At 39.1% G+C, this 72,089-nt stretch overlaps 1 protein-coding gene across 1 annotated transcript; it reads left to right on the plus strand.

Moving 5' to 3' along the window:
• The first annotated feature begins 9,399 nt into the window (after nt 1–9,399).
• Nucleotides 9,400–17,614, plus strand: LOC122313531 (beta-amyrin synthase-like). The gene is made up of 18 exons (XM_043128623.1): nt 9,400–9,673; nt 9,818–10,110; nt 12,194–12,379; nt 12,634–12,723; nt 12,865–13,062; nt 13,269–13,353; nt 13,726–13,892; nt 14,459–14,650; nt 14,746–14,859; nt 15,034–15,153; nt 15,248–15,370; nt 15,559–15,657; nt 15,793–15,849; nt 15,961–16,151; nt 16,252–16,429; nt 16,528–16,608; nt 16,706–16,789; nt 17,298–17,614. Exons 2-18 carry the CDS (start codon nt 9,910–9,912, stop codon nt 17,418–17,420), a joined length of 2,289 nt encoding a protein of 762 aa, XP_042984557.1. The 5' UTR covers nt 9,400–9,673; nt 9,818–9,909; the 3' UTR covers nt 17,421–17,614.
• The last annotated feature ends 54,475 nt before the right edge of the window (nt 17,615–72,089 follow it).

The raw sequence follows: 72,089 nt of genomic DNA on the forward strand, positions 1-72,089 counted from the left end.
CCTCAGACCACGCCGACCCTAAATATCAAAGACAAGCCTTAGTAGCTTGTGGTGCCATGAAAAAAGGGCGCGTAGGTCCTCGGACCATGTTGACCTTAAATACCAAAGACAAGCCTTAATAGCTTGCGGTGCCATGAAAAAAGGGTGAGAAAGGTTAGGGACCGCTCGACCCTAAACACCAAAGACAAGCCTTAGCAGCTTGTGGTGCCATGAAAAAAGGGCGCATAGGTTCTCAGACTATATCAACCCTAAACACCAAAGACAAGTCTTAGCAGCTTGTGGTGCCATGAAAAAATGGCGCATAGGTCCTCAAACCACGCCGATCTTAAACACCAAAGACAAGTCTTAACAGCTTGTTGTGCCATGAAAAAAAAAAGGGCGCATAGGTCCTCAGACTACGTCGACCTTAAACACCAAAGGCAAGCCTCAGCAGCTTATGATACCATTAAAAGGACGAGAAGCAAAGAAACACAAAAGCCAAAAATGCTCAACAGAACAAACCAAAGTCCAATATTACAAGTGCATAACATATATCGAGAAACAATGTTGTTCTTCACAGTCAAATACAAAAAATGAGTTTAACAAAAAAGGGAAGGGACATTCAAGGGGCATCTTCAGGCGCGAAGGCTCGAGGCAAGTTAACAAAAACATCGGGCACTCTTTCCGCCCAAACTCGTCAACCACTCAGAGGGAAGCTTCCTCAAGATAGAACAAATTCTGGTCAAGAATCCTAAGGTTGGTGGCAAGATCAGCCAGAAGACGATCCCTTAACCTCCTGATGCCGCAGCCATACCCAAAAGCGAAGGCATCATCCCTCGTAGCAAGGACATGGGCCAACTGGTCGCAAATCCGTGCGACCTCCTCCAGAGCAGCAGTTAGCTCTCCCTCCTTCTCAAACAGACTCCGCTGGCTGCTCCAAGGGCACAAAATATATAATACCTCATAAAGCCAATTTTTCAGGCGATTTGCCATCTGGGCAGTGGCCTCTGCCTGAGAGTGGGCTGATGTTGAAAAACCACCACCACTAGTATCACCCCTCACAATCTCGCCAGGAACTGAAAGATTTTCTCCCTTAGGCCTCACAGACGGAGCCATCGTCCTCCCCGATGGGTCAACCAAGCGTAAAGGGGGCAGGGGAGGTGGTGATTGAGCCAAGTCAGCATCACGAAGGCAGGCTTCTTCCTCCAAGAAATTCGCCCACTCCTCCTCAAAGAAGGAGTCAGTATCCCCGCTAACAGAGGAGGCATGGGTAGGAGGAAGAGAAAGTCCAGGCCCACTACCAATGGGCGAGGGGGTTTTTCCCCCAGAGATGGTATCCAGTAAGCTCTTTGGGGAAGTTGGGCGTGAACCAACCTCGCCGCCTGTTTCATCTGGGCATGGAGGGTCGTCCCTTGTGGCGCCTTCCACCTCATCCACAGGTGAGGTGCCTGGCATTTCCCCGTGGCCACCGGTGGGCAAAACAGTGGCCGCCTCTGTAGGGGCAGCAGTAATAGAAGGGGGCAAGCAAGCTCCCACTGAAGTGATTGAGTTGAGATTAAGGGGCCGCAACCACTCTAGCGCTTAACTCGAACTAACTCACCCGCCCCGCCAGCACAGGAAACTCAAAAGCAGGGGCAGATGTTGGGGTGGGCTGTTGTGTCCCAGAAACGGCCTGAGGGAAGGAAGCTAGGCCAAAAAAGGCCAGGTTGGCTAAGCTCTCCACGTCCCTCAGACTGCAAGAGCGTGGCGGCGACAGGGACGGCAGTGGCAGGGAGGGCTTAGTGGTGATAGGCGGGGTAGAACCCTGGCTGTGGCCCTCCTCTGAAGATACTGCAAGGACCTCCGGTTGGGGCGACAGGGACTCAGCGGTAGCCAGTTGCAGAGACCCAAGAGAAGGAGTGCCCTCCTGCGACACCAAGTCCTGGGTGCCCCTTGAGGGCGCTAGAGTCTCCTGTAGAGCAAAAGAAGGCAGAGAGGGACTTTCAGAGCGAGCTTTCTTTTGGAGACCGCCCGTTTCATTCTTCTTCTTGGTCCTCTTCTCTCTCTTCTCGGTGGCCACCTCATTTCCTCCATCATTCTTCTTTTTGCTCCTTTTTTCCCTCTTGTCGGCAGCCTCTTCCGCTTAGAGGGTTCAGACCTCGCATTTTTCTCAGTGGACTTCGGCAGGGAAGAAGGAATGGTGTCTGTAATCATGAAGTCGCACCCTTGAACAAAAGACCGGTTGGGAGACTTCAAAAACCGATCAATGTGGGCAGTGGTAAGCAAGTTGTTAGTCCAAAACACCTCTGGATTAGCTTTGGCCCAAGAATCAACTGTCACAATTCAAGCCAGTTCACGATGCGACAAGGTCGGCATCTTACGCCATAGATCCTTCTCATCGGGAAGAGGGCGCCAAATCGTTCTAATCGAGAAGTCACAGAAAACTTCTTCTGTACCGGGGTATTCCCAATTTTGGCCAGAGACAGAAAAGAACCTAGTGGTCCACGCCTTGGCGTTGGAGTAGTGAGTCTCGTATCGGGCCAATGTTTGCCCGTCATCTTTTCTACGGAAGCCGAGGACATTGCCCTTGGAAGCTTCCCTCAGGTTATAGAAGTACAAAAACTCCCGGGTCGTCAGATTAGGATAAGGGTCCCCGAGAGGCTCCAAAGCCATGCGAAACACAATACAAGCGTAGAGGTACGTCATCAATGCGAAAGGATGCATTTGAGAGGGAGCAAGGTTGAGGAGATCCAAAAGGTTGCGGAGAGGGCGGTAGAAAGGGAGCCTCAACCTGTGCTGCAAATGAGAAACAGGGATAGCCACTCTAGGGGCAAAGCCCTCGCTATCACAAACTCCATACTCATGAAGGCTTAAGACAACAATCTCAGGAATACGATAGTCCTCCCAAATCGTGAGAAGATTTTTCTCTCTGAAACATGAACACCACCGGTACCCAATGAAGACTGTGCCCTCAGGGATCACAAAGGGGCTTTCAAAAACCTCGCCTTCAACGTAAGAAGCCATTAAAATCAATTGGAAAAAGATAGCAAGATGAGCAAAGAACGTAATAGGGAAAGGAATGAAGAGGCAAAGAACGTAACAGGGGAAGGAATGAGAGACAAAGAAAAGAATGAAGTTTTGAAGGGTAGTGAAATGCGAAAGGCCAAACGAAAAGAAAAAGTAACTTTGCAAGAAGACTAACCGGCACAAGTAAACTGTCTACTTTCTCTGCCACAATAGCGGGAAATGATATCAAATCTACGATTCTTCGTAACCAAATCTTTATGGGGGGAAGGAAAGGACATAAAACGGGTAGAGGGTGTAACAGGCCAGAAAACACAAAAAGGTTGTGGGTTGTTTGGGCCCATGACCATGTTTACATAATTTCCAAGTACCCAAGCCCATGCAGTCACACCCAGCACTTTCACAGCGACAAGATTGGTCGAAAATAAATTTCATTCGCCAGAAAGCGAATAGAATTGACAGAGTAGCTGGAGGAACCATTCCAATCGGAGGGCTCTGGAGCATATAAAAAGGGCCCATAATATATTAAACACCAAGAAACCCTAGAGTTTAGGCCTAGCATGAGCCCAAAAGTCACGAAAGGATGGTTAAAAGGAATTAAAAAAGAGACATACATGGCGCCACCTTTAATGGAAGGATAAAAACAGCAAGAAGTGATAGGATTATTCAAAATCCTAAGCCTTGATCTGTTCCAATAAATCCTGGATGAGATATGTACGGCAAACGAGCCTATATATATACAGGTCATCTTTAAGGTTTAAAAGAATAATCTTTCTGAACTGACTTTAGCATCAGAGTGTTTGCAGGAGGAGCCCTCCTCAAGTTTCATAAAAGAAGAATGGCTAACCTGTGAGAGATTAGAAGTGAGACATGTCCCGAACAATTACCATCCATGTCTTGCTAGTGATGGCACTGCATTATCAAGACAAGATATTTTCACTTCAAACAAATTCAAAGCTGTTCCTGATTTTATCTAAAAAAAAAAAAATCAAATACGTTTGTATCTTCATATACATGAAGAGTTTTTCTTATCCATATAGACAACGCTAACATTGAAAACACAATGAGCTTTTTAACTTGAAGAAGAAGAAATGTGGTACCAAATGCATAGACATCGATGTTCTTCAACCCAAAGATGCTCTTTTTCCTCAACCCAATTCTGAGGAGCCGCCGAGAGTCTCTGAGGATCGAAGGGAATGAGATTCCATTCTTGGACTCGGTCACGACCGAGGAACATTTTTCAGCCAAAGAGAGTGAGCCCCAAAGCCGGGCAGATGAGCTGTTGGAGAAGAGGAGAGAATTCAGCGCATTTTGGAGAAACGGGTGTTTGGGGTCTTTGGATGCCGCTACTATGGCAGCGGTGGATGCAGCAGTAGACACAGCAACTACTGCAGTAGTGGTGGAGGAGGAGAAGCTTCGGGAGGAGGTGGTGCTGCTAATGCAGTGGGGAGCTTTGGGGGCTGAGAAAACAAGAACGGGAAGCGCAAAGAGACCATGGTGGTATTTTGGGGAATTTTTGAAAATCAGAGATTGAATTGTAAAACACATACATACACTTGAGGAATGTGGCATGTGGTGCGCACGTGAACTGTGGTACTCTCTAGGCCGAAGATGGTTCTGGGCTTTGTGTTGTTTCTACGAAATTGGGTTACTAGTGTGAAATAATGGGTATGTTCTCGGCTTGAATGGGTTTTGGTAGATTGGGTTACTTTTGGGTCGTCTGGCCTTTTCTGTTTTTTTTCTTTATTTTAAAAAAGCCTTTTATGATTTGGGCCACTTTGAGCGTTATACACAATATTGTTAATAATGTATGGTATTGTTAATGAGTAAATGTTACCAACTTAATATTTATTTATTTTTAATTCTATTTTTTTTTTTTTTTATGATAACTACATGTCTCATGTTACATCGTTGGCGGTAGATAAATTTATTAGACTAATCGAGATGGTATTACAAGCAGCGTCACTCGAAGTTAATTTGTTTAAAGTAATTAAAAGAAGCTTAAACTTAAAGATATTTTCTATTTTTTTTTTCTTATGTGGGTAGTTTATTATATATATTAGAAAAAGAGTTATTATATTATCAAACTGGTAAAATTTATCTTCTAAATTAAATTATAACACGTAAACAGCATACGATATAGATGCATGCGACCCGTTTCGCCCTTTTATGTGCATAAGAGTTGGCACTAAAGAGGTTTTTCCTGAGAGTTCTACAAGATTGGTGCCTAGCTACTAGCTTTAAATAATTAATATATATATATAGAAAATTTAAAAGACATATCAACATGCATGACGTTTTCCTGACTTCAAATTCCATGTATATTTGTCGGCAGTTCCCATTCCATGCATTTAGCTTATAAGAAATAATGTTTAATTCATACACGTAAGGATCACGTACGTTAACCTATTTTTTGGGGAAAGCTTGGATTAATTAGATAGGTAGGAAGTGGACAAAACCTTCCTACTCTCAAAAAAAATATATATATATATTATTGACGTGGGAAGCTGCCTATCACATTGTTTAGCTTAAAAAATTATCGGTGTTTTGATTTCTTTCTAATAATTAAAAGAGTAGTGTTAATGTTAATGTATTTACATCATGACGCGCGGACTTTTAATGGTATGTTTCTAAAAAATATATATGCATGTGTTGGTATATATATAGATTATATATTCAATATTTTAGGGTTGTCAATCCGTTTACTCAAGTCTAGTGCACAGTACTACCAATGATACCTGATGTTGGTATTTTTTAATAGATTGTATTTGATTAAAATATTTTATAGTTGACATTGAATTATTCAAATCTGTTGAGGAGGATTACCGAAATCATTTTCTTCCGTTAAGATTTATTCAGTTTTTTCGACATCCATTATTATTTTCAAGTGAACAACCGATTAACAAAATTAAATCTTCTAAGATTCGCTTTTAGTGGCTATGAGAAAACAAGGCTATGGGAGAAGCCGTCGTTCTCTTCTCTCTATAATTCTCTTTCTTAATTCCTTTTCGGTTTTCTAAATTAATCTAGAAGTAGACTTTCTCAACAAATAGAAAATCCTCTAGCTGTTGGTTGCTGGGTTGTTTTCTATAATCTAGGAGGCACATTTGAGATCCGGTTTTAGAGGACCAAGTCACCAACGTTCAGATTTTAGCTTTTAAAATTCTTTAAATAGTGGCTGAGTTCTACGACGGAAGAGGTAGAAAAAAAATTCATTTTTTCATCTTTATACGTCTAGTACTGAAAATAAGTTAGTTTCTTGAGATATTGAGAATTTCCAGAAAAAAAATAGAAAAGAAAAAAATATGTGTTATTTTTAGAGGATATTTGAGTTCAATAACTTGTGCAAGGTTTATTCAAGCTATACGATGATCAGTTGGACTATTATATCCTGAGGAGACAAGTCAAGAGGAGGTCTGTTGTACTGGGATCTATTGAAACTTTACACACCATAAAAGACTTGAATCTCATTAAAGAAAGCGAGATTTCCGTCCCTCAATTCAAGATGGTTTCGTTTGAATTTTGCATTTCATTTTAATTTTTTTTATTACAGTATATATATTTCACTAACAACAGTACAATGATGCATCATGTCATTACCAATAACTTAAGTAATTCTTTAGTTTTCTCTCCAAATTAAAAGAGACGTATGAGTACTTCGAAAGAACATTAATGACATGACTATCATGCTTACCCACCCGCCTATGACAACAAGTTCGGAGAGATCAATGATATTGCCAAAGTATTGAGAATTTAAAAATGCATGAATATTGGCATCTCATTACACACACATAAATTTAATTAATAATTTCTATATGCTTGCATGCATGCACTTAAAATTCATCAATACCTGGGAAAGGTCGAACTAGGGGACATTGCAGAATGGTTGCCTTTTGGTTCATTTTCTACGAAAGTCATGTGCTGAAACCTTAAAATTAACTGTTTGTACCGATCATGATCACATTAATATTTTACTGCATGCCTCACGTAGCAGACTAGTTTTGACACGAAAAAATTAGTACTTCATCAGTTTAATTTAATTCTTTTGCTTCGAATCAAATAAATTGACATGTGATTTTGAAGTACTCGAAAATTGTTTTTTTTTTTCCTTTTTTAATTATTTCCTTCTCTTCATTTTCTGGCTCAAACTGATCTGTGCATGTTGGGAGGACTGTAGATCTAAGATGTTAGTAATGGCAGACCTTCCGTATATCTGCCATTGAAGACTTCTAAATTAATGTTCTAGGATGATGAAGGAACAATAATTTTGACATAAACAAGGGAATATATCTCGAAAAATATCAAATAACAGACAAATAAATAATTAAATATATATATATTATATCAAATGATATCAAAGCTATGTAACAAAATGAAAATGGTTCCCAACATGATATTATATATACCAAAGTCGCTTTAAAAGGTTTTGGATGATTATATCCCCCAAGAAGAACAAGGCACAAATTATACTTATTTTTACAGCTTATCAATTGGTTTCAAATCGAGTTTGAGATTGTGAGATTCTGGATACTTTTTTTGTTTATTTTTTTTCGCAGATGCTGCATACATGGATATATAGTGCTTTGAACAGGATGGAGGAAACGAAGAGTGTAAATTACTAAGGAGATGAATGACATACACTTGGTCTCACATATGCGTCATGATCTTCTAGCTGGAGTGAGTTTTGGACCTTGGTTTAGTTGTATGATGTGAAGGATCAGAGCTGAAGAAAAAATCCCATTTCTCAGTCATTATCGTTAGGTAGTTTTAGATTGTCCTGGGGGAGTTAGCTGCAGTTAGCATCTAGCTAAGATAGAGATTGTTTTACTCATTTCATTTGTTTATAACAAGCTCTTGGGGATCGAGCTGCTCTATTTTTGAGGACGTACAGCAAAAACCAAAAGAAGATCATAAGAAATACCTTTATAAGCTAGTAAAACGATTTTACAATTAATAATGCATGAACCAGTAGATGAGGCAGATAAGTTTCTCCGAGGCCTTCATGAAAATGATGCAATCTGGTGTTAAATGATCATAATACTCATGTACTGACGTTGTCGTGGAGCAGTTTTTAAAATTTTTCTTATAAATCAAATCCTGCATGCATGTCGATCTGCCAGCTTATAAATGTAATTGTTTTTGGGCATTGCACCCGTTTATGAAAGCATCAAGATGGTTCGGAAGTCTTTAGATTCCTTGCGGGAAACAAACATTTAAATAAGAAATTGTTGCTTTACATTATTGGACTCAACAACTAATACTTTTGTTGGTTTACTAAGTGTCCTTTTAGCAGAGCTTAAGCTTCCATTAATAGTACAAGTCTGCCATAAGCATATGCTGTTGGTTGCTGTTGAATGATCGTAAGTAGCCTTTCAATTTCTCAAGGTTTACTGTTGCTGATATATTGTGAATTATAAAGCATCGATTCCCATACTTGTAAGAACCCTACCACCTTTGACGCAATGAAGTTGACCCTAATTGGCACATTATGTTTGGGGCATGTATACATCTCTAGATATAGCTGATGAGCAAACCCAAATTTGAGTAATATATTTAACGTTCGAATGTGTTGTTTCTCGTTTGAATGCCAAAATTAATTTTTGGCTAATTTGAGTTCAAAAAGCCGTTTGAACACGATCTTCCATGAAATCCAAGGCTGAGTCAACTCATAACTGAACGTGCAAACTAAGGATTCATCAAGAAATCTTGGTTTTAATCAGTCCAAATTAACATGAAGTGAAGCCTAGACTTCATTCACTTCATCATTTCTGCGGCCAAATGCAGCGTGTGGTAGCCAAAAAACACTAAAAAGGGGTCGGATTGGATTCGAAATCCTACCCCCTTTTCAACCAACTATTATCCAAATAAAATGCACTATACTACTCAGTGAGATGGACCATACCTCTTAGACAGTAGAAAACGGTCGATATACGGTGAAGTTGGTGGCGAGTGGTAGTATACTTTGGAGATTGGGCTTCGAAAGACAGTTTGTGTGAATGGAAACCATTCTACATTCGAACTGAGTATTTTTTATCTGGATAGAGTTGGAAATGATGATAGTCTTGTCCTTGTAGTTCTAAGAATTTACATAATCATTTTACTTCGATAGGTGAACTTGATTTGCGCTGGACCGGCCCCCCCGTTCAGGTTGACTTTGTAGCATGCTACAAACAATATATATATAGTTTCATGACTTTGTAGCATGGGAAATAATGATCATAATGACTACAATAAAATAAAGAGATGCGATGGGGAAATTGTACACGACTTGAGTAAATAATTTGCTTTAAATATAGAAGTATATCGTTATTTGACAAAACCACCCTCTAAGTGTATATACGTTTAGAACGAAGTATCTTACAATGCATTGTCTTCTCACCCTATAATTGTGAAAGAATTGTACATGTATCTTTACCTGAAGAGTTTACATGGAGAGTTTGGTAAGAGCTTCATCTATATAAAGGAAAAGAGAGCCTCTTGACTTCTCACCCTATAATTCACATCACAAAACTAGTACTCGGCCTTCTTCTGCAACTTCAAGGCCTTTGCATTCTCTTGCCTGTTTTCTTCAATTCCTTTTGCCTGATCTCTCAGACCAGCTCTTCGTCCTCTCCAGCCTTGTTAATTTCTCTTCTTAATTTCCTTCCTCATCCTTGTATCAGCTTGTTAAGTTCTGGCAACTTGTTCACAGGTAACCCCATCTCTCTCTCTCTCTCTCTCTCTCTCTCTCTCTCTCTCTCTCTCTCTCTCTCTCTCTCTCTCTCTATATATATATATAAATATATATGTAATATCTAGATATTGTTGCTCTAATGGTGTTTAAAACTAACTACAGACACACCCTAGCCATTCTTTCAAAATACGTACAATTTAGAGCTGCGTGCGGGAAGTTTGATCTAAGGAAAGAGATAATTATCAAGAGGAAGAATGTGGAGGCTGAAGATAGCAGAAGGTGAGAATGACCCTTACCTCTACAGTACAAACAACTTTGTGGGAAGGCAGATATGGGAGTTTGATCTAGAGGCTGGTACCCAGGAAGAGCGAGATGAGGTCGAAGAGGCTCGCCAAAATTTCTACAAGAATCGATATCAGGTCAAGCCTAGCGGCGATCTTCTCTGGCGAATGCAGGTACGTACACTAATATTCTTCATAATTGTTTTGCTTCTTTTTACATTTCGAGTGTGTTGATTAATGGTGCGCGCTCGGGTTTTGTGACGCAAAGATTAATATATATTAATGGTCGGTACGAATGAATTATAATCCTACCTGCATATTATATCTTAATTTCTTCATCCCCTTCTTATATATTCTTCTACCTTTTTTTTTCCTCGATCTATTCTATTGACTCCGTTAAAACTGGAACAATCATTTCTATATATAGTCCGAAAGCACAATGAACGCACATGCATGGGGCCGGGCCGTCAACTCTTATTAATTTGTTCGCACGAGTTGGTAAGTGAGTATATCTTATGTTGATCTTTTTTCAATGTGAGATTCCCCACATAAAAAATATTGTATTATGCATGTGATCTTATGTCAATTGCAAAATAAAAAATTAAAATGTCCGAACAGATCAGTTTAAAATTATTGTTTCCGCCAGCAACGACCTTATATATTGCTAATTAAGAAAGCTCTCTCTGTTGTATAAAATATTTTCAAGTATATTTTTACAATAACACAGGATCTCAATATATATTAGACATTACAGACAAGAAGAATATTCCTGTGTAACAGGAATACAGCTAGCAGTGCAGGGCGGCTCAATAGGAATGGGAGCCTAAGGCTAAAATTTTTATTGGGATCTTTTTTATTTTAAAAAATTAAATTAAATAAAATTATTTTAATTTTTACATAATACTTTTATTTACAAATAATTTCAATAGTTGTCAAGTAAAGTTACTGTTTAAGATTTTATATTACCGTTTCCACTAATAACCGACTTAATTTTTATTAGAAAATTTTCGATTTTGGGAGGATTTTATCAAATCTAGTTTAACAAGATGTGTTTTAGACTCTTATGGGCCGTTTGGGAACACAACTAATTTTAGGTATTCTTAGATCATATTTTCAAATTCAAATTTTTCTATCTCATTTCTCAAAACCAAACAAAATATCTTAATTCAAACTATTTCACTACTATTCACATATATTCTTAGTATATAAACAAACCTTAAAAGTAATTATAATTATAATTGTCAATAAAGTTCTATAAATAACCTATACATTTGGAAAAAAGTAGGCCCTTGCCTTTTCGAAGATCATACTAAATTTTTTATCAACATTCAAAAATTAAATTTTGCTATTTATAATTTTTACATTATATATTATACTAATAATGACAAAAGAGAAGTATATTATTAGAAGAATAATACTTGAAATAATTATTATGCGGGATTCTTTTAAAACTAATAATGACATAACATTTATTTAATACTTTTGATGTTATCTTATTAAATTAATTAATTTTTTAATCAAATATTTTTTCTTTTAAACAATTATACTTTAGACTTTTTTGAAAGGGGGCCTCTTCTTCCCCTGGGGCCTTAGGCAATTGCCTAATTCACCTTAGGGAAGAGCCGGCCCTGTAGCAATGTGTGGGTGCATTCTTGGTCCTGCTATAACAGATGATTACTTGAGGAGAGTTTGGGTGCAGACACTGCTGGTAAGGTTCTTGAGTGGGTCTGCATGAGGTGGTCCTGCGTAGCGTGGTCCTACATGTAATGGTTTGTTGTGTGTTTTTCACATGCATTGTGCGTAAGTGAGTTTGCTGTGTAGGACGTTGCATGGTTTGCATGGTCGGCATGTAGGTTTGGGTGGTGAGAAGAATTGTGAATAGTAGTAAAAAAAGTAATGAAAAAGTAATAATAAAATATTGAATAGTAGTGAAAAGTAACGAATAGTAATAAAAAGTTGGTAAAAAATAATAATAAAATAATAAATAGTAATTAAATATTATTAGAATACTTCATGTACTCTCAATAACCAAACGTAAGTATGTGAGATTTAAGTAACTCAATCCTATGGCACCCTGTATTAACTATATCTAGGTTGGAATATAGAAAGCCTCTAGCGAGTGGGATCTGGATCAAGGAGACCACTTGGGGGTGGTTAAAAAACTCAAAAAAAACAAAAAGTAGAAACATTATTGATCTATATTATTATTATTTTCTTATAATAATATAGTCCTTTTTCTTTGTAAAAATGACTACAGTTTCTCAGAGAGAAAAACTTCCAACAAACAATCTCCCAAGAAAAGGTAGAGGATGGAGAGGAAATCACATATGAAAAGGCCACAACTGCATTGAGGAGGGCTGTCCATTTCTACTCGGCCTTGCAGGCTAGTGATGGCCATTGGCCTGCTGAAAATGCCGGCCCATTATTTTTTCTACCCCCCTTGGTGAGACACTCATCTCTATTGTCCTTTTTTTTTTCACTCTGATCACCACTTTACAAAGCTGGACCTACCATTTTAAAATATCAGTATGTATCTAGCATTATATTACTTAATCACTATAAAAGATTATGACATAGGCTTGTATCTAACATTGAAAAATATTTTACTGAGTCTAATTTGTCAAATACGTACCACTAGACAATGGTATTAGGCATTTCTGCTAATGTTTGTGTTGTTTTCATTCCAAAAAACTGCAGGTAATGTGTATGTACATTACAGGGCATCTTAAAACAGTGTTCCCTACTGAGTATCAAAAGGAAATCCTTCGATACATATACTATCATCAGGTATAACATATTCTATGAAGCTTTACATATTATGATTATATGTTTCTACATAATTTTCTATTTTTCCCTCTCCTTGTTTTGTACCTTCTTTTTTGTTTTGAAGTTTAAATTAAGTCTAATAAAAACATATGCATAACATAGAATGAAGATGGTGGGTGGGGACTCCACATAGAAGGCCACAGTACCATGTTTTGCACCACTCTCAGCTATATATGTATGCGTATACTCGGGGAAGGACCTGAGGGTGGTCAGGACAATGCTTGTGCAAGAGCCCGAAAGTGGATCCTTGATCATGGTGGTGTTACTCACATTCCTTCTTGGGGAAAGACTTGGCTTTCGGTATGCATCTCCCCCATGAACCAAATTCTTTAGAGTGGAAAATAGCAAGTTAAATCATCACTTATCTAAAAAGTTTAAACTATATATCACCACTTATCCTAATTCTTTGGAGTGGAAAATAGAAGGTTAAATCACCACTTATCCAAGAAGTTTACTCACCTATCCACACATGTTGATTATTTTCATTAATGATTCCATTTATGTAGATACTTGGTGTGTTTGAGTGGATTGGAAGCAACCCGATGCCGCCGGAGTTTTGGATCCTTCCTTCATTTCTTCCGATGCACCCAGGTTTGTACATGTCTAGTTACAACTTCATTAAACATCTATGAGTACCGCTACTACGCCGCTTGCATGTGACCTCTGCAAGTAATTGCTAGTGTAAAATCACTATTTTATTTTTATTCAATTTTTTTATTCATATTTTTTATTATTTTTAAATATTTTGAAAAAATAAAAAATACATCAATACATTAAAACTCATTTCTTTAATCATGAAGCAAAAAAATTAAATTAAATTGATGAGGGTTACAATGGAGTGGTACAGTCAGGGCGGCACACTATCATTTCTTAACATCTATTACTATAGATGTTTTACTTTCTTGTCTTCACAATATAGAAAACTTGCCCAATTCAACATTTCTATTTTACTCCTAAATGCAGCAAAAATGTGGTGCTACTGCCGAATGGTATACATGCCCATGTCATATCTATATGGGAAACGGTTCGTAGGCCCAATCACACCTCTCATTCTTCAATTGAGGGAAGAGCTCTACAATGAGCCTTACAATGAGATTAACTGGAGGAGTGTGCGTCATCTATGTGCAAAGGTATGTTTTACCTTTATGGAAAATTATTAGGTACTCTGGTAGTATGGATGTTGTGGTACTCACATCCAATCAAAGGATGACATGCCATTAAAACTACTTACATAAGTACTACTTTTTAATTACATTTCATTTTGTAATAGGTAGTGAGTATACCATGTGTCCATACCACAGGACCACCTAAAAATTACTGTAGCTTCATTGCTCCTCACAGTTAATACTTGGTCATTGCTAAGAACTAGTCAATCGACTATTGAATGTGCTGCTGAACTTGACTTTTTCGATTACAAATTGCCATACATTAAGTATAGAGGAAAGAAGACTCAGAGTTACATAGAAAAGAAGTAGAAGTTTCTCATATCTTTAAAATTCCATATTGCACAACATTTATCCACATGACTTTTCAAATTACTTTAAACCTAAATGATTAAATTTATGGTCATTCAACATAAAAATTGGATGACATACCTCAAGAGGAGCCAAGTTCTTGTTTTGAAAGTTTTATGTGATATAGGTACTTTTAAAAATACTTCCAAACACATTCTTTGATCAAAGCTATACAATTACAGGAGGATGTCTACTATCCCCATCCTTGGGTACAAGATTTGCTTTGGGATAGTCTATACCTGTTCACTGAGCCCTTTCTGACTCGTTGGCCTCTTAACAAGCTGGTTAGAGAAAGGGCTCTTCAAGTCACAATGAAGCACATTCATTACGAAGATGAGAACAGTCGATACATTACCATTGGATGTGTGGAAAAGGTAATGTGATTATACAATCAAGAACAAACAATGGAGAGCATCTATCTATTTAGGCTATACATATGATAGTACTCCTTATGCAATTTAAACTCCAGGTGTTATGTATGCTTGCTTGTTGGGTTGAAGATCCAAATGGGGATTATTTCAAGAAGCATCTTGCCAGGATCCCAGATTACATATGGGTTGCTGAAGATGGAATCAAGATGCAGGTTACTGCAAATTTCCTTACCTAAATCTCTTTCCAAAGTTAGCTGTATAAATATATGCATTAAAACTGAGCATAACCCAATCCGTTGTCCTCCAGCTTTAAGTTTGTAAGTGCTGAGGGTCCTTGAATGAAAAAGAACTCATTGCTGATTTTGATATCTGCCGTTTGTATGTAGAGTTTTGGTAGTCAACAGTGGGATATTGGTTTTGCCATTCAAGCTTTGCTTGCAAGTAATCTTACTGATGAAATTGGACCTACACTTGCACGAGGACATGACTTCATAAAGAAATCTCAGGTTTTACTTTATATTCTCAATAGTCAAATATACAATTTGCTTTTAAAAAGAATAAATAGTACTAATTATTAGCCTTCCCCTTAAAATTGTAAAGGTCAAAGACAATCCTTCTGGAGACTTCAAAAGCATGTTTCGCCACATTTCTAAAGGATCATGGACTTTCTCTGATCAAGATCATGGATGGCAAGTTTCTGATTGCACTGCAGAAGGTTTGAAGGTAACTAACTATCTTTGTTCAAAGGATGATGATACACGTACAACTTTTTCAAAACTATTTTACTCTTCATTTTAAATGGAGTTGTAAAATAATAGTGGACTAATTATAAGTTTTCCTTGTTCAAATGTTCATATGAAGTGAGTATTGCATTTAGTCTGTTCCTCATGAAATTCTCTTCTGTATCACAGTGCTGCCTTCTTTTCTCAATGATGCCACCAGAAATTGTTGGTGAGAAAATGGAACCTCAGCAATTCTATGATTCTGTAAATGTTTTACTATCTCTGCAGGTGAGGATTAACATCCACTGGTGATGTGAATAATCAAAATTTATAGGCTTTAAAAATTCAACTTATTTGAAGGTTTTTTTTCGCAAGTATTTCGCTGTGTTCGTATAAATAGTTGTATTCTATGTTTAAATGCAGAGTGAAAATGGTGGTTTATCAGCTTGGGAGCCAGCTGGAGCCCAGGAGTGGTTGGAAGTAAGTATCTCAAAATATTCAAGTCACCTGGAAATATTTTCCTTTGAAAATACTTTAGAACTTATCTATAGTTGATGAATCCACTCTTATTAATTTCTGCTTTTTCCTCAGCTGCTTAATCCCACAGAATTCTTTGCCGACATTGTCATTGAACATGAGTATGTTGAGTGCACTTCCTCAGCAATCCAGGCTTTAATTTTGTTTAAGAAGTTGTATCCTGGACACAGGAAGAAAGAGATTGATAATTTCATAAAAAATGCTGCTCGGTTCCTTGAAGACATACAAATGCCCGATGGTTCTTGGTATGCTCCTACACTGGTTCATTAGATATGTTTGAAACGTTTATCTGTTCTTATGTACATCTTTTAGAGAGATCAGTGACATGATTAAGCATTTCCTTAGGTATGGAAATTGGGGAGTTTGCTTTACATATGGTTCATGGTTTGCACTTGGAGGGTTGGCTGCAGCTGGCAAGACTTTTAACAACTGTCCAGCTATGCGCAAAGGTGTTGATTTTTTACTCACAGCACAAAGAGATAATGGAGGTTGGGGAGAGAGCTACGTATCATGCCCAAACAAGGTAGAATTTCCAACACTTCTTGATCTAATCTTTTTAAAATTCCTATGCTGGATAGTTTTATTTGAACAAGACATAAAGATTTGTTCTTGATTTCATAGGAATATGTTCCTCTCGAAGGAAACCGATCAAATTTGGTACATACTGCATGGGCCATGATGGGTCTTATTCATGCTGGACAGGTTAGCGTATGGTTTACAAATTTATCGTTATACCTCTCATATGATGTTACACATGATTTTCTAATATATTATGATCTTAAATTTGTGTTTGCAATAGGCTGAGAGAGACCCAACTCCCCTTCACCGCGCAACAAAGCTGATTATCAATTCTCAAATGGAAGACGGCGATTTTCCTCAACAGGTATCTCTCTTTGGTTCAAATAAGAAAAAGAAAAAAATACTTCTAAACAAAAATGAAAATATATATAAAAAATGAAAATGGAATTCCTTTTTGCAACATAGTTTAGGAAGATAAACTTTACACTTAGCATGCATATATAAGGCCACCAAAAATACTACTTTGACATCTTATTTTGACACCTCTTGTATTTTATTTTTTTAATTTTTTTTACTTAATAATTAAGGAAGTGACTATTAGTTTATTGATTTTTTTATATATTTTTAAAAATATTTTAAATTAATAAAAAAATAAGGATAAAAAGATTAGAAAAAAATGATTAGATGATTTTAGCCTAGTTGTAACTTGGAGAGGTCAGCTCCAAGCGGCAGAGTAGCACAACTTTGAATTTTAGTGCAGAAAGAAAAAGGGAGGAAGGAAATCACTGGATTTAAAAGAAGATAATTAAATATATATCATCCTTGAATCTCAAGTTCAAAGCTTTCTTACCATTTATTACCCTTTTATGTAGGAAATCACTGGAGTCTTCATGAAGAACTGTATGTTACACTATGCAGCATATAGAAACATCTACCCATTGTGGGCTCTTGCAGAATACCGCAAGCGTGTTCCATTGCCATCAACAAGCCTTTAACTCCAGTTGTGAACTATATATATATATGCATTAATTCTGTTACTATTTCCATATCATTTACTTTACTTTGGCAGTTGTGTTGATTTTTTTATGAAGTTTACAAATGGGAAGCCACTTAAAATAAGGCAAAGGAGCTGTACACAATTGTGTTATAGAACCATATAAAGTAGATGAAAGTTCTTTCTTTGGCTATATATACACATTTTTGCTCTTGAACTCTACATTAGGTAAAAAAGTGTTTGTATTAGTAGTCATGACTCCTGATATGAATTGATCAACACAAGAACAGCATTAGGCTTGAACGGTTCTAGTGCTACTGCCTCAATTGTCTATCCATGACTTTTGGTATTGCTGTCTAAATTGTGGCTTTTTTCGGGCCTTCAACTCATATCTTGAAGTTGCTTTATATTAATTTCATATGGAATAATATCCGTATTCTACAAATAACCATAATTCTCAATTTCAATATAACTGGTTTGAATGCATGTTCACCAACCAAATATACTATTGGTTGAAGAAGGAACCAAGGAACCGACAAGTTAACTAAAACAGTCACACTAGAGATGTTGGAGTGGAGCTTTCCATCTTCGACAACTTCACAAACATTGTAGTTTACTACACAATGTTGCTATCCAAACATGTAAAGATTTAATGAATCAATCGAGACATGAAGTTTCGAGCAATGGATTTAGAGGCTATTTGATGGCTTTAGAGGCTGTAATGAAAGTGTAAATTCCAAGAAAGGCAGGATTGAAATGATGAAACTTTTGGTCTACATAATGCCATATATATCTCATCACGATTCGGAAAAGATATTTATATATTTTGACAAGAAAGATTATGAATGAAATTTATAATAAAATTAGGGAAGCAAAGTTTTATATAATTGTTGATGAAGTACATGACTATTTTTTTATGATTTGTTGACAAAGAATAATTTATTTTAGACTGCTTTTGTAACACCTAGCCCCAACATCAAGTCCAAGCTAATCGCAGGTTCTAAAAATTTTTTTTGGGTTAATATGCATGAAAATCTCACTTGAGAGTTAACGAGTAATTGTGAAATAGGCTACGGGCCCAAAATTTATTTTGGCAAAGTATGAATTTTAATGGGCTTGATAATTAGGTTGACATATTTTAGTGGGCCAAGTGGGCACAAAATTTATTTCAGCAGAGTGTGGATTTCTTCGGGCTTGATAATTAGGTTAAAATATTTTAATGGGCCAAGTGGGAATTGGCCCAAAAAATTTATGGGATGAATTGTATTATTTTAAAGGTTGAATTGGGGCCTATAACTCATAGAAAAAGCCCAAACCTTGTTTGCCCAAAACCCAAGCCTGCAAGAACACCAAGGATCAGGCTCCACACCATCCACATCTCCACACCATGCATGTCTCCATCCCTCTAGGGTTCATGACATCAATGTGTATATAAATACCCTCATGATCTACATATTCATGCAAGCCTCATTTTTTCCAAACTAGGGTTGTTGCACCTTTCCCATAGTCCACCAGTAAACCAAACCGAGCACCGCTGCCCCCTCACGACCTCAATCGCAACATCAAGCTATCACCGTTGAGAACTTCCTTCCCTATGTGAAGTCCAGCAACCCACTTCCAGCTATTTCTCCACACCTCCTTCCATAGTTGCAGATAATGCCAACCAGCCGTGCCACCTTGTTGCTGCACCACCATGGGATAAACCATAGCCAAAACTCCTACACAGAGTTGCCCTTTCACAACCAACCCGCACCTAGCCTCCATCTCGCATCATAACATCTTTGAATGGAAACCACCCAATGTGTCGAGATCTCCCCCGCACGACAGAAGCCGCTAGGCCCACTGCCTTAAAACTCTACCCTACACCACCATCACCCAAGCCACCATCGCACATCCAAGAGGCTCACCAAAACAGAGCAATTCCCCCATCGGAAGCACCCACATACTCACTACAAGAAATTCATTCTTTCCTAGCTCAACAAATTAGCTGCAAAAACTCCAAATTTCACTACAAATAATTTATTCTAATGAATTCATCTTTGCTGTGGGTTGGTTACCAAAAATCGATTGCAATATCTTTTTACTAGTGATTTGCATTAGTGAATACAAATGCCAGGAAAAATCACTTTAGTTGCTAATATCATCCTTGGGAAAGCTTATTTTCGGGGAATCTGTTTCGCTGCAAATGTATACAATTTCACTTCAAAAAACATTTTGCCTATTTGCGACAATTCTTTAAAATGATTGGAACTACTCATTTTTGGTGATTTTTAATCATCGAAAATAGTCTTTACAAAATAATAAAAAAAAGTAACATACAATGAGAAATTCAATTATAGTATAGTGATAAAGTTTTCTCTCTGTACAATGAGAACTTTTCTCTTCATACTATTGTGAGAAAGTTTGTCATGGTTGCAATGGGGTCTTGCAAAGAAGTTATCATTGATCAAAAGACGTTCGTGTTTAGGAAGGAAAATGCGAAGTGGTGGAGGATCATAGAGCATAGTCAACATGTAGAGAAGTTCATCTATTTTGATCATGAAGCCCTTTGTTGGTTGGTTTTAGTGGTGAAAGGTTACAATGTTTTAGTGATCTCTTTTGAGTTTCTCATAACTCGTAGAAAAGGGAACTTGGCGCTTCTGGTATGGAGGGGTCAAAACCTCCATGGCAGGTTTCTTTCCCTTCCAGAGTTTGGCCACGTGAGGAAGAGAGCGTTGATAATGGTGCCGGAAGGATGGAAGGGGGAGGGTTGGAGGAATTTCAGTGATACCTTGAAGGAACTTGCCTCATCCTCTGGGGTAAGCGAGGGGAATCAAGCTTGAGAAGACCTGGGAAGGTGGGTACAGGTAGGGAGGTCAATGGAGCATGGCAGAGGAGGTGGTCCTCCACGGCTGCCTCCACTAGCATCTCAAGTAGCTTCTCGGTCTTACAGCAACATCCTACTAGGGCAAAAGGTAACACCTCAAGCCACAAAGAATGTAGAGAAGGTAGGCCTACCAGCTTCAGAAGGCCTTTCCATTTCGGATGAGGCACAACACTGTATGGGGGGCGGCAAGGATGGGGGGGTCTGAAAGAGAAATGGTTGATGCAGACGTTGGCTAAAATGGAGCGTCAAGTTGAAAGCCCCTTGGATTATATTATGTGGATGAAATAGTGCCTTAAAGGATAGGATGTGATGCAGTTGGGCTTGGGCTTAGATCAAGGGATAAAGTCGGGAGATATAAGGGGCTGGGCCGTCTATGGAGTATGGGCCGAAGGGTTTAGGCCCAAAAGCCTGGAGCTTAGATAATCGGGTTTCGGCCAATATCTTAGCCCTGGGACTTTGCAGCTCCTCCTTGGTGCTAAAATTGGTTTACCGAACCCAATCCCAACTTAGAACCTTCCAACAGCTGCTTCCGACCATCTTGGAGGGATGCCATCACCGTCACATCACCGAGAGGTTGAGGTTGTTTACGAAAAGTGACGGGAGGATGGGGCTATTTTTGGGGTTGAGTTTGTAGGGGAACTTAGGGATATTTCAATGACGCCCAGATTCCTAGAGACAGAGGTAACCAAGGACCTCATCCAGTGGGTGACCAACCTCTCTTGGGGAGTTTAACAACAGTGGGTGTCTCAAGGAGTTTAACAGTAGTGCTATCTGCTGGGGCGCAGTCAAGGTGTAGGGAGGATGGGTTGTCTGTAGGCTCACAGATGGGTAATGGTGATACAAAGTAGTCAGGATGCTACTCAGAGGGCTTTCTCATGGTGCCTGTGAGATAAGGGCGATGAAAGTTAACCGGGTAGTCCCACTCCATTATATGCCATTCTACCAGTTCCCACATATGTGGATTGGGTGCTAAAAAAGGTGGTGGAGTTGCAGGGGTTAGTGCGGATTTCTTGTGAAGGCTATTAAGAGCAATTTAAGGCCCTCTTAGTTGCTATAGAAGTAGGTAGACCATTGGCACTAAAATCTGTAGCTAAAAAGGGTAGAGAGTTGAAAAGATTGACTTGTTCTATTAAGTATGATAACAAGGAAAGTTATAGTACGAGGGATAGGTTAAAGGGGTCAGGGAGTTGTTTATCTTATGCAGCCTAGAATCTTATCGTGGAACATTAAGGGGATCAACAATGTTAACAAGTGACTACGCATTAGATCCCTCATTCGCAGTTGGAAAGTTGATATTGTATGTCTTCATGAGACTAAGCTGTGCTATGTTGATAGAAATATTGTTCGAAGTCTATGGGTATGTTCTAGTGTGGGGTGGTGTTATTTAGCTTCCTTGGGTGCTTCAGGAGTGGTGTTGCTGATGTGGGATATGAGAGTGGTGGAGTTAGTAGAGGAATGTATTGAGAATTATTCTATGGTTGGATCTTTCAAGAATGTTGAGGACTGGTGGAGGTGGGTTATTGCGAGTGTGTGTGTGTGATACCCCGTTTTTACGTATATTTTCACTAAAGGAGTTTTTTTTTTTTATTTAATTAAAATATTAGTTCTTTTATTTTAAATTATCGTATTTTAATTGGATTTATTTAGTTGTTAGTTTTTACTAATTGTTTATTATATTTTAGCTTGATGTGGTGTTTAAATTATTTTAATCATTTTATAGCTTTTAAAATTATTTGCGTCGGATCAGTTTCTGGATTCCAAAGGTGAGGATTGGACCTCATTTCTTTTCCCCATATTTTATTTTTCTCTTTTTCTTTTTCTTTTTCTTTTCTTTCTTTTCTTTTTTTCTTCCTTTTTCTTCTTCTTCTCCGTTATTTCCTCCCGCGCGCGACATACTCTCTCTCTCTCTCTCCTCACTATCGGTGTTTTTCTTCTACCACCCAGACCGCCGCCGTCCAGCTGCCGTGGCCTACACCACCAACCTAGAAAACTTCTCCTCCATCCAGCGCACCTCCCCACCAAGTTTCACCTCCATCTGAACCACCGTTAGCCGCCACGAACTCCTCCAAGCCACACGGTTTTTCCTCAATTTCGCCGCCATCGTTCCACCTCTGGCCACCATTTCTTCACCACATCATCACTGACCTCTTGCCGTCCTAAACCACCTATTTCCAGCTCGATCTGTGCCGGAGCAACTCCCATGAGCTCATCTTCGTTTTGCCATTTTTTCGCTTCCACTGCCATTTCCTCTGCCACCCATGGCCTATTCTCAGTTCCACTAGTTTCATAAACACCTCTAAGCCATTCCCTATGAATCCCAAGTCTTGGTTTGTCCCCATTCAAAGTAGATATTTTACAACCCACGACCACAGTGTATTTTATATTGTTACGTTGCTTTTTCTCTGTCGGTTGCAACCTCTTGATCCTTTGAAAATTATCATATAGCACTGTAAGTATTTTTTAAACTCTATTTTAGATTTAAATATATTATTACTTTTACAATAAATTCATTGACTGGTTGGTTATTCCGGACTGAGTTCGAGGAGTCGGGGGCTAGATGGATTTGAGGACGGAGTTGTTTGATTGTTGTTGATATTGTGTTTTATTGGATAAATTTTATCTTGAGGTATGCATTGCATGGTGCATACATTTGCACGTGTTAAATTGAGAAGAACTGGTTTTATTAGTGTAAATAGATTTTTGGATGCATGTGTATCACGACCCCAAGCCGAGATAGGGTATTATCTCGGTGGAACTCCTCTGGTCACTCGGGAGTGGATAATACTAAGTGACATCCCCCGGGTTGTCACTGGGCGACGACCGGATCGCACGATACGGTAATACTGTCGTGTCAACTCCATAGTCCCTAGGTTGGCGGGGACTAGAGGATGGCCTGGTCCAAGTACGCACTGGGCACGAGATTGGGTATCACTCGTTTAGGTGTTACATGCGTAGTCGTTACCTGAAGTGTGGCATAGGAGCCAAAGTATGCGGATGATCCCTAGGGGAGATCATGGTGCATGCAATAAATTGGAATTGGTTTTGGATACTGGATACGGGCCATTTTCTGGGAAAATGGCGAGATTTTGTATGAGGATATTGTGATCCATTTTCTGAGAAAATGGTGGTTCTCTTGGTTTGGGCCATTATCTGGGATAATGGCAAGGATTTGTTTAAAGGAAATGTTTTGGGCCAAAATGGGATTTTTGGCGTGCGTGGAAAAATGTGGTTTTTCTAGGACTTGTACGTTTGGCATCATTTCATGAATATTGTTGAGTTTAATATATTTTTTTATCTTGTGGCGTTTGAATTATTACTTACCTACAGCACCATTTTGGTACCGTAGATTTTGATGCAAATGTTGAGGAGGAGGAGGAGGCTGAGCTAGGTGAGACGGCTCTGCCAGAGTTTTGATTTGGAGTTTTTATGTTAAAAATTATCTCTGCTCGTTTTTATGTCTTGTATTTTGGTTTTTGAAACAATATTTGAGACTTTTAATATTTTATTATGTGTGGTTTAAACGAGTTTGTATTTAAACAAAAATTCTGGTACTTAGTTATAAGACATTTATTATCTGCTGCGTGATTTTATTGCACACTTGTTGCATGTACACACACTTGGCACTTGGCGATGGGATGCGTGACCCATGTTGTCATCATCTCAACGTCTCGATTTTCATGTGTCCGTACGTGGGAGTTGGGGGCGTCACAGGTGGTATCAGAGCGGTTTGGCTCTAGGTAAAACCACATGTCCTGTAGGTGCAGTACCAAAAAGTTTGTAAAGTTGTGATTTGAAATTTAGTTTATTTAAAGTTTGCTATTTGATTTGAATTTATTTGTGTTAGCTTGTTTGTAATTTATTTATTTACTTGTGTTATTGTATGGTATTTTATTTTCTTGTTATGTGGTTTTGGTTTTATGTTGTTTGTTTTATTCGATATTTAGATGGTGTCAAAGGTTGTGTTGTGGTAGGAAGATGGTAAGACCAAGAAAGCCTACTCAAGAGCCTCAGGATGATTTTCTGAGAGACAATGCCATAGCTCAAGCGTTAAGGCAAATGACTAAATTTTTGCAGCAAAATTTTAGGCCACAGCAAGGAGAGGCTAGTAGAGCGATGCAAGCTGGATGCACCTATGAGCACTTTCTAGCACATAGAACCCCATCTTTCACGAGAAAAGAGGATCCACTTCGGGCTGGAAAGTGGATTAGAGATTTAGAAAAGGCATTTGAAGCCTGTGGTTGCACCGAAGCGCAACAAGTACTTTATCCCAATTATTTGTTACAAGGTACAGCTTCTGAATGATCGGAGACAAAAAGAGAAATGTTAGAGTCAGAATTGGGGTCTTTTGCCGCTGTGTCTGGCAGCGCTTCAAGAAAAGAATTTAATGATCGTTTCTTTCTAGCTTTTGTGAGGCAGCAAAAAGCAAGAGAATTTATAAGCTTGGTCCAAGGAAGTATGATAGTGGAACAGTACGCCCGAAGATTTATAGAGGCTGGGCAATTTGCTACCCATCTCATCGCCACCGAGGAGATGCAGGCCGAGCGTTTTCAGGACGATCTGTGACTTGATATACGCAGAATGGTATTCTGCCACCGAATTATCACTTTTTAGGATTTAGTTGATTTAGCCACTCTTGCAGAGCAAGAGATTAATTTGAGTATGGCTCCCCTCTAGGACAAAAGAGGCGGAGTTTTACTGGTGATAGTTCTGGTTCACCTCAAAAGTTTGTTAAGCAAACTAGGACTCGACCACAAGCAGCCTCGGGAGTGCGTATGGGAGGACGGGTGCCAGTTTGTGGAAGGTGTAATACAGCACATGTGGGTGAGTGCCCTTCGGGTGGGGCTTGGTGCTATAATTGTGGCCAACAAGGACACTTTGCTCGTGAGTGTCCTAATCCAGTTCAAGGAAGCCATGGAGGTCGACGTGGTGGAAGAACTAATCTGAGGCAAGTAGTGCAGGCTTCGGTATATGCTGTTACACCCGGAGAGGTTGATGATGAGGCACCAGTGACCCACGATGCTGGAGTGATTTTGATGATGAGGCACCAGTGACCCACGATGCTGGAGTGATTACAAGTATGAATCTAATTTTATTTTGGATTTGATATTTGGTGTGATTTGGTTTCTTCTTGTTTTGGATTTCATTGGTTAATGTGATTGGTTCAAGAAGAGTCCGTTTGTATGAATTTTATGCTTGCACTTTGTTTGATTCGAGTGCATCTCAGTCATTTGTATCTTCTACTTTTGCACGGATATGTAATCTAGTTATGGGACCCTTGCCAAAATCATTAGTAGTGACTCTCCCAAATGGTGAAGTGGTGTGGTGTTCCAAAGTTGCGTTGGGCTGTCCTTTGAATTTTGGTGGAAGGTTTCTTGATGTAGATTTGGTGGTATTCAAGCTGCTGGGATTTGATATTATCCTTGGGATGGATTGGCTATATCGATATTCTGCGAGTATTAATTGTAGAAGCCAAGTAATTAGCTTTCAACCCCCAGATTGTGATTATTTGGAATTTGTGGGAAGTAAACTAAAGGAAAGGCCGGTAGTCAATCGGCAATTCAAGCGAAAAGAGAGATTACTTGTGGAGTAGATGCCTTCTTAGTCCAAATAGTGTCTACGCTGTCCGAGAAGAAGTTTTTAGTAGATATCCCAGTTGTGGAAGAATTTCCTGACGTGTTTGTAGATGATTTGTCTGGGTTACCCCCTATTCGTGAGTTGGAGTTTGTTATTGACTTGGAACCTGGAGCGGCTCCTATGCATAAAGCCCCTTACTGTATGGCACCAGCTAAATTAAAAGAGTTGAAGGTTCAGTTGCAAGAATTGGTAGATAAGGGATTTATTCAACCAAGTACTTCGCCATGGGGTGCACCAATGCTATTTGATAAGAAGAAAGATGATACTCGCAGAATGTGCATTGATTATCAAGAACTCAATAAGGTAACCATCAAGCATAAGTATCCTCTCCCGCGGATCGACAATTTGTTTGATCAGCTTCAAGGAGTAGTTGTATTCTCGAAGATTGATTTGAGATCAAGATACTACCTGTTGCGGATAAGAGATGAGGATATACCCAAAACTGCTTTTAGATCGAGATACAGGTATTATGAGTTTAAGGTGATGCCTTTTGGGTTAGCCAATGCCCCTGCAGCTTTTATGGATTTGATGAATCGGATATTTCGACCTTATTTGGATTCCTTTGTGGTGGTTTTCATTGATGATATTTTAATTTATTCTCAAGATTTTGATGAACATGCTTATCATCTTCGTTTAGTACTTGGGAAGTTAAGAGAACATTAGTTGTATGCAAAGCTCAGCAAATGTGAATTTTCGTTGGAAGAAGTCAAATTTCATGGACATGTAATTTCTCAAGACAGGGTGGCTGTTGATCCTAGCAAGGTGGAAGCTATTTTGTCATGACAGTGTCCAACGACTGTGCGTGAGATTCAGAGCTTCTTAGGACTTGTCGGATATTATCGAAGATTTGCGGAGGGATTTTCTCGCTTATCTAGACCTCTCACTACTTCGACTAGAAAGAATGCAGAATTTATTTGGTCTGACAAGTGCGAGAGAAGTTTCCAAGAATTGAAGAAGCGATTAACAACTGCACCAGTGTTAGCACTTCCAAGCCATTTGTAGTTTTCAGCGATGCGTCTAAAGTTGGATTGGGATGTATTCTTTTGCAGGAGGGACGGGTTGTTGCTTATGCATCTCGTCAGCTAAAAGATCATGAGAAGAATTATCTGAAACATAATTTAGAATTGGCAGTGATCGTGTTTGCTCTTAAGATCTGGCAGCACTATTTGTATGGAGAAGTTTGTGAAGTCTACACTGATCATGAGAGTTTGAAGCACTTATTTTTTCAGAAGAATCTCAACATGAAGCAGAGGCAATGGTTAGAACTAATCAGTGATTACCAGTGCGAGATCAAGTATCATCCAAGGAAGGCAAATATAGTTGCAGATGCTTTGAGTCAAAAGTCGCACTTGGAAGATGAAGCTAAATTGTCAGGATTGGATTCTTTACTTTGTGGGATGAGAAGACTTCTTATTAAAAGTTCACAACAAGAGGAAGTGTTATCTTCAATTCTTGATATTCGAGTAGTTGATTTTGAGGAATTGAAGACTGTTCAAAGGAAGGACTCGAAGCCGCTAGATATTAGAAAAAGAGTCAGAAAATCTAGAGGGCCATTGCATTATAGTATGGATAAGGATGGATTTCTTCGGTTCCGAGATCGTAGAGTAATCCCCAAATATTCAGAATTCAAGGAGCGACTTATGGTAGAAGCTCATGCGGCCCCTTATTCAGTTCATCCTGGCACTACAAAGATATATCGAGATTTGAAGAAAAATTATTAGTGGGAAGGGATGAAGAAGGATATTGCCTTGTATATTGAGAGATGTCACACATGCCGTCAAGTCAGGGTCGAACATCAAAGACTTGCTGGTATGCTCCAACCCCTCCCTATTCCTGAATGGAAATGGAACGGCATTACGATGGATTTTCTAGTGGGCTTACCGAGGACTCCTAGTGGAAAGAACTTGGTTTGGGTGATTGTTGACCGGTTAACTAAGAGTGCTCATTTCTTACCTGTTAATAATACTGATTCATTGGGAAAGTTGACTCGCTTGTACGTAAAAGAAATAGTGCAGTTGCACGGTATACCAAAGAGTATTGTATCGGATCGGGACCCAAGGTTCACATCTCAATTTTGGAAAAATTTTGCAGGTAGCATTGGGTACTAAGTTGAAGTTTAGTACTGCATATCACCCTCAGATGGACGGCCAATCAGAGCGCACTATTCAGACCCTTGAAGATATGTTGCGAGCATGTGTTATGGAATTTCAAGGAAGTTGGAAAAATCAATTGCCGCTCATAGAATTTGCTTATAATAATAGCCTCCATGCATCCATCCAGATGGCTCCTTATGAAGCTCTTTATGGGAGGAAGTGTATATCGCCATTGTGTTGGGATGAAGTCGGGGAGAATAAAATAATTGGGCCCGAATTGATTCAAGAAATGCAAAGTCAAGTTCAGATTATAAGGGATAAAATGGCGGCAGGTCAGAGTCATCAGAAAAGCTATGCAGATACAAGGAGGAGAGAGTTATCTTTTGAGAAAGGTGATTGGGTTTATCTCAGAGTCTCTTCCATGAAAGGACTTAAGCGTTTTGGTAAAAGTAGGAAACTCGATTCGAGATATGTTGGTCCATTTTAGATTCTGGAGAAGGTAGGGTCCGTCGCTTATAGAATTGCATTGCCAGAATATTTTGGAAAAATTCATGATGTTTTTCATGCATCGAACTTGAAGAAGAGTTTTGGACAACAAGAGCCGCGCTTTGTCGACTCAGAGCATATTCAGCTCCAACCGGATCTTACTTTTGAGGTTGGTCCTTCACAGATTATGGATTGGAAAGAGCAATAGTTGAGATCCAAGACGATACCCTTGGTAAAGGTGGCATAGGGAGATCCGTTAGCTCAAGATTTCTCTTGGGAGAGAGAAGCAGACATGAGAGAGCAGTATCCGTATTTGTTTGAGTAAATGGCAGTACGTTTCTTAAACTTGGTCTCAGTGGAATCATGTGGCTTGTTTCAAGTTAGTGTTTGATTTTGCAAATTTCGAGGACGAAATTTATTTTAAAGGGGGAGGATGTGATACCCCATTTTTATGTGTATTTTCACTGAAGGAGTTTTTTTATTTAATTAAAATATTAGTTCTTTTATTTTAAATTATCGTATTTTAATTAGATTTATTTAGTTGTTAGTTTTTACTAATTATTTTTTATATTTTAACTTGATGTGGTGTTTAAATTATTTTAATCATTTTATAGCTTTTAAAATTATTTTTGTCGGATCGGATTCTGGACTCCAGAGGTGAGGATTAGACCTCATTTCTTTTTCCCATCTTTTCTTTTTTTCTTTTTCTTTTTCTTTTTCTTTTCTTTCTTTTCTTTTTTCTCCTTTTTTCTTCTTCTTCTCCGTTATTTTCCCCCGCGCGCGACGTACTCTCTCTCCTCACTACTGCCCAGACCACTGCCGTCCAGCAGCCATGGCCGACACCACTCACCCAAAAAACTTCTCCTCCGTCTGGCGCACCTCCCCACCAAGTTTCACCTCCATCTGAGCCACCGTTAGCCGCCACTAGCTCCTCCAAGCCACACGATTTTTCCACCATTTCGTCGCCGTCGTTCCACCTCTGGCCCATTTCTTCACCACATCATCACTGACCCCTTGCCGTCCTAAACCACCTATTTCTAGCTTCGATCCGTTGCCAGAGCAGCTCCCACGTGCTCATCTTCGTTTTGCCATTTTTTCACTTCCACTGCCATTTCCTCCGCCACCCCCGGCCCATTCTCAGTTCTATTCTCAGTTCCCTAGTCTTTGTTTGTCCCCGTTCAAAAGTGGGTATTTTACAACCCACAGCTATAGTGTATTTTACACTGTTACGTCACTTTTTCTCCGCTATTTGCAGCCTCTTGATCCTTCGAAAATTATCATATAGCATTGTAAGTATTTTTCAAACTCTATTTTAGATTTAAATATATTATTGCTTTTACAATAAAGTCATTGACTGGTTGGTTATTCCGGACTGAGTCCGAGAAGTCGGGGGATGGATGGATTTGAGGATGGAGTTGTTTGGTTGTTGTTGATATTGTGTTTTGTTGGATAAATTGTGTCTTGAAGTGTGCATTGCATAATGCATATATTTGCATGTGTTAAATTGAGACAAACTGGTTTTATCAATGTAAATAGATTTTCGGGTGCATGTGTATCACGACCCCAAGTCGGGATGGAGTATTATCTTGGTAGAGCTCCTCTAGTCACTCGGGAGAGGATAATACTGAGTGACATCTCCTGCGTTGTTACTGGGCGACGACCGGATCGCACGATATGGTAACGCTGTCATGTCGACTCTGTAGTTGCTAGGTTGGTGGGGACTAGAGGATGGCCTGGTCCATGTACACGCTGGGCGCAAGACTATGTATCGCTCGTTTAGGTTTCACATGCGTAGTCGTTACCTGCGATGTGGCACAGGAGCCAGAGTGTGCGGATGATCCCTATGGGAGATCATGGTGCATGCAATAAATTGGAACTGGTTTTGGATACTAGATACGGGCCATTTTCTAGAAAAATGGTGGTTCTCTTGGTTTGGGCCATTATCTAGGATAATGGCATGGATTTGTTTAAAGGAAATATTTTGGGCCAAAATGGGATTTTTGACGTGCGTGGAAAAATGTGATTTTTCTAGGACTTGTACATTTGGCATCATTTCAAGCATATTGTTGAGTTTAATATATTTTTTATCTTGTGGTGTTTGGATTATTACTTACCTGTAGCACCATTTTGGTACCGTAGATTTTTATGCAGATGTTGAGGTGGAGGAGGCTGAGCCCGAGGAGGCGGCTCCGCCAGAATTTTGATTTGGAGTTTTTTATGTTAAACGTTATCTCTGCTAGTTTTTATGTCTTCTATTTTGATTTTTGAAACAATATTTGAGACTTGTAATATTTTATTATGTGTAGTTTAAACGAGTTTGTATTTAAACAAAAATTCTGGTACTTGTTATAAGACTTTTTTTATCCGCTATGTAATTTTATTGTACACTTGTTGCATGTACACACACTTGGCACTTGGCGATGGGATGCGTGACCCGTGTTGTCATCATCCCGACATCTCGATTTTCACATGTCCGTATGTGGAAGTTGGGGGCATCACAGTATGGCCCTAATGCAGTTCGAGAAGAAGTTCCTTGTGGGTGCAGTTGGCTGGTATGCATTATTTATGGGACTTACCCTGGGTTGTATACGGGGACTTTAATGTTGATGTTTCCCAACCAAGAAGGAGGGGACTACTTAGGGAAGGGGCTACTTATGGAAGAATTCTTGAAGCTGATTTTCGATCTAAACTCGATAGATCTCCCCTTGATTGGGAGGTGTTAAACGTGGTCAAATGGTCGATGGGGGGTCAAGGTTAGACAGGTTCCTAGTTTCTACTTCTTAGGAACCACATTTTCCAGATCTAATCCAGAATAGATTTTCATAGGTTTGCTCAGTCCATTTTCACATTTTATTAGAGAGTTGGGGCATTCACGAAGGTAGGCAATACTTCAAATTCGAGAATATGTGGTTGCATACAGCTAGTTTTATGGAAAGGGTGAGGGATTGGTGGGCTTCTTATTCTTTTCATGGTACTCCTAGTTTTATTGTGGCTGGTAAATTCAAAGCCCTTAAGTTGGACTTGAATAAGTGGAACATGGAGGTGTTTAGACACATGGATGAGCAGAAAAGGCTTCTTTGGAATGAGCTAGATTCCCTAGAAGGGGGGGGGGGGTTAACAAAGGAGTCCGTGGTGAGAAAGACTGAGGTGGTGGCTGAGTTAGAAAAGGTGTTGTTGTTATAAGAAATTTCTTGAAGGCAGAAATCTAGGATGACTTGGCTAATGGAGGGCGACACATGCACTGAGTTCTTCCACAAAATGGCCAACTCCCATAGGCGTAACAATCATATTGATGTGCTACATTCAGGTAATATAGTGCACCAATCCCCAAAGGCTATACAGGACCATATCGTGAGTTATTATGAAGATCTTCTCAAAGGGTACTTTGGATGAGAGTTACTCTCTCTCCTTTTGAGAGGTAAAGCTGCTTCCATCTCCACAACCTTCTCTCTACCTTCTGTATAACTCCATCCCAAATGTCTTTTGCTTTACAAGAAGCTCCCAAAGGGAGTTTGAGGTATTTCATAGAAAGAGTAGCCACTTTGCATCCCAACAACTTGGCTAGGAGATTGATATTCGCTACCTTCCCTATCGGGACCAATTTTGACTTGCCTAAATTCACCTTAAGTCCTAAAATAGCTTCAAAACACAATAGAACAGCCATTAAAGCTTGAATCTATCCCTTTTTTGCATCACAAAAAATTAGAGTATCATGTACAAATAATAAAATGGAAGATCGATACAGCCTCATTATTAACACTACCCACTACAAAACCAGGAAGAAGACCCCTCTAATAGTAGCCTCTACCATGCGATTTAGGGCCTCCATAACTACAACAAAGAGGAAAGTAGATAGCGGATCCCCTTGTCTCAAACCCCTCGAGCTCTAAAAAAACCCACACGGTTGGCCATTAACTATAACGGAAAACTAAGAGGTCGAAACACAATGTTTGATCAAACTACACCATCTATCCTTTAAGCCTTACCTTCTCAACATGTATAGCAAAAAATCTCAACACAATTGGTAATATGCTTTTTCCATATCCAGCTTGCAAAGAACTCTCAAAATGCCATCCCTCAACTAGTTGTCGAAACACTCATTTGCGATTAAGACGGAGTCCAAGATTTGCCTACCTCTTACAAAAGTATTTTGGGACTTGGAGATAAATTTTTACGTTACGATAATTTTTTCCATTACCAAGGTCAGACGATTTGATAACACATTTGAGATGATCATATAAATCCCATGAACCAAGCTAATAGGATGGAAATCTTTCAACTCAATGGCCCCTGCTATTTTTGGGAAAAGGGCAATGAAAGTAGCATTAAGGGACTTCTCGAACTTGTGACAAAAACAAAACTCATCAAAGACCCACATCACATCATCCTTTACTATCTCCCAACACTCCTAGAAAAAGGCCAAAGAAAATCCATCCGGACTCGAGGCTTTGTCTTTGCTCATACCACTCACCACATGTAGTTCTTCAGCTTGATTAAATGGTCTCTCCAACCATCTAGTTGCATTAGCATCCAGCTGATCAAAAGACAGCTCATCATGTATTTCCTTTCCTTATTTCCTTTACGGTGGGGGTGGCTAATCAGATTGAAAAGCTATTTAGAGCCTTCTTGTGGGGAGGCATGGGTGAGGAAAATAAATTTCATCTTGTGACTTGGCGAAAGGTGTGCAGCTTGAAGAAGTTGGAAGGATTAGGGGTGCATAACTTGATTTTAATAAAGCTCTACTAGGAAAGTGGTTGTGGAGATTCCAATTGGAAGGAACTTCGTTGTGGAGAATGGTCGTGGGGAGGAAGTATGGGTATGAAGGGGGGGGGGGGTGGTGTTCTAAGGAGGGTAGGAGGGTCGTATGGTGTGAGTCTTTGAAAATTTAACAAGAAGGGGTGGAAGGTGTTTGCTACACATATTAACTTTTAGGTCGAAAGGGTATAAGAATCAGGTTTTGGTTTGACGAGTGTTGTGGTGAGAGAGCACTATCTTCTATTTTTCCAGACGTTTTCAGATTGGCTGGAAATCAGCAGGCCACTTTTTTAGATGTGCTGTGTCAAGCAAATGGTTCTATTCATTGAAATATGATCTTTTCTAGAAATACGCAAGATTGGGAAGTTGAAGAGATAGAAGGTTTTTTCAGCCTGCTTTATTCAAGGAGAACATGAGGCAATGGGAGTGGCAGAATGTTGCGGAAACCTTTGGGGAGTAAATTTTTTTACGTTAAATCATTCTATAAGGTCCTGATTGATTATCAGCCCATTGTGTTTCCATGTAAGGGTATTTGGAGAGTTCTTGTGCCTCCTAAAGTTGCTTTTTTCACTTGGACCACAGCTTTAGGAAAGATTTTGACGGTTGACAACTTAAGGAAATGGGGGATGGTTGTAATGGAGTGGTGTTATATGTGCAAGAACAATGGCGAATCGATTGACCACCTTCTTCTTCATTGCGAGGTGGCAAGGGAGTTATGGGATGGCCTACTTGCTAGAGCCGGGCTATCTTGGGTTATGCCTAAGAGGGTGACGGAGCTCTTAGCATGCTGGAATAGGCATCATCGGAATCCTTAAACTGGCTGCAACGTGGAGGATGGCCCCTTTGTGCTTATTGTGGTGTATATGGATGGAAAGAAATGAGAGATGCTTCAACAACAAAGAGAGAGCTCAGGGGGGAATTATGGAATGGTTTTTGTACTTTCTTTGGTTCAATGGCTTTCTGCTATAGTTTTAAAGGAAGGGAATGTGCATGAGTTTTTGCTTTCTTTTCAGCTTTCTAGAATGTAACTAGATGTCTCTTTTGTATATTTCCTATGTACATGGACTTTGCCTAGTTTTATTCGATCAATGATAATTCTTATAAAAAAAATACTATTGAAACTATATGGCTGTCATAGCCTAAATATGTGTGACGACCAAAATTTTTATCGAGCTTTTTGCTTATTCATTTTTTTTAATCTTGATAATTATGCCAAAAAGGAAGAATAACCCATTAAGAAAACTTGGTTAGATTAGAAGGCATGATAGGCCTTGAGGAAGGCCCAAGCTCAAGTAGATTCGGCCTTATAGCAAGATTAGGGTTTTAAGCCCGTGGAATTAGGGCATATATGGCTAGCATAAGGGAAGCATGATTGGTTTTACCATGTGTCATGCATGCAAAGAGGGAAGATGAAAAGGCATGACAAGATGGAACTTGAGGGAAACCCAAAGGGCATGCACGACAACCATGAGGGAAGTGACTTGATGCTTGCCATGTGTCATATATTCAAAATAGGTAGGTGAAGAGTTTGTCTTCGGAAGGGGCAAAATCTTGTTGGAAGAATGGGCTCCATGCCTACTAGAGTTTCTAGAAGGATTTTTGTAAGAGAACTCTCGAGATGAATGGCTAGGGCATGGATTTTGGGACTTTTTGCCACCTTTGTGACACATCACACAATGTCCAAGACATTGGTGGAAGAAGATCACCTTGGAAAGAGAGGGAGATTTCAGCCACCATGCATACATACACTCTTCACATGCCACTTGGCACACATGCACATAAGTAGGAGATTGAGGAAGATCTTAACTTGATAAAAGAGCAAATAGCCATGAGATTCATTAAACCAAGACATGGTGTTTCCCAGATAACTAATACAAGAGATGTGATGACCCGCTTTTATGTGTATTTTCATTGAAGGGTTGTTTTAATTTAATTAATATAATGGTTTATTTATTTTAAATTATTATTTTTTAAATTAGTTTTTAATTTATTTGATGTTGTGTTTAATTTATTTAGTCGTTTTACGGTTTTTAATCTCGTTTTCGGCAGATCTGTTTTAGTTTCCGGAGTGAGGACTGGACCTCATTTCTTTTTCCTCATCTTTTCTTTTTCTCTTTTCTTCTTCTCTTTTCTTTTTTTCTTCTTTCTCTTTTTCTTCTTTTTCTTTCTTTTTTCTCTTCCTCCCTGGTTCTCTCCCGCTCGACACTCTCTCTCCACACCATTTCCGTTCGTTTTCTCTCTCCAGACCGTACGGCACACCACCCACCCAGTTTTCTTCCCCTCCGACCGGTGATCAACCCCACCAAGTTTCACCGCCATCTGAGCTGCTGTTTAGCTGGAATAGTCACTCAAAGTCGAACGCCTTTTGCTCCGATTTGCCGTCGTCGCTCCACCTCCGGCCACCACCTCTTCACCACTTCATCACCGACTCCTTGCCGTCTTAACCCACCCATTTCCGGCCTCAATCCATTGCCGGAACAGTCCCCATGAGCCAGCTTTCCGATTTGGGTATTTTGGCCTTCCTTCGCCATTTTCGCCGCCACCCATGGCCAAACTCCACTTCCCTTAGCTTCATAAACATCCCTAGACGATTCCCTATCAATCCTGAGCTTTGGTTTGTTCCCGTTCAAAAGTGGGTATTTTACAACCCACGGCCACAGTGAAATTTCACTGTTACATTGCTTTTCTTCTGTCGTTTGCAACGCCGCGAGCTTTCAAAAAATACCATATAGCGCTGTAAGTATTTTCCAAACTCTACTTTTATATTTAAATATATTTTGCTCATTCAATACATTTTTATCTGTTGGTTGGTTGATTCCAGATTGAGTCTGAGGAGTTCGGGGGTCGGATGATTTGAGGACGGAGTGCTTGGTTCTGACTGTTTGTGATTGCTTGGTTATTTGTGCCATGAGGCGTGTGTTGCATATTGCATACATGTGCATTTTAATTAAATTGAGAAAATCCCGTTTTATTGGCGTAAATGGATTTTGGGAGCGTGTGTCTCACGAGCCCAAACCGGGATGGGTTATTATCTCAGTGGAGTTCCTCTGGTCACTCGGGAGCGTAATATACTGAGTGACATCCCCTGAGTTGTCAATGGGCGACGACGGGAGCGGGGGCTAGGGGATGCTTGGCTACGAACGCGCCGGGCGCGGAACTGGGCATCACTCTATGCACCGACTCCGTGGCCCTTCACTGGCGAGGGCTACAGGATGCTTGGCTACGAACGCGTGGGGCGCGGAATTGGGCGTTGCTCATTTAGGTGTCACACGGGTGGTCATTACCTGCGGTGTGGCACAGGAGCCAGGGTGTGTGGATGACCCCTAGGGGAGGTCATGGTGCATACAGATTAATCGGTTAATGGATTGAGTTGGATATGGGCCAAATGTGACTTTTGGCGTGATATTTGGAAAGGATATATTTTTGGGCCAAATGGGATTTTTGGCGTGTGTGGAAAAATATGATTTTATGGGTTTTGAGCATTGGCATCCTTTCATGCATATTGTTTGAGTTTTATATATTTTTATCTAGTGGTGTTTGGATTTAACTTACCTGCGGCACCATTTTTGGTTCCGTAGATTTTGGTGCAGGGTTCGAGGAAGAGGAGGAGGCTAAGCCCGAGGATGCAGCTCTGCCGGAATTCTGAGTTGAAGTAATATCTTGTTGTTGCTTTGAATTATATTTGTGCTTTGTAATATTTTATTTTGTATATTTTAAACAGCTTTGTATTAAACAAGAAAAATTATGGTACTTAGTTATTGACTTTGCTTTTCGCTGCGTGTTTCTCGTACACATTCGTTGCTTATGCACACACTTGGCACTCGTCAATAGGGTGGTGACCTGTGATATCATCATCCGAACATCTCGATTTCTCCGTGCCAGGCATGGGGATTTGGGGGCGTCACAGGTAGTATCAGAGCGGTTTGGCTCTGGGTAAAACCACATGTCCCGTAGGTAGTACCAGAATGTTTTTAAAGTTGTGTTTTAAAAATTATGTTAAGTAAAGTTGCTATTTGATTTGTTTTATTTGTTTTATTTGTTTGAACTTGGTTGCTTGTTTTTATTTATTTAGTTATGTTATTGCATGCTGGTTTCTTTTGTTTCTTACTATGTGGTGTTGGTTTTGGTTTTTGGTTTTATGTTGGTTTTATTTGTTTTCTTAAAGGGGGTCAGAGGTTGTGTTGTGGCAAGAAAAATGGTGAGACCAAGGAAATCTACTCAGGAGCCATGGGACGATACATCGAGAGATGACTCCATAGCCCAAGCAATACGGCAGATGACGGAGTTCATGCAACAGAATTTTAGGCCACAGTAGTCAGGGCCTTGGCCAGAACAAGGGTATCCCTGGCCACAACAAGGAGGGCCTTGTCCACAACAAGGAGGGCTTTGGCCATAACCAGGAGGTCCTTAGCCACATCAGGGAGGGCCTTGGCTATACCCAGGAGGGCCTAGTGGCATGGTATAAGCTGAATGCACTTATGAGTGCTTTCTGGTGCATAGAACTCCACACTTTACTGGAGAAGAGGATCCACTTCAAGCTGGAAAGTGGATCAAAGACTTGGAAAGAACTTTTGGAGTATGTGGTTGTACCGAGGTGCAACAAATACTCTACGTCAGCTATCTGTTGCAAGGTACCGCTTCTGATTGGTGGGATACCAAGAGGGTAATGCAGGAATTAGAATTGGGATCTTTCGCCACTGTGACCTGGCAGTGCTTCAAGAAAGAGTTTAATGATCGCTTCTTTCCCGCTTCTGTAAGGAAGCAAAAGGCAAGAGAGTTCTCAAATTTGGTACAAGGGAGCACGACAGTAGAATAGTACGCTCGAAGATTTATATAACTTGGGAGATTTGCTCCCCACCTCATCGCCACAGAGGAAATGCAAGTTGAGCGTTTCCAGGAGGGACTACGCCTTGATATATGTCGTATGGTGGTCAGTCACTGGATATCCACTTTTCAGGACTTAGTGGATGTGGCCACCCTTGTGGAGCGAGAGAATAATCTGAGTATGGGCTCCCCTCCGGGACATAATAGGCGGAGTTTTTCGGGTGAAGGAAGCAGCTCGGGTTCACCTCAGAAATTTATTCAGCAGACCAGAACTTGACTGCAAGCGTCCTCAAGTGTTCGTATGGGAGGATGGGTGTCAATTTGTGGAGTTTGTAATAGAGCTCATGAGGGAGAGTGTCGGCTAAGTGGTGGACCCCAGTGTTATCGATGTAGCCAAGTGGGACATATTGCTCGTAAGTGCCCCGTCAGAGTTCAAGGAAGCCGTGGAGGTAGACGCGGTGGAAGGACAAATCCAAGACAAGCAGTGCAAGCCCGGGTTTATGCTGTCACACCCGGAGATGTGGATGATGAGACACCAGTGACCCATGATGTTGGAGTAATTACAGGTATGGATTTAATTTAATTTTATATTAGATTTGATTTTTGGTGTGCTTTGATTTCTTTGTGTATTTGGATTTCATGGGTTATGTGTTTGGTTCAGGGAGAGTCTGTTTATATGAGTTTTATGCTTGCACTTTGTTTGATTCGAGTGCTTCACAGTCATTTGTCTCTTCCACGTTTGCGCGGATGTGTAATTTGGTCACAGAACCTTTGCCGAAATCATTGGTAGTGGCTCTACCCAATGGTGAAATGGTGTGGTATTCCAAGGTTGCTTTGGGATGCCCATTAAATTTTGATGGAAGGTTCTTGGATGCTGATTTAGTGGTGTTTAAGCTGTTGGGTTTTGATATCATCCTCGGGATGGATTGGCTATACCGATATTCTGCAAGTATTAATTGCAGAAGTCAGATAATTAGCTTTCAGCTTCCAGATGGTGATTGTCTAGAATTTACGAGAAGTAAGCTAAAAAAAAACTGGTAATTATATCGGCAATTCAAGCAAGAAGAGAGATTGCATGGGGAGCGGATGCCTTCTTAGTTCAGATGGTGTCTACGCCGTCTGAGAAGAAGTCTTTGGTAGACATTCCCGTTGTGGAAGAATTTTCAGACATGTTTGTGGATGACTTGCCTAGGCTACCCTCTGTTCAAGAAATGGAGTTTGTTATAGAGTTAGAACCTGGAGCGGCTCCTGTACACAAAGCACCTTACCGCATGGCACCGGCTGAATTAAAAGAGTTGAAGACTCAGTTGCAAGAGCTGGTAGAAAAGGGGTTCATTCAACCAAGTACTTCGCCGTGCGTACGCCAGTTCTGTTTGTTAAAAAAAAAAATGGAACCCTCCGTATGTGCATTAATTATCAGGAATTAAATAAGGTGACCATAAAAAATAAATATCCTCTCCCACGAATCGATGATTTATTTGATCAGCTTCAAGGAGCAGCTGTGTTCTCGAAGATAGATTTGAGGTCGGGATACTACCAGTTGAGGATCAGAGACAAGGATGTGCCCAAAACTGCTTTCAGTTCAAGATATGGGCAGTATGAATTTAAGGTGATGCCGTTTGGATTAGCCAATGCCCCTACTGCTTTCATGGATTTAATGAATCGAGTATTTCGACCTTATCTGGATTCCTTTCTGGTAGTATTCATTGATGATATTCTGATTTATTCCTGAGATGTTGAAGAGCATGTGTATCATCTTCGTCTAGTTCTTGGAAAATTGAGAGAACACCAGTTATGTGCCAAGCTCAGCAAGTGTGAATTCTGGTTGGAGGAAGTCAGATTTCTTGGGTATGTGATTTCTCGAGACAAAGTAGCTGTTGATCCTAGTAAGGTGGAAGCCATTTTGTCATGGCAGCGTCCGACTACAGTGCGCGAGATCCGGGACTTGCCGAATATTACCGAAGATTTGTGGAGGGATTTGCTCGCCTATCCGGACCTCTCACAGGTTTGACTCGGAAGAATGTAGAATTTGTTTGGTCAGATAAGTGTGAGAGAAGCTTCCAAGAATTAAAGAGCAGGTTGACGACAGAACCAGTGTTAGCGCTCCCAGAATCGCATAAGCCATTTGTAGTCTTCAGCGATGCGTCTAAATTTGGATTGGGTTGTGTCCTTATACAGGAAGGATTGGTTGTTGCCTATGCATCTCATCAGCTAAAGGACTATGAGAAGAATTATCCGACGCACGATTTGGAGTTGGCTGCGATTGTTTTTGCTCTTAAGATCTGGCGGCACTTTTTGTATGGGGAAGCTTGTGAAGTATACACCGATCACAAGAGCTTGAAGCACTTGTTTTCCCAGAAGAATCTGAACATGAGGCAGAGACAATAGCTGGAGTTAATCAGTGACTACCAGTGTGAGATCAAGTATCATCCGGAGAAGGCAAATATAGTTGCTGATGCTTTGAGCCGAAAATCGCACTTGGAAGATGAAGCCGAGCCGTCAGAATTGGATTCTTTACTTTGTAGGATGAGAAGACTCCTTATTGAAAGTTCACAGCAAGAAGAGATTTTATCTTGAGTTTTTGATATTCGGGTAACTGATTTTGAAGAATTGAAGACTCTTCAAAGGAAGGATCCGAAGCTACTGGATATCAGGAAAAGAGTCAGAAAATCTCGAGGGCCGTTGCACTATAGTATGGATAAAGATGGAATTCTTAGGTTCCGAGATCATAGGGTGGTCCCCAAAGATTCAGAATTCAAGGAGCGGATCATGGCAGAAGCTCATGCGGCCCCTTATTCAGTTCATCCTGGCAGTACAAAGATGTACCGGGACTTGAAGAAAAATTATTGGTGGGATGGAATGAAGAGGGATATTGCCTTGTATGTTGAGAAATGTCACACATGCCGTCAAGTCAAGGTCGAGCATCAAAGAACTGCAGGTATGCTCCAACCCCTCCCTATTCCTGAGTGGAAGTGGGATGACATCACGATGGACTTTGTAGTGGGCTTGCCGAGGATGCCTAGTGGGAAAAATTCTCTTTGGGTGATTGTTGACCTGTTAACAAAGAGTGCTCATTTCTTGCCTATTAATAACATCGAATCCTTAGGTAAGTTGACACGCTTATACATGAAAGAGATAGTGCGGCTGCACGGCATACCGAAGAGTATAGTGTCGGATCGAGACCCAAGGTTCACGTCTCAATTCTGGAAGAGTTTGCAGGCAGCATTGGGTACTAAGTTGAAGTTCAGTACTGCATATCACTTGCAGACAGACGGCCAATCAAAGCGCACCATTCAGACCCCTGAAGACATGTTGCGAGCATGTGTCATGGAATTTCAAGAGAGTTGGGAAAACCACTTGCCACTCATAGAGTTTGCATATAATAATAGCTTCCATGCAACCATTCAAATGGCTCCCTATGAAGCTCTTTATGGGAGAAGTGCAGATCCCCTTTGTGTTGGGATGAAGTCGGGGAGAGTAGGATAATTGGACCCGAAATAATTCAAGAGATGCAAAATCAAGTTCGGATCATCAGGGATAAAATGGCGGCAGCTCAGAGTCGTCAGAAAAGCTACGTTGATACCAGGAGGAGAGAGTTATCTTTTGAAGAAGGTGATCAGGTTTATCTCAAAGTTTCTCCCATGAAAGGAGTTAAGCGTTTTGGTAAGAAGAGGAAACTGGATCCGAGGTATGTCGGCCCTTTTTAGATTCTGGAGAAGGTAGGGTCCGTCGCCTATAGAGTTGCTTCGCCAGAATATTTTGGGAATATTCATGATGTCTTCCATGTATCATCCTTGAAGAAGAACTTTGGACAACAAGAGCCACGCTTTGTCGACCCATAGAGTATTCAGTTGCAACCGGACCTTACTTATGAGGTTGTTCCGTCGCAGATCATGGATTGGAATGAGCAACAGTTGAGGTCCAAGATGATACCTTTGGTTAAGGTGGCATGGGGAGATCCGTTAGCTCAAGATTTTTCTTGGGAGCGAGTAGCGGATATGAGGGAGCAGTACCCATACTTGTTTGAGTAATGTCGGTACGTTTCTTAATCTTGGTCACAGGTGGTTTTATGTAGAATTATGTGGCATGTTTCAAGTTGGTGTTTGATCTTGCAAATTTCAAGGACGAAATTTGTTTTTTAAGGGAGGAGGATGTGATGACCCGCTTTTACGTGTATTTTCACTGAAGGGTTGTTTTAATTTAATTAATATAGTGGTTTATTTATTTTAAATTATTGTGTTTTAAATTGGTTTTTAATTTATTTGATGTTATGTTTAATTTATTTAGTCGTTTTACGGTTTTTAATCTCGTTTTAGTTTCCGGAGTGAGGACTGGACCTCATTTCTTTTCCCTCATCTTTTCCTTTTCTCTTTTCTTTTTTTCTTCTGTCTCTTTTTCTTCTTTTTCTTTCTTTTTTCTCTTCCTCCCCAGTTCTCTCCTGCGCAACACTCTCTCTCTCCACACCATTTCCGTTCGTTTTCTCTCTCCACCTAGAACTACCACTGCCGGAAACCGTGAGGCACACCACCCACCCAGTTCTCTTTCCCTCCGGCCGGTGATCACCCCCACCAAGTTTCACCGCCATCCGAGTCGCATTTTAGCCAGAACAGTCACTCAAAGTCGAACGGCTTTTGGTCCGATTTCCCGCCGTCACTCCACCTCCTGCCACCACCTCTTCACCACTTCATCACCAACTCCTTGCCGTCCTAACCCACCCATTTCCGGCCTCAATCCGTCACCAGAACAGTCCCCACAAGCTAGCTTTCCGATTTGGATATTTTGGCCTTCCTCCGCCATTTTCGCCGCCACCCACGGCCAAACTCCACTTCCATTAGCTTCATAAACATCCCTAAACCATTCCCCATCAATCCCAAGCTTTGGTTTATCCCCGTTCAAAAGTGGGTATTTTACAACCCACGGCCATAGTGAAATTTCACTCTTATGTTGCTTTTCTTCTGCCGTTTGCAACGCCGCGAGCTTTCAAAAAATACCATATAGCGCTGTAAGTATTTTCCAAACTCTACTTTTAGATTTAAATATATTTTGCTCATTCAATAAATTTTTATCTGTTGGTTGGTTGATTCCATACTGAGTCCGAGGAGTTCGGAGGTCGGATGGTTTGAGGACGGAGTGCTTGGTTCTGACTATTTGTGATTGCTTGGTTATTTGTGCCATGAGGCGTGTGTTGCATATTGCATACATGTCCATTTTAATTAAATTGAGAAAATCCCATTTTATTGGCGTAAATGGATTTTGGGGGCGTGTGTCTCACGAGCCCAAGCCGGGATGGGTTATTATCCCGGTGGAGCTCCTCTGGTCACTCGGGAGCGTAATATACTGAGTGACGTCCCCTGAGTTGTCGCTGGGCGACGACGGGAGCAGGGGCTAGAGGATGTTTGGCTACAAACGTGCCGGGCATGGAACTGGGCATCCCTCTGCGCACCGACTCCGTGGCCCTTCACTGGCGAGGGCTAGAGGATGCTTGGCTACGAACGCGTGGGGCACGGAATTGGGAATCGCTAGTTTAGGTGTCACACACGTGGTCATTACCTGCGGTGTGGCACAGGAGCCAAGGTGTTCGGATGACCCCTAGGGGAAGTCATGGTGCATACGGATTAATCGGTTAATGGATTGAGTTGGATATGGGCCAAATGTGACTTTTGGCTTTATTTGGAAAGGATATGTTTTTGGGCCAAATGGAATTTTTAGCGTGCGTGGAAAAATATAATTTTATGGGTTTTGAGCATTGGCATCCTTTCATGCATATTGTTTGAGTTTTATATGTTTTTATCTAGTGGTGTTTAGATTTTACTTACCTGCGGCACCATTTTTGGTTTTGTAGATTTTGGTGCAAGGTTCGAGGAAGAGGAGGAGGCTGAGTCCGAGGATGCGGCTCCGCCGGAATTCTGAGTTGAAGTAATATCTTGTTGTTGCTTTGAATTATATTTGTGATTTGTAATATTTTATTATGTATGTTTTAAACAGCTTTGTATTAAACAAGAAAAATTCTGGTACTTAGTTATTGACTTTGCTTTTCGCTGCGTGTTTCTCGTGCACATTTGTTGCTTATGCACACACTTGGCACTCGTTGATAGGGTAGTGACCCGTGATGTCATCATCCGGACATCTCGATTTCCCCGTACCAGGCGTGGGGATTTAGAGGCGTCACAAGAGGGGTGTTGAATTGAGTTGTATTTAAAAAAATAACAATTATAAATCAAATATACAATATAAAGTATAAACAAAATACAATACAACAACAAATATAAAGAGTAAGGGTAAGAGAAAAGCAAACTCAGTATGTTAACGAGATTCGGCCCCACTGCCTACGTCCTCGCCTCAAGCTACCCCTTGTGGATCCCCAAATTTACTATTCAACCTCCTTCAGGTGGAAATAGAAACCTATTATACTTTTGAATAGCATCGCTACAAAAGATCGGTGTAGAACACCCTCTACACATGCAATCACCTTACACATGGTGATTCAACTATTTCCTGTGTAAAGCACTTTCTACATGCACAAGGGTTATACACACCCTTTTACTGATACAAGAGCTAATAGAGGGTAGGTTATCAGAAAACACTTGTCAATAAGTGAAATAAGAACAATACAGTGCAAAATATATCTCTCTCAAAATGAACAAGGATTAAGGTTCAATACTTAGAGAAGAGAGAATGAAAACTTTGAATAAATGTTGTATGCTCTTGGTGTTGTGAATGTGAAGCTCTCAAATGATCTATTTACAGGCGTATGAGACGTCATATTCAAATTTAAAAAGATTCATATGTCAAAGACAACATCATTCATTTTTTCAAAAAATTTAAATAAAAGGTTCTTCTTTTTCAATTGTCAAAGACAACATCATTCATTTCTCAAAAACTTCAAACCTAATCTTTTACTTTTGGCATATGACAAAAGGAGCACACTTTACTTTCTAAAAAATTCAAATCTAATCTTTTTACTTTTTGCATATGACAAAAGGAGCATAATTTACTTTTCAAATTTTTCAAACAAAAACATTTACCTTTTGCATAAGTGAAAAAAAGTATCAATCACTTTTGAAAATATTCAAATAAAACATGCACATATAAAAGATGATAATCAATCATCTTCAATATTTCAAAGTTCAAACCTTTAATCATGTTATGCACATATGAAAGATGACAATCAATCATCTTTCAAAATTTTCAAATTTAATTTTCAAAATATTCATGCACATGTGAAAAATGTATTTTAATGCTTTATGATAAAATATTAATTTTGAGCCTTAATCCTAATTTCAAATTTTTAAGAGATTTACAACATTACTCTATGACTTTAATGTGAACTTGTTCCCTTCTTGCTCATGGTTGGTTCCTTGATATGCTTGATTTCATTGTGTGGATAACTTGAGCTTAAGACTCCTTTATTCTATGAATTCATTTGTTATCATCAAAATCCATGTGTAAATATATAATTACACGAAACTTGAAACCTTGGGTTCAACAATCTCTTCCTTTTTGATGATGACAAATACTTTATAGATCCAAAAGTCTGTATTAATACTTAAGCTCTCCCTGAGAATGTGCGTTAGTTTTTCAAGTAAAAGTATAAATATAATCCCAAGCATATATAATAAGTTTAGCATTTTAAACAATGTTAATGTTCTAGTCTAAAACTTCTTCCCCTTTTGACATCATTAAAAATGATCCACAGCAAATAAATCGACTGAAGAAAAAAAGGTATCTTAGTAAGAAAAACTGTAGATAGTTGAAAAAATGGAGGCACTCGTGACCCGGCAAGTGTGGCTAGAGATTTGAACAATCACCTGATGTTGTTGACAAACAAGATTAAGGGTTGAGTTTAAAAAATGATCATTTTCACCCATCTGATACCCTATAAAATCAATCTTAAGGTTTATCCAATTCGTATTAAATCTTATTCTCATCTCTATAACTCATATGCATTCCTTCACCATTCTCGCTTTAAGCCTTCAATTCTTTTCTCAATGGCTCATTCTTCTAACATTTTTCTAGATCCATCTATGAGGTATTCTACACATCAACCTCCTGTCCTTTCTGCAGCTTCCATTGGTGCCATGTTGAAGTAAGAAAATAATAATTTGGCAAATAAGTCAAACTCTGATGCTATCTACGACTTGGTGAGTTTTGGAACTCGCTACTTTTCCTCTATTGTTGCTTTTTTCTAGTAACTACAAGTCAGAAATCATGAAGTTGAAAAGCTTAAAGAACAAATTGTTGTACTTCAACGAATTGTTCAAGAGTCTCACACAAGGGAAGGAATGATTCGGCAAAAGAATAAACAGTTGAAATCTCCATTTGATTCTTCATTCCGCTTGCCAGTTCCCATGGATAAGAATGACATGATATTGTATGAAGAGAATGAGCGTCTCAAACATGAGGCTAAGAATCTCAAGTTTATGTAAAAGTATTTAAAAAATCTCTCTCTATTTTTATTGACTCTGGTCTATCTTTTAAGAGATATTCATAACATGCATCATACCTATTTCTTTTCTAATCATACATAATCTATCTTCTGGTAAAGGTTTTGTGAAAATATCTGCTAACTGATCGTGTGTGTTTGTGAACTCTAGTACTATATCGCCTTTCTGCACATGATCTCAAAGAAAATGATATCTTATTTCAATATGCTTAATTCTAGAATGTTGTATTGGGTTATTTGAAAGATTTATAGCACTTGTATTATCACATTTGATTGGAATGTGATTATACATGAGTTTAAAATCTTCAAGTTGTTGCTTCATGTAAATAACTTGAGCACAACAACTACTCGCAGCAACATATTCTGCCTCAGCAGTAGATAGTGCAACAGAATTTTGTTTTTTACTAAACTAGGAAACTAGTGCATGACCTAAGAAATGACATGCTCTACTAATGCTTTTTCGATCTATTTTACAACCAGCATAATTTACATTTGTGTAGCTGATTAGATCGAAAGATGTGTGCTTAGGGTACCATAACCCTATGTTAATTGTACCACTAAGATATCTAAGAATGCACTTAACTACAATTAAATGTGATTCTTTTGGATATGATTGAAAGCGTGCACACAAGTACACACTAAACATAATATCTGGTCTACTAGCTATCAAATATAATAAGCTACTAATCATACCTCGATATACCTTCGAGTCAACTAGCTTACCAGATTCATCTTTATCAAGTTTAGTAGATGCGCTCATTAGTGTTTCAATTTCCTTAGCACCTTCCATCTCAAACTTCTTCAATAATTTCTTAATATATTTTGAGTGATTGATGAATGTCCCACTTTTTGCAATCCGAGAAAAAATGTAAGTTCTTCCATCATGCTCATTTCAAATTCTTCCTGCATAGTCTTAGCAAACTCTTAACACATATTTTCATTAGTAGCACCGAATATTATATCATCAACATAAATCTGAATTAAAAGAATATCATCATTTTCGTGTTTAATGAAAAGAGTTGTCGATTTTTCCTCTTGAAAAACCTTTTTCAATCAAGAAACCACTGAGTCTCTCGTACCAAGCTCTAGGAGCTTGTTTGAGTCCATATAGTGCTTTTATGAGTTTAAAAACATGATTTGGAAAAATATGATTTTCAAAACCTAGATGTTGCTCAAAATATATCTCTTCATTTATAAAACCATTTAAGAAAGCACTTTTAACATTCATTTGAAAAAGTTTGAAATCTTTATAACAAGCATATGCAAGTAGCATTCGAATAGCTTCTAATCTTGCAACTGGTGGATATGTCTCATCATAATCGATTCATTCTTCTTGATTGAAACCTTGGGCTACAAGTTGAGCCTTATTTCTAGTAATGACTCCAGACTCATCTTTCTTATTTCGAAAAACCCATTTTGTGCCAATAATAGTATGATTTTTGGGTCTAGGAACAAGTATCCAAACATCATTTCTTTCAAATTGATTCAACTCTTCTTGCATAGCTAGAATCCAAGATTCATCAAGAAGTGCTTCATCAATATTTTTGGGTTCAATCTGATATAGAAAAGCAGTATGATTGCAAATATTTCTAAAAGATGATCGAGTACTTACACCTCGTGAAGGTTCTCCCAGAGTTTGTTCTACTGGATGATCTTTCACAAATTTTCACTGGATGATCTTTCCTGATGTCTCCATGTTGGACTTCCTCAATTGTGTTCTCTTTGTTGAGATTAAGACTTTCCGTATTATTTATACCTCCTATTTCTTCATCAATGGATTTCTTAGAGAATAGAGAATTAGATTCATCAATCACTACATGCATAGATTCTTGTACAATCAAACTCTTTTTATTGAATACTCTATAAGCTTTACTATTAGTAGAATACTCGAGAAATATATCTTCATCAAATTTTGCATCAAACTTGCCTAAATTATCCCTGTCATTTAAAATAAAAAATTTGCATCCAAATACATGAAAGTAACTAATGTTGGGCTTTTTCTCATTCCAAAGCTGATAAGGGGTTTTTATTTAATTTAGACCTTAGCATAACTCTATTTATAATATAACATGCAGTACTTACCGTTTCGGCCCAAAAATAACTAGGCAAGTTGTTCTCATTAATCATTGTTCTTACCATCTCTTGAAGAGATCTATTTTTCCTCTCTACTATCCCATTTTGTTGTGGAGTTCGAGGAGCAAAAAAATTATGCACAAAACTATTTTCATCACAAAATATTTCAATATTTTTATTAACAAACTCTTTTCCCCTATTACTTCGGATACTTGAAATAGTATAGCCATTATCATTTTGAATTCTCTTGCATAACTTGGTAAAGGTATTATGCCCCATCTTTATGAGTAAGAAAGATGACCCAAGTATATCTAGAGAATTCATCAACAATAACAAATGCATAGTATTTTCCTCCTAGACTTGCAACTCTATTTGGTCCAAAAAGATCCATGTGTATCAATTGCAGTGGTCTAGTAGTGAAAATGTGTTTCTTGATTTTAAAAGAAGTTTTTGTTTGTTTACCAAATTGGCACGCATCACAAATTTTGTCTTAAAGAAAATTTGTTTTTGGTAAACCTCTCACAAAATCTTTTTTTTAAAGTTTGGAAATAAGTTCCATGTTGGTATAACCTAGTCTTCTATGCCATAGCCAACTAGTTTCATTTTGAGCTGAAAAATAAATAGCATCTTGTGAAGTAATTCTTCAAAATCAATTGTATAAATATTATTGCTTCTAAAAGCAATAAAACAAATATTACAATCATGATCATTCAAAATAATGCACTTATCCATTTTGAAAGTAATTGTAAATCATTTATCACATAATTAACTTATGCTTAAAAGATTATGTTTTAAACCTTCAACAAGTAGAATATTTTCAATTATGAGAGAAGATTCATTACCAATTTTACTTATTCCCATGATCTTCCCTTTCGAGTTGTCTCTTAAGGTCACGTGTTCTTATTCTTTAGATCTAAGATAAAAAAAACTTAGTCTTATCTCCTGTCATGTATCTTGAACATCCACTATCTAAAAACCATTTATTTTTGCTTGTGGAGGAATTCATGCATACCTATAAAAATAATTAAAATGGCTTTTCTTAGTACCCTAGTTCTTTGGGTCCTTTATTTATTAGTAGTAGAAAAAACAAGATTTTTAAGTACCCGTATGACCCTAATAGTCATTGTATGCTTCTTCTAATAGGACAAGCATAATAATTATGACAATTTCTTTTACAAAAATTGCAAATAGCATATGACATATATGAAGAACTTGAGTGATTATAAGAGTATCTTTTTTTGACAAAATTATTTTTATGAAAAGAATTTTGAATATTGGACTTTGATGTAGAAGGATTATCAAAGAAGTTTTTATAAGGTTTGTATTTTTGTTTTGGCATATATCTCAAGTCTGCCTTGTCAAAAACACATCTTTGACTACCAAGAAGTTTTTCAAAATTTCTTTTTCCATTCGTAAAATTTTCAACAATATTTTCTAAATCGTTTTTCTTCTTCTTTAACTCAAGATTTTCATCTTTCAAAACGATGCTTTCTTTTCTTAAAATATCAATTTCATTTGTTAGAGAAGAATTTTTCTTTTTCAAAACAGTATACTTGATATCCAATTTTTCAAGTTCCTCATATACCTCTTCTAAAACATTTTGCAATTCTTCATATGAAGGATCTTTAATATTATCAAGATTTGTTACTCAATGTCATCTTTAGCCATAAAACAAAAGTTTGCTAATTTTTCATTGCTTGCTTCACTATCTGAGCTACTTGAATCATCATCCTATGTAGCTTTCATTATTTTCTTGCCCTTGTTTCGATTTTTCTTTAGCAGAGGACAATCTGGCTTGATATGACCAGGCTTATTGCATTTATAACAAATTAAAGTGTCATTTTTACCTAAATCTTTCTTGAAAAACTTTTTGAAGGATTTCTTCTGAGGAGTTTTATTTTTCTTTAAGAACCTCTAAATTCTTCTTATTATCATCACAACTTCTTCATCTTTGTCTCCATTTTCCTCATCTTCATCACTTTCATTTTTATGATGAATAGCTTTAAGTGTCAAGCTCTTTTTTGGTTTTCCTTCTTCTTGTCCTCTTTTCAATATGTACTCATGGGTGATAAGTGACCCGATGAGTTCATTCACTTCGAGCTTCTTGAGGTCTCTAGCTTCAAGAATCGCCGTTTCTTTTTATTCCCAAAAATTTGGTAGAGAGTTGAGAATTTTTCTTACTATCTCAACCTTGGAATAAACTTTGCCAAGAGCTGTCAAGCTGTTTATGATGTTAGTAAAACGTGTGTGCATACTAGAAATAGAGTCCTTATCATTCATCTTAAACATTTCATATTCATGAGTAAGAATATAAATTTTTGATTTCTTGACTTGCGAAATTCTTTTATAAGTAACTTCCAAGTTATCCCAAATTTCTGTTACCGTAGCACAAGTCATTATTCTATTAAACTCATTTCCATTGAAAGAATGATATAATAAATTCATAACAGTTAAATTTAAAGTATAAAATCTATCGTCTTCACGATCAAACTCTTCTTCTTCCTTTTTGACCTTTACTCCACCAACCACTTTTGTTGGAATATAAGGTTCATTTACAATACATTTCCAGATTTCTCGACCTTGAACTTGAAGGAATATTCTTATTCTAACTTTCTAGAATGAGTATTTGTCTCCACAAAAGAATGGAGGCCGACTGCTAGAATGACTTTCACCAAATGAAGCTGCAATTTTAGTCATAAGATATTAACTCAAAAGATAGTTAATCTTATAACAGAGCCCCTGCTCTAATACCAATTGTTGCCCAGATGACTAACACAAGAGGGGGGTGAATTAAGTTGTATTTAAAAAAATAACAATTATAAATCAAATATACAATATAAAATATAAATAAAATACGAAACAACAATAAATATAAAGAGTAAGGGTAAGAGAGAAGCAAACTCAATATGTTAACGAGGTTCGGCCCACTGCCTACGTCCTCGCCTCAAGCTACCCCTTGAAAATCTCCAAATTCACTATTCAACCTCCTTCAGTTGGAGATAGAAACCTATTATACCTTTAAACAACACTGCTACAAAGGATCCGTGTAGAACAACCTCTACACTTGCAATCACCTTACACGTGGTGATTTAAATATTCCCTGTGTAGAACACTTTCTACATGCACAAGGGTTATACACACCCTTTTACTGATACAAGAGCTGATAGTGGGTACGTTATCAGAAAACACTTCTTAATGAGTGAAATAAGAACAATACAGTGTAAAATATATCTCTTTCAAAATGAATAAGAATTAAGGCTCAATGCTTAGAGAAGAGAGAATGAAAACTTTGAATAAATGTTTTATGCTCTTGGTGTTATGAATATGAAACTCTCAAATGATCTATTTATAGGTATATGAGACTTCATATTCAAATTTAAAAAGATTCAAATGTCAAAGACCACATCATTCACTTTTTCAAAAAATTCAAATAAAAGGTTCTTTTTTTTCAATTGTCAAAAACAACATCATTCATTTTTCAAAAACTTCAAACCTAATCTTTTACTTTTGGCATATGATAAAAGGAGCATACACTTTACTTTTCAAAAAATTCAAAACTAATCTTTTTACTTTTTGCATATGACAAAAGGAGCATACTTTACTTTTCAAAGATTAGGTTTTGATGATAACAAAAACATTTACCTTTTGCATAAGTCAAAAAAGATCAATCACTTTCGAAAATATTCAAATAAAACATGCACATGTGAAAGATGATAATCAATCATCTTTAACATTTCAAAGTTCAAACCTTTAATCATGTTATGCACATGCGAAAGATGACGATCAATCATCTTTCAAAATTTTCAAATTTAATTTTCAAAATATTTATACACATGTGGAAAATGTTTTTTAATATTTTATGATAAAATATTAATTTTGAGCCTTAATCCTAATTTTGAATTTTTAAGAGATTTACAACATTACTCTATGACTTTAATGTGAACTTGTTCCCTTCTTGCTCATGCTTGGTTCCTTGATGTGCTTGACTCCATTGTGTGGATAACTTAAGTTTGAAACTCCTTTATTCTTTGAATTCATTTCTTATCATCAAAATTTATGTGTAGATATACAATTACACGAAACTTGAAACCTTAAGTTCAACACATGGGATGAAGGGCAAAAGTGGAATGAGGTTTTGGCTTGGAGGAAGGAGGCGCCAATTGTCCAAAAGTGCTATGATGGTTTCAACACACTCAAATGATGGGGAAGAGGAAGAGGCCTTAGGGTGACATGCCACTTGGCATCCATTCATGTGTTAGGCTTGTGCAAGAAGCTTCTTATCCCTATAAAGAGGGGAGAGTGCCGAAAATCGCATCCTTTTAGTCACTTGGAGGATTTTTCTTGTGAAGTTTCGGTCACCACCTCTCCTTCACTTTCTCACCAACCAAACACCATTCCCACTACTCTCTTTTCATTCAAATATCATTTTAAGTGTGATGCCCACAAATCCCACGTACGGACACGGGAAAATCGAGACGTCCGGATGATGACATCACGGGTCACCACCCTATCGCCAAGTGTCAAGTGTGTGTATAAGCAACAAATGTGCAAAAGAAAACATCCAGTGGGTAAACAAAGTCTCATAACTAAGTACCAAAATTTTTCTTTGTTTAATACAAAGTCGTTCAAAACATACATAATAAAATATTACAAACCACGAATATAGTTTCAATATCAAACTACAAAGCATAAACTCTAACTCAAAACTCCGGTAGAGCCGCCTCCTCAGGCTCAGCCTCCTCCTCCTCCTCCTCCTCCTCGATCTCTGCATCAAAATTTATGGTACCAAAAATGGTGCCGCAGGTAAGTAAGATCCAAACGCTACTAAATAAAAACATATTAAACTCAAATAATATGCATGAACGAATGCAAATCTACATGTCCCATACAAGCCACATTTTTTCACGCATGCCAAAATCGCATTTTGGCCCAAAACGTAACCTTTAAACATAACCTGGCCATTATCCCCGATAATGGCCTAAAACCAAACCATCAGAGCACTATAGGCGGGAATCACAGACGGGACTCTACCACCATCCTTGCACACCACTGTCCCAATGCGTGCACCGTAGGCGGGGATTCTACCACCGTCCCTGTTTACCACTATCCCTACGCGTGCATCGTAGGTGAGAATCACGAGCGGGATTCTACCACCGTCCTTGTTTACCACCATCCCTACACATGCCTCTGACTCAAACCAGTCAATCCAACCGTTCACATATACCATAAATCATTTCCCACTTACAAGCACAATTTTCATTTTACAAACACATGTACATGCATGCAACTACACGAAAACCCTGTTTTTCCTTTTTAAACATGAACAAGTGTGCACTATACAATGCAAACATCAAGGCATAAATATCTCAAACAAATATTAACATCAACCAAACAACTCCGTCCTCAATCCATCCGACCCCCGAACACCTCGGACTCAGTCCGGAATCAACCAACCAGTCTAATAATTTATTGTAAGAGCAAAAATATATTAAAATCTAAAATACAGTTTGGAAAATACTTATAGCACTATAAGATATTTTTTGAAAGCTCACGACGTTGCAAACGACGGAAAAAAAGTAACGTAACAGTGTATTTTACACTGTGGTCGTGGGTAGTAAATTACCCACTTTCGAACGGGGACGAACCAAGACATGAAATTGATAGGGAATAGTTTTGAGATGTATATGAAGCTAAATGAAGTGAGCTTTGGCCTTGGGTGGCGGTGGAAATGACGGTGGAAGTGCAAAAAGGGGCTGAACGGAGTTGAGCTCGTGGGGGCTGCTCCGGCAATGGATCGGGGCTAGAAATGGGTGGGTTAGGACAGCAAGAGGTAGGGGAAGAAGTGGTGAAGAGGTGGTGGCCAGAGGTGGAGCGACGGCGTCAGAAACGACAAAAAGCCATGCAGCTTAGATGGGCTGTAGGAGGTGATCGACGGCACGGATGGGGCTGGAAATTGTTGGGCTGGTGTGTCGATTGGAGGGGAGTTGAACGGTGGTGGCTATGTCGGCCACATCAGCCGGACGGCGATGGGTCAGGGTGGAGAGCTGGACGGCGACAGGAGGGAAAAGGGAGAGCTGCAGTGCGTGGGAAGAAGGAGGAAAAAGAAGAAGAAAAGAAAGAAAAAGAAAGAAAAAGGGAAAAAGGGAAAAAGAAAAAAGAGAAAAGAAAAGGAAAAGATGAGGGAAAAGAAATGAGGTCCAATCCTCACCTCCGGAGTCCAAAAACTGACCCGATGAAAACGATTTAAAAAGCTGTAAAACGACTAAAATAAATTAAACACCACATCAAATAAAATAAAATCAATTAAAATACCATAATTTAAAATAAAAGAACCAATATATTAATTAAATTAAAAACACTCCTTCAGTGAAAATACACGTAAAAATGGGGTATTACATCCTCCCCCCTTAAAAGAAATTTCATCCTCAAAATTTGCACGACTCAAAGATTAATCTCCCATTAAAACTTCGAATTACTCAAAATCAATACAAAATTTGAATTTCTAAATATCTCCAAAAATCATGCTTTCGCGCGCACTCTGATAACTCGCCAAAATACATAAAGGTTAGATCCTCGTAAATAAACATCATCAAGTACAAGCTCAATCCACACCTAATCACAAGAAAACCTTTATCACATTTCCATAGAAAATAATATACCTCTAAAAACCACAAATCTCTACTCATTCCTCAGTTGGCCATCGTTGCCCTTATAAAAAAAATCAACATTCTGCAAAAATACATCCATTGGTTGATGACAGAAATCAGTACTAATCAACCTCCAGGCCCCAAATTGAAAATACATAACATCATCCCAAAATACACCTGTCTCTTTTAAAGATAAGGAACATATCCAAAAGGCCCAAGTCCTTCCTGGCCAACCAACGAGAGTGCCTATAACTTCTATCCGATATCCCACACTTCAAGCTCATTACCCATATTTTGAATAACATCTCATTTTGCAATAACTAACTCACTATAAACTACCATTGACTTCACCTAGACATAATCGAAACCCTCTTGGTAACTCATCCACCTACTTGTACTCTCAAAAACTCTAGTTTTAGTACAACTAATTCCTTCGATAGCACTTCACAAATAACTCTCAAGACAGGCCATACTATTTAAATCTTCAATCCATCAAAAGCTATTAAACAACACTCATGGATCCTAGTGCTTTATTACTTCATACATATGATTATGCTACCCATTGTTGATGCATAAGTTTCAACTTCCAAGATTATCACACATGATGACCTAACAATCTCTTTTCAAGTTAATTAACAATATCCCTAATTCTCCCAACTGGATACTTGATCTCCAAGGAAAAGTATAGCCTCACAAATTTAAATTTCTATGACTTCAATTCGCAATTAATTCTCAAGATAAACACAACAGTGGTTTCAAACCATCATCCCAATGGGTAATCCGCTTCGACTGCACATGCCGTTCAACTTACCAAACAAATCAAAGCCAAAAATCTCTTGAATTTAATATTATCACACAGACTCCTCTTCAACTCCTACCAAGCCAAAAATAGATGAGACTAGGACCAGCACTCACCGATCTCATGCACTTTTAGCCAACACCAAAAATCATTCAAACATACAAGTAATACATTATCACATTTCCATCATCTGGACTTATATCCTCAACTCAACAAGAATCATTCCTGAATCTACTTAACTTATATCCTTAAATCAGCAACCAACCATTGCTTAAAGTTCGGTACCGAGAATGACCTTAAACCAGCTAAGAATCCATTTCCAAAAGTCTATGGATCATATAGCCTCAAATTCAATCGTATTCAATACCAACACAAAATCTACTATTTCCAACACCCTGATGGACCTATATCTTTAGAATCGATTGTGACGCCCCCAAATTCCCACGCATGGACACGGGGAAGTCGAGACGTCTAGATGGTGACATCACGGGTCACCACCCTAACGACGTGTGCCAAGTGTGTGTATAAGCAACAAATGTGCACGAAGAAACACGCAGCAGATAGCAAAGTCATAAACTAAGTACTAGAATTTTTCTTATTTAATACAAAACTGTTCAAAACATATATAATAAAATATTACATAATACAAATATTGTTTTAAAAACCAACTATAAAGCATAGACTTTAGCTTAGCACTCCGGCGGAGCTGCATCTTCGGGCTTAGCTTCCTCCTCTTCCTCGAACTCTGTACCAAAATCTGCGGTACAAAAAATGGTGCCGCAGGTAAGTAAAATCCAAACACCACAAGATAAAAACATATAAAACTCAAACAATATGCATGAAAGAATGCAAATGCTCACATCCCATAAAATCACATTTTTTCCACGCACGCCAAAATCCCATTTGGCCCCAAAACGTATCCTTTAAACATAACCTCGTCATTATCCCTGTTAATGGCCCAAAAACCAGACCGTCAGAGCATTGTAGGCAGGAATTACAGACGGGACTCTACCACCATCCTTGCACACCACCGTCCCTACGCGAGCACTGTAGGTGGGAATCACAGGCGGGACTCTACCACCATCCCTACTCACCACCGTCCCTATGCGAGCACCGTAGACGGGAATCACAGGCGGGACTCTACTACCATCCCTGCTCACCACCGTCCCTACGCGAGCACCGTAGGTGGAAATCACAGGCGAGATTCTACCACCGTCGCTGCTTACCACCATCCCTACACGTGCCTCTGACTCAAACCGGTCAGTCCAACCGTTCACATATACCATAAATTATTTCTCACTTACCAGCACAGCTTTCATTTTTCAAACACATGTACATGCATGCAACTACACGAAAAACTCGGTTTTCCCTTTGTAAACATGAACATGCGTGCACTATACAAAGCAAACATCAAGGCACAAATATCTCAAACAAACATCAACATCAACCCAACAACTCCGTCCTCAATCCATCCGACCCCCAAACTCCTCGGACTCATTCCGGAATCAACAAACCAATCCAATAATTATTGTAAGAGTAAAATATATTTAAATCTAAAAGTAGAGTTTGGAAATACTTACAGCATTATACGGTATTTTTTGAAAGCTCGTGGCGTTGCAAACGACGGAAGATAAGTAACGTAACAGTGTAATTTACACTGTTGCCGTGGGTAATAAATTACCCACTTTCGAACAAGAACAAACCAAGGCACGAAATTGATAGGCAAAGGTCTTGAGATATTTATGAAGCTAAGGGAAACGAGTTTTGGCCGTGAGTGGCGGTGGAAATGGCGAAGGAAGCAAAAAAAGCTCAAATCGGAGTTGAGCTCATGGGAGCAGCTCCGGCAACGGATCGAGGCCAAAAATGGGTGGTTTAGGTCGGCAAGAGGTAGGGGAAGAAGCTGTGAAGAGATGGTGGCCGGAGGTCGTGCGACGGCACCAAAATCGATGAAAAATCGTGTGGCTTAGAGGAGCTTGTGGTGGCTAACGGTGGCTCGGATGGAGGTGAAACTTGGTGGGGATGTTCACCGGTGTAGGCTATGCCGCTGGCGAGCTGTAGTTCTAGGCTGAGAAAGCAACCGGCGACAGGGGAGAAAAATAGTGCAGGTGCCGTGACTTCCAGGGGCTCGTGGCGGCTAACAGCTGGTCCGATGGCTCTGAAAATTGGTGGGGATGATCTCTGGTGGGAGGGGAAGAGAATGGTGGGGGTGGTGCACTACACGGCAGCCGGACGGCAGAGAACCGGGCGGTCAAAGGGGTGGCGAAGGTAAGGAGAAAGAGAAGCTGTTTGGCATATGCGGGGGAGAAAGAAGAAGAAAGAAGAAGAAAAGAAATAAAAAGAAAGAACAAGAAGGAAAAGGAAAAAGAGAAAAGAAAAAGAAAAGATGAGGGAAAAGAAATGAGGTCCAGTCCTCACTCCGGAAACCAAAACTGATTAGCCGAAAACGATTTTAAAACCGTAAAACGACTAAATAAATTAAACACAACATCAAATAAATTAAAACTAATTTAAAATACAATAATTTAAAATAAATAAATCAATAAATTAATTAAATTAAAAACAACCCTTCAGTGAAAATACACGTAAAAACGGGTCATCACATCGATAAAAATCATTTCCTAAAATCTGCTACTACAACCTTGAGTTAACAATAATTATTTTCTAAACTAGCTCGATATCTTCAATCCTCAATGAAATACACGAACTAGATCATTACCTCCAGTCCTCAAAGAAATCTATTCTAGAAAAATTTTCATATCAATAACTCAACTCTAATCAACCCCATTTTAATGGTTAGAAACGAATCACTCCCTAGAGTAGATCAAGCTACAGCACTAAGTCTGTAAAACTAAGAACTCAATTCTTATTATAAATCAGTGCTTCAACTCTGCAATTCTAAAACCTTAAATCAAATAAGAATCATCTTCCAGAACTTCTAAGATCAAGGAACTTACATCCCATAATAGAAAAATCGACTCCCAAATCTTTCAAATTCTAAAACATTAATGGATAATAAATCATTTTCTGAAATACTTAAGATTGATGGCTTTAATCCAAAACATTCACCTTAAAAGCTTGTAAAATCTAAAGCCCCAATTGCCACCAAATTACTCATCCGAATCAACGAAATATAAAACTTGAAATTTAATTATTTCCCCCAAAGTTTGTCGAATCTAACACCTTCATTACCATAAACTTATTTTCCTAAAATCTATAAGGTCCCAAACCTTAAATAAAATTCCCTTAAACATATCCTTAAAGTTCGTTGAACCTACACTCTTCTATACTATAGTCTCGTTACATAAATTTTACAAAACCTTGACCTCAATCATCTTAAGCGAATTAAAGCTAATTCCTCTCCTCAATGCTATGTGAGTTCCCACCTTACAAAGATTGCCTAAACCATGACATTCCCTTCAGACTCAACATCATACAAGCAAACCACATCGCTAAAAATTCAAACCTACTACACTAAATGTTCATACCTGCTAATAGTATCCTTGATTATACTGCCTTCCTACCACAACACAACCCTTGACCCCCTTTAAGAAACCAATAAAACCAACAACATGAAACCAAAACACAAACAGAAACCACATAACAAGAAAACAAAAAGAAACCAGCATGCAATAACATACCTAAATAGATAAATACAAACAAGCTAGCACAAATAAATTCAAATCAAATAAAACAAATCAAATAGCAACTTTATTTAAAATAACTTTCAAATCGCAACTTTAAAAATTTTTTGGTACACCTACGGGACATGTGGTTTTAGCCAGAGCCGAACCGCTCCGATACCACCTGTGACGCCCCCAAATCTCACGTACGGACACGGAAAAATCGAGACATCCGGATGATGACATCACGGGTCACCACCCTATCGCCAAGTGCCAAGTGTGTGTATAAGGAACAAATATGCAAAAGAAAACACGCAGCGGGTAAACAAAGTCGCATAACTAAGTACCAGAATTTTTCTTTGTTTAATACAAAGCCATTCAAAACATACATAATAAAATATTACAAGCCACGAATATTGTTTCAACATCAAACTACAAAGCATAAACTCCAACTCAAAACTCCAGAGGAGCTGCCTCCTCAGGCTCAGCCTCCGCCTCCTCCTCGATTTCTGCATCAAAATCTATGGTATCCAAAATGGTGCCGCAGGTAAGTAAGATCCAAACAATACTAAATAAAAATATATTAAACTCAAACAATATGCATGAACGAATGCAAATGTACATGTCCCATAGAAACCACATTTTTCCATGCACGCCAAAATCCCATTTTGGCCCAAAATGTAACCTTTAAACATAACCTTGCCAATATCCGCGGTAATGGCCCAAAACCAAACCATCAGAGCACTGTAGGTGGGAATCGCAGGCGGAACTCTACCACCATCCCTGCACACCATTCTCCCTACGTGTGCATCGTAGGCGGGAATCACAGGTGGGATTCTACCACCGTCCCTATTTACCACCATTCCTACGCGTGCACCGTAGGTGGGAATCACAGACGGGATTCTACGACCGTCCCTGTTTACCACCATCCCTACACGTGCCTCTGACTCAAACGAGTCAGTCCAACCATTCACATATACCATAAATCATTTCTCGCTTACAAGCACAGTTTTCACTTTACAAATACATGTACATGCATGCAACTACATGAAAATCCGATTTTCCCTTTTTAAACATGAACATGCGTGCACTATACAATGCAAACACCAAGGCACAAATATCTCAAACAAACATCAACATCAACCCAACAACTCCGTCCTCAATCCATCCGACCCCCAAACTCCTCGAACTCATTCCGGAATCAACAAACCAATCCAATAATTATTGTAAGAGTAAAATATATTTAAATCTAAAAGTAGAGTTTGGAAATACTTACAGCATTATACGGTATTTTTTGAAAGCTCGTGGCGTTGCAAACGACGGAAGAAAAGTAACGTAACAGTGTAATTTACACTGTTGCCGTGGGTAATAAATTACCCACTTTCGAACAAGAACAAACCAAGGCACGAAATTGATAGGCAAAGGTCTTGAGATATTTATGAAGCTAAGGGAAACGAGTTTTGGCCGTGAGTGGCGGTGGAAATGGCGAAGGAAGCAAAAAAAGCTCAAATCGGAGTTAAGCTCATGGGAGCAGCTCCGGCAACGGATCGAGGCCAAAAATGGGTGGTTTAGGTCGGCAAGAGGTAGGGGAAGAAGCTGTGAAGAGATGGTGGCCGGAGGTCGTGCGACGGCACCAAAATCGATGAAAAATCGTGTGGCTTAGAGGAGCTTGTGGTGGCTAACGGTGGCTCGGATGGAGGTGAAACTTGGTGGGGATGTTCACCGGTGAGAGGGGAAGAAAACTGGGTGGGTTGTGTAGGCTATGCCGCTGGCGAGCTGTAGTTCTAGGCTGAGAAAGCAACCGGCGACAGGGGAGAAAAATAGTGCAGGTGCCGTGACTTCCAGGGGCTCGTGGCGGCTAACAGCTGGTCCGATGGCTCTGAAAATTGGTGGGGATGATCTCTGGTGGGAGGGGAAGAGAATGGTGGGGGTGGTGCACTACACGGCAGCCGGACGGCAGAGAACCGGGCGGTCAAAGGGGTGGCGAAGGTAAGGAGAAAGAGAAGCTGTTTGGCATATGCGGGGGAGAAAGAAGAAGAAAGAACAAGAAAAGAAATAAAAAGAAAGAACAAGAAGGAAAAGGAAAAAGAGAAAAGAAAAAGAAAAGATGAGGGAAAAGAAATGAGGTCCAGTCCTCACTCCGGAAACCAAAACTGATCCACCGAAAATGATTTTAAAACCATAAAACGACTAAATAAATTAAACACAACATCCAATAAATTAAGATCAATTTAAAATACAATAATTTAAAATAAATAAACCAATACATTAATTAAATTAAAAATAACCCTTCAGTGAAAATACACGTAAAAAGGGGTCATCACATCCTCCCCCCTTAAAAACAAATTTCGTCCTCGAAATTTGCAAGATCAAACACCAGCTCCAAAAAGATCCAGGATACAACTCTGAACATGATTGAGATACATATCAATGAAAACTCCCAACAAATCCAAAGGTTATTATACTCACACCATAAATTACTAATATCAACGACGTCTATGCTTTACCTTCCAAACTTTCATCCTATTCCAACTTTGGTAACCTAATAGCCACTTCCAAAGTTAACCATTCATAAACCAAACTGCATGACCAAAAGATTAATCTTCCATTAAAACTTCGAATCACTACTAATTCTTCAAAATCAACACAAAATTTGAACTTCTAAAAATCTTCAAAAATCATGCTTTCGCGCACACTTTGATAACTCACCAAAATACATAAAGGCTATGTCCTAAAAAATTAATATCATGAAGTATAAGCTCAATCCACACCTAATCACAAGAAAAGCTTTACCACTTTTCCATAGAAAATCATATACCTCCAAAAAACCACAAATCTCCACTCATTCCTCAGTTGGCCATCGTTGCCCTAAATGAAAACCAACATTCCTAAAAAATACATCCATTGATTGATGACAGAAACCAGTACTAATCAACCTCTAGGCTCCAATTGAAAACATATAACATCATCCCAAAATACACTTGTCTCTTCTAAAGATAAGGAACATCTCCAAAAGGCCCAAGTCCTTCCCAGACAACCAACGAAAGTGCCTATAACCTCTATCCGATATCCCACACTTCAAGCTCATTACCTATATTATAAATAACATCTAATCTTGCAATAACTAAGTCACTATAAACTACCATTAACTTTACCTAGACATAATCAAAACGCTCTTGGTAACTCACCCAACCACTTGCACTCTCAAAAACTCTAATTTTAGCACAACTAATTCCTTCAATAGCACTTCACAAATAAATCTCAAGATAGGCCATACTGTTTAAATCTTCTATCCATCAAAAAATATTAAACAACATTCAAGGATCCTACTGCTTTATTACTTCATACATATGATCATGCTACCCACCTTTGATGCATAAGTTTCAACTTCCAAGATTTATTACTTCATACACCACATATGGTGACCTAACGATCTCTTTTCAAGTTAAATAACCATATCCCCAATTCTCCCAACTGGATATTTGATCTCCAAAGAAAAGTATAGCCTCACCAATTTAAATTCCTATGAATTCAAGTCGCAATTAATTCTCAAGGTAAACACAACAGTCATTTCAAACCAGCATCCCAATGGGTAACCCGCTTTGACTGCACATTCCGTTCAACTTACCAAACAACTCAAAGCCAAAATATCTTGAATTTAATATTACCACACAGATTCCTCTTCAACTCCAACCAAGCCAAAAATAGATGAAACTAGGACCAGCACTCCCCGAAATCCATACGCACTTACCATTACTACTCATCGATCTCATGTACTCTTAGCCAACACCACAAATCATTCAAACGTAGAAGTGATCCATTATCACATTTCCATCACCTGGACTTATATCCTCAACTCAACAAGAATCATTCCTGAATCTACTCAACTTGTATCCTTAAATCAACAACTAGCCATTGCTTAAAGTTTGGTACTAATAAGGACCTTAAACCTGCTAAGATTCCATTCTCGAAAGTCTACGGATCATATAGCCTCAAATTCAATCGTATTCAATACCAACACAAAATCTACTATTTCCAACACTCTGATGGACCTATATCTTTTGAATGGATATAATCATTTCCTAAAATCTGCCACTACAACCTCGAGTTAACAATAATTATTTTCTAAACTAGCTTGATACCTTCAATCCTCAAAGAAATCTACTCTAGAAAATTTTCATATTAATAACTCAACTCCAATTAACCCCATTTTAATGGTTACAAACTAATCACTCACTAGAGTAGATCAAGCTACAGTACTAAGTCTATAAATCTAAGAACTCAATTCTTATTATAAATTAGTCCTTTAACTCTACAATTCTACAACCTTAAATCAAATAAGAATCATCTTCCGGAACTTCTAAGATCAAAGAACTTACATCCCATAATAGAACAATTGACTCCCAAATCTTTCAAATTTTAAAACATTACTAGATAATAAAACCTTTTCTGAAATTCTCAAGATTGGTGGCTTTAATCCAAAACATTCACCTTAACAGCTTATAAAATCTAAAGCCCCAATTGCCACCAATTTACTCATCTGAATCACGAAATCTAAAATTCGAAATTTAATTATTCCCCCTCCCCAAAGCTTGTCGAACCTAACACCTTAATTACCATAAACTTATTTTCCTAAAATCTATAAGGCCCCAAACTTTAAAACTTTAATGAAACTTCATAAAATCTATCCTTAAAATTTATTGAACTTACAATCTACTACGTTATAGACCATTTCATAAACTCCACGGAACTAGAGAACTCAATTATTCTACTTCCCTAAAAGATCACCCAAATCATGCCATTCTCTCCAAGCCTCGATAATATACATATATAAAAGAAAACAAAACCACACAAGGCATTCATCACGAAGGATTAGATTAGACCCATACCTGCCATGACTCCAGCATTCTGAGTCTCCGTAACCTCACCTCCAATGGTACCAGGAGTCATTGCGTACATTCGAGCCCGAACCAATTGCCTCTGGTTAGCTCTACCACTACGATGAGCTCCATGACTTTCTTGAACTCGACTAGGGCATTCACGAGCAAGATGCCCTGCTTGACCGCACTCAAAAAATTGGTTACTACCCAGACGACACTCGCCTCTTTGAGCTCTATTACATCTTCCACAAACTGGCACTCGTCCTCCCATACGCACTCCTGAGGCTACTAATGGTCGAATCCCAATCCGCTGAACAAACTTCTGAAGCGAACCCGAACTACTTCCTTCACCAGAAAAACTCTGCCTCTTATGTCCTGGAGGGGAGCCCATTCTCAAATTATTTTCTCGCTCCACAAGAGTGGCCACATCCACTAAATCCTGAAAAGTGGATATTCGCCCAAGTTCTATGAGGTGGGGAGCAAATCGCCCAAGTTTTATAAACCTTCAGGCGTACTGTTCCACGGTCATGCTCCCTTGGACAAAGTTTGAAAACTCTCTTGCTTTTTGCAGCCTCCGGAAGCAGGAAAGAAGTGATCATTAAACTCTTTCTTGAAGCGCTGCTAGGTCACAGCGGCGAAAGTCCTCAGTTCTGATTCCAGCATTACTCTCTTGCTATCCCACCACTCAGAAGCGGTGCCTTGCAACAGATAGCTGGCGTAGAGTGCTTGTTGCACCTCAGCGCAACCACACACCTCAAAAGTTCTTTCCAAGTCTTTGACCCACTTTCCAGCTTGAAGTGGATCCTCTTCTCCAGTGAAGTGTGGAGTTCTATGCGCCAGAAAGCGCTCATAAGTGCATCCAGCTTGCACCATGCCACTGGGCCCTCCTGGGTATAGCCAAGGCCCTCCCTGATGTGGCCAAGGACCCCCTTGTTGTGGCCAAGGCCCTCCTTATTGCTGCCAAGACCCTTCTTGTTGTGGCTAAGGACCCCCTTGTTGAGGCCAAGGCCCTCCTTGTTGCGGCCAAGACCATTCTTGTTGTGGCCAAGGACCCCCTTGTTGTGGCCAACGCCCCCCTTGTTGGGGCCTAAAATTCTGCTACATGAACTCCGCGATCTGCTGTATTGCTTGGGCTATAGCATCATCTCTCGGTATATCGTCCCGAGGCCCTTGAGTAGATTTCCTTGGTCTCACCATTTTCCTGCCACAACACAACTTTTGACCCCCTTTAAGAAAAACAAATAAAAACCAACAACATAAAATCAAAAACCAAAAACCAACACCACATAGCAAGAAACAAAAAGAAACCAGCATGCAATAACATAACCAAATAAATAAAACAAGCAAACAAGCTCAAATAAATAAAACAAATAAAACATGTCAAATAACAACTTTACTTAAAATAAATTTTAAAACACAACTTTAAAAGCATTCTGGTACTCCCAACGGGACATGTGGTTTTACCCAGAGCCAAATCACTCTGATACCACCTGTGACGCTCCCAATTCCCCACATATGGACACGGGGAAGTCGAAATGTCCGGATGGTAACATCACGGGTCACCACCCTAACGGCGTGTGCCAAGTGTGTGTATAAGCAACAAATGTGCACGAAGAAACATGCAGCGGATAGCAAAGTCTTAAACTAAGTACCAGAATCTTTCTTGTTTAATACAAAGCTGTTCAAAACATACATAATAAAATATTTCATAATACAAATATTGTTTTAAAAACCAACTACAAAGCATAGACTTTAACTCAGCACTCCGGCGGAGCTGCATCCTCGGACTCAGCCTCCTCCTCTTCCTCGAACTCTGCACCAAAATCTACGATACCAAAAATGGTGCCATAGGTAAATAAAATCCAAACACCACTAGATAAAAACATATAAAACTCAAACAATATGCATGAAAGAATGCAAATGCTCACATCCCATAAAATCACATTTTTTCCACGCACACCAAAATCCCATTTGGTCCCAAAATGTATCCTTTAAACATAACCTTGCCATTATCCCCGATAGTGGCCCAAAAACCAGATCGTCAGAGCACTGTAGGCGGGAATCACAGACAGAACTCTACCACCATCCCTGCTCACCGCCGTCCCTACTCGAGCACTGTAGGCGGGAATCACAGGCGGGACTCTACCACCATCCCTGCTCACCACCGCCCCTACGCGAGCATCGTAGGCGGGATTCTACCACCGTCCCTACTTACCACCATCCCTACGCGTGCCTCTGACTCAAACCGGTCAGTCCAACCATTCACATATACCATAAATCATTTCTCGCTTACCAGCACAGCTTTTATTTTTCAAATACATGTACATGCGTGCAACTATACGAAAAACTCGGTTTTCCCTTTGTAAACATGAACATGCGTGCACTATACAAAGCAAACATCAAGGCACAAATATCTCAAACAAACATCAACATCAACCCAACAACTCCATCCTCAATCCATCAGACCCCCGAACTCCTCGGACTCAGTCCGGAATCAACCAACCAATCCAATAATTATTGTAAGAGTAAATTATATTTAAATCTAAAAGTAGAGTTTGGAAAATACTTACAGCACTATACGGTATTTTTTGAAAGCTCGCGGCGTTGCAAACGGTGGAAGAAAAGCAACATAACAGTTTAATTTACACTGTTGCCATGGGTAATAAATTACCCACTTTCGGACAGGAGCAAACCAAAGCATGAAATTGATAGGGAAAGGTCTTGAGATATTTATGAAGCTAAGGGAAACGTGTTTTGGTCGTGGGTGGCGGTGGAAATGGCTGAGAAAGCAAAAAAAGCTCAAATCGGAGTTGAGCTCATGGGAGCTGCTCCGACAACGGATCGAGGCTGGAAATGGGTGGTTTAGGTCGGCAAGAGGTTGGGGAAGAAGCTGTGAAGAGATGGTGGCCGGAGGTGGTGCGACGGCGCCAGAATCGATGAAAAATAGTGTGGCTTGGAGGAGCTCGTAATGGCTAACGGTGGCTCGGATGGAGGTGAAACTTGGTGGGGATGTTCACCGGTGAGAGGGGAAGAAAACTGGGTGGATGGTGTAGGCCACGCCACCAACGAGTGGCGGTTCTGGGCTAAGAAAGCAACTGGCGACTGGGGAGAAAAACAGGGCAGGTGCCTTGACTTCCAGGGGCTCGTGGCGGCTAACTGCTGGTCCGATGGCTCTGAAAATTGGTGGGGATGATCTCTGGTGGGGGGGGGGGGGGGGAAAGAGAATGGTGGGGGTGGTGCACTACACGGCGGTTGAACGGCGGAAAAGTGGGCGATCAAAGGGGCGGTGATGGTAAGGAGAAAGAGAAGCTGTTTGGCGTATGCGGGAGAGAAAGAAGAAGAAAAAAGAAGAAAAGAAAGAAAAAGAAGGAAAGGGAAAAAGAAAAAGGAAAAAGAGAAAAGAAAAAGAAAAGATGAGGGAAAAGAAATGAGGTCCAGTCCTCACTCCGGAAACCAAAACTGATTAGCCGAAAACGATTTTAAAACCGTAAAACGACTAAATAAATTAAACACAACATCAAATAAATTAAAACTAATTTAAAATACAATAATTTAAAATAAATAAATCAATAAATTAATTAAATTAAAAACAACCCTTCAGTGAAAATACACGTAAAAACGGGTCATCACATCGATAAAAATCATTTCCTAAAATCTGCTACTACAACCTTGAGTTAACAATAATTATTTTCTAAACTAGCTCGATATCTTCAATCCTCAATGAAATACACGAACTAGATCATTACCTCCAGTCCTCAAAGAAATCTATTCTAGAAAAATTTTCATATCAATAACTCAACTCTAATCAACCCCATTTTAATGGTTAGAAACTAATCACTCCCTAGAGTAGATCAAGCTACAGCACTAAGTCTGTAAAACTAAGAACTCAATTCTTATTATAAATCAGTGCTTCAACTCTGCAATTCTAAAACCTTAAATCAAATAAGAATCATCTTCCAGAACTTCTAAGATCAAGGAACTTACATCCCATAATAGAAAAATCGACTCCCAAATCTTTCAAATTCTAAAACATTAATGGATAATAAATCATTTTCTGAAATACTTAAGATTGATGGCTTTAATCCAAAACATTCACCTTAAAAGCTTGTAAAATCTAAAGCCCCAATTGCCACCAAATTACTCATCCGAATCAACGAAATATAAAACTTGAAATTTAATTATTTCCCCCAAAGTTTGTCGAATCTAACACCTTCATTACCATAAACTTATTTTCCTAAAATCTATAAGGTCCCAAACCTTAAATAAAATTCCCTTAAACATATCCTTAAAGTTCGTTGAACCTACACTCTTCTATACTATAGTCTCGTTACATAAATTTTACAAAACCTTGACCTCAATCATCTTAAGCGAATTAAAGCTAATTCCTCTCCTCAATGCTATGTGAGTTCCCACCTTACAAAGATTGCCTAAACCATGACATTCCCTTCAGACTCAACATCATACAAGCAAACCACATCGCTAAAAATTCAAACCTACTACACTAAATGTTCATACCTACTAATAGTATCCTTGATTATACTGCATTCCTACCACAACACAACCCTTGACCCCCTTTAAGAAACGAATAAAACCAACAACATGAAACCAAAACACAAACAGAAACCACATAACAAGAAAACAAAAAGAAACCAGCATGCAATAACATACCTAAATAGATAAATACAAACAAGCTAGCACAAATAAATTCAAATCAAATAAAACAAATCAAATAGCAACTTTATTTAAAATAACTTTCAAATCGCAACTTTAAAAATTTTTTGGTACACCTACGGGACATGTGGTTTTAGCCAGAGCCGAACCGCTCCGATACCACCTGTGACGCCCCCAAATCTCACGTACGGACACGGAAAAATCGAGACATCCGGATGATGACATCACGGGTCACCACCCTATCGCCAAGTGCCAAGTGTGTGTATAAGGAACAAATATGCAAAAGAAAACACGCAGCGGGTAAACAAAGTCTCATAACTAAGTACCAGAATTTTTCTTTGTTTAATACAAAGCCATTCAAAACATACATAATAAAATATTACAAGCCACGAATATTGTTTCAACATCAAACTACAAAGCATAAACTCCAACTCAAAACTCCAGAGGAGCTGCCTCCTCAGGCTCAGCCTCCTCCTCCTCCTCGATTTCTGCATCAAAATCTATGGTATCCAAAATGGTGCCGCAGGTAAGTAAGATCCAAACAATACTAAATAAAAATATATTAAACTCAAACAATATGCATGAACGAATGCAAATGTACATGTCCCATAGAAACCACATTTTTCCATGCACGCCAAAATCCCATTTTGGCCCAAAATGTAACCTTTAAACATAACCTTGCCAATATCCGCGATAATGGCCCAAAACCAAACCATCAGAGCACTGTAGGTGGGAATTGCAGGCGGAACTCTACCACCATCCCTGCACACCATTCTCCCTACGTGTGCACCGTAGGCGGGAATCACAGGTGGGATTCTACCACCGTCCCTATTTACCACCATTCCTACGCGTGCACCGTAGGTGGGAATCACAGACGGGATTCTACGACCGTCCCTGTTTACCACCATCCCTACACGTGCCTCTGACTCAAACGAGTCAGTCCAACCATTCACATATACCATAAATCATTTCTCGCTTACAAGCACAGTTTTCACTTTACAAATACATGTACATGCATGCAACTACATGAAAATCCGATTTTCCCTTTTTAAACATGAACATGCATGCACTATACAATGCAAACACCAAGGCACAAATATCTCAAACAAACATCAACATCAACCCAACAACTCCGTCCTCAATCCATCCGACCCCCAAACTCCTCGAACTCATTCCAGAATCAACAAACCAATCCAATAATTATTGTAAGAGTAAAATATATTTAAATCTAAAAGTAGAGTTTGGAAATACTTACAGCATTATACGGTATTTTTTGAAAGCTCGTGGCGTTGCAAACGACGGAAGAAAAGTAACGTAACAGTGTAATTTACACTGTTGCCGTGGGTAATAAATTACCCACTTTCGAACAAGAACAAACCAAGGCACGAAATTGATAGGCAAAGGTCTTGAGATATTTATGAAGCTAAGGGAAACGAGTTTTGGCCGTGAGTGGCGGTGGAAATGGCGAAGGAAGCAAAAAAAGCTCAAATCGGAGTTGAGCTCATGGGAGCAGCTCCGGCAACGGATCGAGGCCAAAAATGGGTGGTTTAGGTCGGCAAGAGGTAGGGGAAGAAGCTGTGAAGAGATGGTGGCCGGAGGTCGTGCGACGGCACCAAAATCGATGAAAAATCGTGTGGCTTAGAGGAGCTTGTGGTGGCTAACGGTGGCTCGGATGGAGGTGAAACTTGGTGGGGATGTTCACCGGTGAGAGGGGAAGAAAACTGGGTGGGTTGTGTAGGCTATGCCGCTGGCGAGCTGTAGTTCTAGGCTGAGAAAGCAACCGGCGACAGGGGAGAAAAATAGTGCAGGTGCCGTGACTTCCAGGGGCTCGTGGCGGCTAACAGCTGGTCCGATGGCTCTGAAAATTGGTGGGGATGATCTCTGGTGGGAGGGGAAGAGAATGGTGGGGGTGGTGCACTACACGGCAGCCGGACGGCAGAGAACCGGGCGGTCAAAGGGGTGGCGAAGGTAAGGAGAAAGAGAAGCTGTTTGGCATATGCGGGGGAGAAAGAAGAAGAAAGAAGAAGAAAAGAAATAAAAAGAAAGAACAAGAAGGAAAAGGAAAAAGAGAAAAGAAAAAGAAAAGATGAGGGAAAAGAAATGAGGTCCAGTCCTCACTCCGGAAACCAAAACTGATCCACCGAAAATGATTTTAAAACCATAAAACGACTAAATAAATTAAACACAACATCCAATAAATTAAAATCAATTTAAAATACAATAATTTAAAATAAATAAACCAATACATTAATTAAATTAAAAATAACCCTTCAGTGAAAATACACGTAAAAAGGGGTCATCACATCCTCCCCCCTTAAAAACAAATTTCGTCCTCGAAATTTGCAAGATCAAACACCAGCTCCAAAAAGATCCAGGATACAACTCTGAACATGATTGAGATACATATCAATGAAAACTCCCAACAAATCCAAAGGTTATTATACTCACACCATAAATTACTAATATCAACGACGTCTATGCTTTACCTTCCAAACTTTCATCCTATTCCAACTTTGGTAACCTAATAGCCACTTCCAAAGTTAACCATTCATAAACCAAACTGCATGACCAAAAGATTAATCTTCCATTAAAACTTCGAATCACTACTAATTCTTCAAAATCAACACAAAATTTGAACTTCTAAAAATCTTCAAAAATCATGCTTTCGCGCACACTTTGATAACTCACCAAAATACATAAAGGCTATGTCCTAAAAAATTAATATCATGAAGTATAAGCTCAATCCACACCTAATCACAAGAAAAGCTTTACCACTTTTCCATAGAAAATCATATACCTCCAAAAAACCACAAATCTCCACTCATTCCTCAGTTGGCCATCGTTGCCCTAAATGAAAACCAACATTCCTAAAAAATACA

The sequence above is a fragment of the Carya illinoinensis genome, chromosome 1 (assembly GCF_018687715.1).
Source record: "Carya illinoinensis cultivar Pawnee chromosome 1, C.illinoinensisPawnee_v1, whole genome shotgun sequence".
Taxonomy (NCBI): Eukaryota; Viridiplantae; Streptophyta; class Magnoliopsida; order Fagales; family Juglandaceae; genus Carya; species Carya illinoinensis.

Coding starts and splice junctions, on each gene's coding strand:
- LOC122313531 (XM_043128623.1), top strand. CDS start 9,910: ATGTGGAGGCTGAAGATAGCAGAAGGTGAGAATGACCCTTACCTCTAC. Junction 14,860..15,033: donor AAGATGGAATCAAGATGCAG/GTTACTGCAAAT, acceptor GTTTGTATGTAG/AGTTTTGGTAGTCAACAGTG. Junction 15,658..15,792: donor ATGTTTTACTATCTCTGCAG/GTGAGGATTAAC, acceptor GTTTAAATGCAG/AGTGAAAATGGTGGTTTATC.